This window comes from Miscanthus floridulus, chromosome 7 (assembly GCF_019320115.1).
Source record: "Miscanthus floridulus cultivar M001 chromosome 7, ASM1932011v1, whole genome shotgun sequence".
Classification (NCBI taxonomy): domain Eukaryota; kingdom Viridiplantae; phylum Streptophyta; class Magnoliopsida; order Poales; family Poaceae; genus Miscanthus; species Miscanthus floridulus.
In genome coordinates, this window is record NC_089586.1 from 110,192,412 (window position 1) to 110,262,214 (window position 69,803).

General features: G+C 47.4%; 5 protein-coding genes and 1 pseudogene across 7 annotated transcripts; 2 read left to right on the plus strand and 4 right to left on the minus strand.

Annotated features, from left to right (window-relative positions):
* Positions 1–13,350: 13,350 nt before the first annotated feature.
* On the minus strand, positions 13,351–15,308 carry LOC136467545 (pheophytinase, chloroplastic-like). Its single transcript, XM_066466297.1, has 6 exons — positions 15,140–15,308; positions 14,939–15,052; positions 14,697–14,835; positions 14,363–14,533; positions 13,999–14,257; positions 13,351–13,873 (listed from the first exon to the last, which is right to left on the minus strand). Exons 1-6 carry the CDS (start codon positions 15,222–15,224, stop codon positions 13,493–13,495), a joined length of 1,149 nt encoding a protein of 382 aa, XP_066322394.1. The 5' UTR covers positions 15,225–15,308; the 3' UTR covers positions 13,351–13,492.
* A 5,327-nt stretch (positions 15,309–20,635) lies between these two features.
* Positions 20,636–24,165, plus strand: LOC136467546 (tubby-like F-box protein 5). The gene is made up of 4 exons (XM_066466298.1): positions 20,636–21,777; positions 21,878–21,965; positions 23,001–23,133; positions 23,221–24,165. Exons 1-4 carry the CDS (start codon positions 21,376–21,378, stop codon positions 23,891–23,893), a joined length of 1,296 nt encoding a protein of 431 aa, XP_066322395.1. The 5' UTR covers positions 20,636–21,375; the 3' UTR covers positions 23,894–24,165.
* A 1,628-nt stretch (positions 24,166–25,793) lies between these two features.
* On the plus strand, positions 25,794–29,315 carry LOC136467549 (universal stress protein PHOS32-like). Its single transcript, XM_066466300.1, has 5 exons — positions 25,794–26,351; positions 26,718–26,797; positions 26,986–27,104; positions 28,125–28,201; positions 28,989–29,315. The coding sequence occupies exons 1-5, from the start codon at positions 26,084–26,086 to the stop codon at positions 29,012–29,014; spliced, it is 570 nt and encodes a 189-aa protein (XP_066322397.1). The 5' UTR covers positions 25,794–26,083; the 3' UTR covers positions 29,015–29,315.
* On the minus strand, positions 29,239–31,694 carry LOC136467548 (basic helix-loop-helix protein 79-like). Its single transcript, XM_066466299.1, has 6 exons — positions 30,871–31,694; positions 30,538–30,768; positions 30,287–30,421; positions 29,857–30,183; positions 29,682–29,760; positions 29,239–29,373 (listed from the first exon to the last, which is right to left on the minus strand). Exons 1-6 carry the CDS (start codon positions 31,132–31,134, stop codon positions 29,336–29,338), a joined length of 1,074 nt encoding a protein of 357 aa, XP_066322396.1. The 5' UTR covers positions 31,135–31,694; the 3' UTR covers positions 29,239–29,335.
* A 15,874-nt stretch (positions 31,695–47,568) lies between these two features.
* On the minus strand, positions 47,569–53,629 carry LOC136467550 (U-box domain-containing protein 6-like). Of its 3 annotated transcripts, XM_066466302.1 has the most exons (7): positions 53,282–53,628; positions 53,056–53,176; positions 51,411–51,500; positions 50,759–50,944; positions 50,550–50,657; positions 49,018–50,210; positions 47,575–48,765 (listed from the first exon to the last, which is right to left on the minus strand). In XM_066466302.1, exons 3-7 carry the CDS (start codon positions 51,465–51,467, stop codon positions 47,991–47,993), a joined length of 2,319 nt encoding a protein of 772 aa, XP_066322399.1. In that variant the 5' UTR covers positions 51,468–51,500; positions 53,056–53,176; positions 53,282–53,628; the 3' UTR covers positions 47,575–47,990. The 3 variants fall into 3 exon arrangements, with proteins under 3 accessions (XP_066322398.1, XP_066322400.1, XP_066322399.1); XM_066466301.1 differs by having other exon boundaries at positions 47,569–48,765; positions 53,056–53,629; XM_066466303.1 differs by lacking the exons at positions 53,056–53,176; positions 53,282–53,628 and adding an exon at positions 51,632–51,928 and having other exon boundaries at positions 47,571–48,765.
* A 14,485-nt stretch (positions 53,630–68,114) lies between these two features.
* LOC136466048 (uncharacterized) overlaps positions 68,115–69,803 on the minus strand; it is a 20,439-nt pseudogene continuing 18,750 nt past the window's right edge.

The following is a 69,803-nucleotide window of genomic DNA, read 5'->3' on the forward strand; positions in this document are numbered from 1 at the left end:
GATAGGGTGTAGTGCCCCATCTGCTGCGTCCCTGTTCCCCGGACGGGGAGCGAGGTCACGAGTTGGTGTCGCGATACGGAGCACTCCGCTTGTTGAACGGCGGCTATTTCTAGTAGTGCCCGAAGGTTTTGGTGGATCGCCTATTCGCAAGGGTTGTTCGGCTCGGGCAGGTCGCGTAGGAGCATTGCTGTGGCGGCAACGTTCCTACTGGCCCGAGCAAACTGTGGGGGATTAGTCCCCCGAACTGGGACGTTGCGCTAGGGCTGACGGACGTGACCTTGAGCGTCGTTCGCCGGTCTATGCGCACAGGGCGCAGTATGGTGCGCCGAGCGCGCTGGTACAGTCGGTGGCTCATGCAGCCATCGTTGTCGCAGTTCCTCCCTGTGCTCACGTGTGAGCTCAGGGGCCTCAGCATGAGGAGCCAGAGGGGTGTGAGTCCGTGAGAACTCCACTTCCATCGGTGGGTGTCCTAGAGGGTCCGCCATGGCGCACTCCCAGGACGGATGGTGGCTAGGTGCCATGTCACCGATGCGGGAGTCATCGTTCTCACCATCGTCATCCATGAGGTCAAAGAAACAGGTGGGAGCATAGCTCACCATTCCCACAAATTCAGATGCGAGAGGAGGCGGCGTGAGCATCCTTCGGAGCCCCCGGGCGTATGTGTTCGTGGAAGACGCGAGGCCGTAGGGGAACTGCCCGTACGGTGGTTGCGTTAGGGACAATGGGGTTTTGCTGGGTAATTGGCGGAAAATAGAGAATAGTAAGTACATAACGGCGTGTATATTACTCATAGCGGGGTTTGAGCAAAGAGTTTGCTCGGAATGAAGCGCAGATGCCGCGCCGTCTGAAAGTGCATCTAGCCCTTTAGTGGGTTTTGGATGATTAAATGACAACATGATTAAAGAACTAACCCGTTTGCTAAGTGTGGACAGGTAATAGGTTATCTCACAGGTACTTAATGAAAGCCAAAATGATGTGTTGTTGTATAAACAATCTAGTTCAAGCACAAGACAACAATGCAAATGGAATTCATGCAAATGCTTGTTTATTGTGGGATTTCCATATACTATGTGAAAGCAAGCTCGTGAGTATTAGTTAATGAGACATGAGGGATTGCATATGGAATGGTCTCATATTTGAAGCTTGCTAAATTGAAATGAAAAAGATAATAATACATATGAATGAATGATTCAACACAAGATGTGACTTAATGGCTTGAGATGGTGAAGATAGCAAGGAAAGGCTTCGAGGTACTAAGCAAGGGTGAAGGGCAAGCGACGGCTTGGCGGCCGAAGAACCTAGCTAGGGTGAAGAAGAAAGTACTTGCATTTAGTTGAGGTACTAATCAAGCTAAGATGGTCATATTGATGTGAAGGATCAAATCTATATTGGACAAGTTGATTAAAGTGACTTGATGCATTTGGAGTTATTCATATTTGATGAATGGAATCAAGTCACATGCTCAAGATGGCTATGCTCAAGTGAAAAGATCAATATTGACATGTTGGCACCCTCACTTGATGAAGATTGAAAGACACGGCATCAATTTAAAGAAGATCAACTCAAAAGGTTTAATTTCGTTTTTCTTTTGATCTTGAGTTAATAGGTATGCCGTACTATTAAGAGGGATGCAAGTTTAGGTGGTCTGAGGAAGATAGAGTGCTCAAGCATAATAATTAAATCAAAAGAGAGATACTCTAGCACTTCACGAGCACAAAGAATAATTTTCTGTGACTGTCGGTGTCGGAAGTCCCGACGTAAGCCGGAACTCCCGACAGTCGGAAGTCATGACTCTTGCCGGAAGTGCTGACTCCCAGTCACTGCCTGTGCGATGACTGTGGATGTCGGAAGTCCCGACGTGAGTCGGAACTCCCGACAGTCGGAAGTCCTGACCCAAGCCGGGAGTCCCGGCATCGATGGTTCTACTGACCTGCTGACTGTGCACGTCGGAAGTCCCGACGTTTGTCGGAAGTTCCGACCGTCGGAAGTCCCGACGTTGGCTGTCTCAAGTGGACTTTGACCTCGCATGAACAGTGTTTTCTTCATACGTCGGAAGTCCCGAGATCTGCGTCGGAACTCCCGACGTAGATCTGAACGGTTAGTTTTTGCCTTGGAGTATATATACCCCTCTCCTCATTTCTAACCGTTGCCCACTCATTTCATTGCAACGAACACTCGGCCAAAACAGCCCCCAAGCATTCTAGGCTCCCCACTCTTCTCTCCTTTGCCTCCAACTTCAATTCCTAAAGGGTTTGAGTGATTGGAGAGTGGATTGAGTGAGAAAAACACTTTGAGCAAGCTTGAGCACTTGATTTCTTCGTCAAGCCGGTTTGATTTGCATTTGTTACTCTTGGGGATTTTCTCCTAGCCGGCTAGACGTCGCCCAAGAGCTTCCATCTTGTGGAAGAGCCTTGGGAAGTTTGTATTACCCTTGTTTTCTAGTGAAGAAACTCAAGTGACCTTTGTGGTATCCTTGAGTAAGGCAAGGAGGTGGAAGAGACTCCGACCTAAGTGGTCACCTCAACAATGAGGACGTAGGAGCTCCTTTGTGGGGCTGCCAAACCTCGGGATAAATTCTTGTCTCCCGCGTGCTTGTTGTTGTTGTGATTTGCTCGAAATTACTTGTATTTGGTTGTCTCCTTCTCTCTAGCTATTCCTTAGGGTTTGGGCCTCGATCTACGGAGTGGTGGCTTATCAACGTCAAGAGAGTGACCCAACACCTTACCTTACCACTAGGAAGTGGGTTTGTAAGTTATCGGCATCACAAAGTTCATTTTAGCACTTGTAGTTCATTTCCCGTAGGGGTCGGAAGTGCTGACAGTTTGCGTTGGAAGTTCTGACCCAAACTGTTAGGACTTCTGACACGTCGGAAGTTCTGACCCAAACGTCGGGACTTCTGACACGTCGGAAGTTCTGACCCAAACTGTCGGGACTTCTGACATTAACTGACTAGTGCATTTTAATTCAACTCTTTGGTTGCCGTTGTTTGGCTCCCTAGGTTTATCTAGTATCTTTTATATACTTTGTGGCTAACTTGTGAGGGGTTGTATTACTTTGATTTGGAGTTTCCATTTTGGAAACTCCTATTACTAATCGTTTCCGCTTTTAAAGGTGTTGATTTTTCAGAAACGCCTATTCACCCCCCTCTAGGCGACATCCTAGATCCTTTCAATTGGTATCAAAGCTAGGTTCTCACCCAAAGCTTCACCGCCGTGAGAAAAGGATGTCGACGCCTATCGAGTTGGAGCCAATGCTTCTCCAAAATGATGGTTCAAACTTTCTATCTTGGTCAATTCATGTACTCAATGCTTTTAGAGATATTAGTCCTCTTGTTGAGCATATTGTGTTTGCAAGCATACCTCTTCCTATAGTTGATTGGAGCAACTATAAAAATTTATCAAAAGAGGAAGAGATATGCGTGCAACTAAATGCTCAAGCTATTAATATCATTTTGAGTACATTGAGTACAGAGGTTCAAGATGAGGCAATATTCAATGGACAACCACCTCCGGAGAGTGCTCATCTCATTTGGACCAAACTCATTGAGTTATATGGAAAATCCAAATGCGATGATGCACTTGAGGTCGAGTCAATGGAAAATATGTCCATTATGTCTTCATGCAGCGAAGAAGCCTCACAAGATCTCAAGAGCACCGAGCCGGAGCAAGAGGTGCAAGCCGAGGTGACTGCGCTGTCTACAAGCGCATGCCGGACGTGTCCGGTATCCCTACCAGACGCGTTCGGTATGGCTAAGGCAGCCGGACAGCAGGCAGTCTATGATGATGAGGCTCAAGCCCGGTGATGGCCAAGTGATGAGTCAACCTCAGTATCTCATGATACTCATCACTTGTGTCTCATGGCCAAGAAAAGCAAGAAGAAGGCTAGCAAGAAAGATCAAGCTAAGGAGATAGCACGAGTAGATGATCAAGAAGAGAGTGATATTGAAATTGAAGATAGCTACACTCTTGATCATCTAAGCAACAAAGACAAGCTCATTCTCATGAAGCTAGTTGAGAAGAATGATGAGCTAGAGGAAGAGAATGAGAAACAAGAGCAATCACTTCAAAATCAAGAAAAGTTTCTCATCTCCAAATTGCAAGAGCTAAAGGCCATAAATGAGAGGTATGAAAAATTATCAATTGAGCATGCTTTAGTTACTAACTCCTCTTCTAGTGTTTCACAACTAGAGAAGGAAAACTTTGAGCTCAAGGCAAAATTAGATGAACTCTCAAGCAAATATAATGTGCTACAAGCAAACTATGTTCATCTCAAGTGCTCTCATGAAGAATTAGTAGAATCAAGCATCATGCTTGAGGTGGCTCATGAGGTTGTGATTACAACGGTAAAATCATCTCAACCTCCTACTCACACACTCACTTGTACACAATCTCAATTGAATATTTCTTGTGCTAATGAGTGTGCTTCTCAAGCAAGCCAATCTTCGATTGAGCAAAAATTTATAGAAAACATAGAGCTCAAAGAAGAGGTGAAAAGATTAAAGAAAGATGTGATTCGATTGAAGGGTAAGGAGAAAGCACAACCTTCTCAAGATAACCGTGATAACATGGTGAAGAAGCTTGAGAAGGGTTCAAACCTTGCTTCCTTCAAAACCCAACAAAGGAATCACATTTCAAGCAAGGCCAACACAACCAAGAGCAAGAAACATGGAAAAAGTATGTGCTATGGTTGTGGATTGTATGGACATGAGTGGGCTACGTGTCCACATAAGAATTGGGCCAACAAGGTTGAAGCCGCCACTCAAAAGGCTTCAATTAAGGAGGCCAAGCAAGTGAAGAGTGATGGACAAAGCGCTTGTCTCATGAGCAAGAAATTGGGGCATCCTACCAAGAAATGCCCAATATATCAAGAGTCAAGAAAGGTAGCCCAAGTTGCAACAAGAAGATGCTATGGATGCAATGAGATGGGCCACAAGGTTGATAGATGTCCATACAAGCAAAACAAGCATAAAGCAAACAAAGGTCGCATATGCTATGCTTGTAAAAGAAAGGGGCATCTAAGCTATGATTGCCCAAATGGTAACATCCCTAAGCCGAACACATTTGTTTATGATAATATGCTTAGGAAGACCACAAAAGGAGTTAGCACTAGCAAGGTGATGTGTTCACCACAAACTAGTACTAAGGCCATTTGGGTGCCTAAGCACTTGTTGACTAACCCAAAAGGACCCAACAAGAGTTGGGTACCAAAATGTGCTTAGGTTGATAATGTAGGTACTTGGTGGTGAGATGAAAGCTTCGGGGTGGTTGGGCAAGCAAATTGAAAATATTCACTCAATCTATCAATCAATTCTTATCATAATCTCATATATGGTTGACCCGAAGATAAATCAATGACCATATCATTTACTTCATCTCTACCATTGGTAACAAGTACCTAAAGACCTTATAGGATAGCCACTTTGTGTTTAGTGCTCAATGGCTCACAAATAAGCATATTTGTGAAATAATTAGAAGTGACTAATTAGTTTTATTTAATCATTATCATATTTGCCATGTGATGCTTTTAATGGCTCTCTAGTAGAGCAATGCATTTGTTCAGATGCAGGCATACAAGAAGTACTAGAGCTAAAATGAAGAATCACAAGCAGCGCTTCAATTGTTTCTATCCTGCGCCTACCAGACATGTCTGGTATGGCCATGGTAGAAAGGAAAAGTGTTTATGTTCTTCACATGCCGGACGTGTCCGATATGTCTACCGAACGTGTCTGGTATGGTAGGAACCAGAGCACTAATTGAGATGCAATTGAGGTTTGATCCATATGATTTCATATATCCTTAATTTGCTCAGAAGCTTGTGATCTATCAAACCTAAGTGGGTTGTGAGTATGTCTCAACGAAATTTAAATATGGCAAATTACTTTGTGTTGGTCAAAATAGAAAATTAACTCCCAAATTCTTAAAAGAATAAAGTGCTTGTTGAAAGTCAGTCAAATTACTTGTGGTACTTATTTAGGGGGAGCTCAGTTTCTATTTTGCACCATTGTGGACTAACAAATTTATCTAGTATTATTTGTAGTCCTTTGGATGAAAATTGATTTCATATATGGTATGATTATTTGACAAGTGAGGTCAACATGATGTTGTCATGCCATGTATTATCTCAGTGGTGATATTGTGGACTAACAAATTTATCTAGTATTATTTGTAGTCCTTTGGATGAAAATTGATTTCATATATGGTATGATTATTTGACAAATGAGGTCAACATGATGTTGTCATGCCATGTATTATCTCAGTGGTGATATTGTGGGCTCAAGACAAAGGTATGTATTTACATACATGCATTGTAAGTGCATCTAAGGCCTTTTATATGCTAGTGTGTGCATTTGTGTGATATAGGATAGATGTTTTTCAAAATCCCTAACTAGCATGTGTAGGTGGTGTGGTTTTTGAAAATCATGTGGTTTTTGGGTCTTTGTGACCTAGTCATGTCATATTGTGATTATTGCTACCCTTGGTTGATTATTTGCCTAATCACATGTGACATGGTTCTCTCAAGTCCATAAAAATCCCTATATTCGTCTAAAATCTCTCTCAAGTTTTTGAAAATCATAATTTTGCCAAATATTCGAAAAAAGAGAAAATCAATTCTTGGCTAATTCATGTCCCCTAAGTGAGAATCCTAAGCCTATTTCAATTGATGCAAATATTATGCCTAGGAAGGTTTGTTATTGTACCTTATTGGTTAGTATTGCAAAAATTCCGCTATTCATATTAAGGCTATGCCTAAGTATGTTGCGTCTAACATGAGAGGACCCAAACTAGTTTGGGTACCATCGAAAAGTGGATGATCGTTTGTAGGTACCATGGCATTGGAGATTTGATTCAATGAAATTATTATTGTTCATCTTATGTTGAGTCAAGTATTAAAACCTAGTGCAATTCTATCCCAATGCCAAGTCAAAATTGAGTGAAGTCCATATGCTATCAACATACAAGTGTCATATTCAAGTTGTGGGAATTTATTGATATATTTGAATGCCTGCAAATAAGTGGAGTTGAAGCTTGCAAAGATGATCATAAGCTATCAAGGTATATCTCTTGTTGATCAAAGTTTATTTGGGTGCATATGAGTTAATTGAATTGGATATATATGCATATGTTGCTTGCTATGAGATGTTTGAATGGATTAAATGCTTAAGTAATCAAGTTTGAAGTTGGTTTGATTGGATATGTTCATAAGATTTCTTCTAGTAAGTGGTTTGAATGGACATATGTCTTGTGAGAGTATTCAAACAAGTTGATTTCAAGTTTGGTTCAATTTGGAGAAAAATAGCTCAATTATTGAAATCTGTCCAATATTGAAAATCTGAGCTAGCAATGATCATTGACATGTTTGAGCAACCAAATCTATTTGTATTGGCTTGAAATTTGGTCTGCATGCTCTACACTTATGGTATTAGTTGCTGTGCAAATTTTATGAGATTTGGATAAGTGATACTTCGGATTTGGAGTAGATCTTGTCAGCTATAGTGCAGCAGTTTTTAGCATGTAGCAGTGTGGAAAGATGTGAAATCTGGTAGCAAGATAGAAGTCAAAAGAAGCTCAAATTTTTACAGCTACTAGAAGACTTAGTGTGTCACATCTTCACCAAATTTCGTGGTTTTTGGATATGTACTTTGGGAGATATGATTTATTCTTTGAAGAGTACAGAATCTGTTAGGAAAGTGACAATTATTGGATTGATCAAAAGTCACTTAGATTCAAAGGTCCTCAAATTAGAATCATATCTATAAGTGATTGAAGTACCTATGTTTTGGTTTTGGTTTGAGATAGAAGTATGACAAATGATGAGTACAAGACAATTTATTTGAAGAGTGTATCTGGTACATATTTGGTACTCAAGCTAGAGATCAAGACCAAGATCAAGATGAAGATGAAGTTTAAGTTCTAGTGATAATTGGAGATCTTTTGATAGAAACAAAAGGACTTAAACAAGTAGAAAGAAAAGGACTTAAAGAAGGATTCAAAGTTATTCATCAAATTAAGTCCAACAATATGGATCAATCAAACAAAATCTTTCAAGTGGATCAAGAGGTTTCCTTTCAAGTTATTTCAAGTAAGTATCAAGGATGATTCTTTGGACAGAGGTCACTTCGCTCTAGGCTTGGATGGCTAAAATTGAAGTGGTAATCTAAAGGGACATTTGAGGTACTTAGTTGAAGAAAATCAAAAGATTGGTCTAGAAAGCAAGCAACACTCAAAAGAGAACAAGTCATGAAATTTCAAGTGGTATCATGAAATTTCAAGTGGTATTACAAGTGGTGAATCTTTTAGTTCTCTCAAGCAAGCAATGATCAAAGAAGAAGCAAGCCAACCACAACAAGAAGAGTGCACTTGATCATTAGTGATTCTCAATTCATATGGGTGAAGAATAGGAATTCAAAGAATTGGTATCTATTGGTCTTCACTAAGCTTATAATTGAACTTCATGGTGCTATTGGAGAAATGAATTGAAATCTATATGACTATCTTCCTCTCCAATATAGCAAAGGTATCATTGTATTGTGCATGATCATTTTCATCCCTTACTAGTATGCCGTTAGTACATATAGTACATGCTTATAGGATCATGCATTACAAATGAAAATTTTTAGATTCATAGACTACCACTATTGCTTGAATGATTATATAATCTAGTGGTTAGTGTATGAGTTTATTCATGAGCTAGTAAACCCATGTACTTGATCTATTTTGAATTGCAAATAAGTGACAAGTACAACCTCTTTAAGATGACAAAGGGGGAGAGGTTAATACAAAGGGAGAGATTAGTACAAAGTTTGAACCTTAAGCACCCTTTGTGCTTTGTGTGACAGCTTGTAGCCTCTTTGTCCTTAGTATGTCATTGTTGGACCTTTGTGGTGATAGATGACAAAGGGGGAGAGAGACTGATTAAAGCTTCAAGGTAGTCTCATTTGCTTATCTTTGTACCTGAAGATATGTACTGCAGGCTGTCATTTCTTGTTTTTGAGCTTCATTGATGTATCTTGGATTTGAGATAGATTGTATCATGTGAGAGATGAGACTCACTTATGCTTTATCTATATATCTCTTGAGATATGATCTTTTTTTTATATATCGGTGGTTTCTGGACTTGAGAAAATGTGTAATGAGTGCTATGTGTGAATTACATGTGTTATATTTATTTTCATAAGGACTATGCATGCTAGAATGAAAATATTTGATGTGATGCCTTTATATTTATTCTTGTGTGATATATCTTGTCATATGCATCACGGTTTAATTTTGTCACACACACATGCACCCCACGGATGCAATGATTTAGGGGGAGTCTCCTGTATGTTCTAGTATGTGCAATTGACATTTGAGGTCATTTTGTGAATTCTAATCATAAGCACATATTAAGGGGGAGCCTCTCATAAATCATTGAACCCAAAAGTTTAAATGTTTATATCATTTTGTAAGCTTTAATCAAGTTGTCATCAATCACCAAAAAGGGGGAGATTGAAAGTGCATCTAGCCCTTTAGTGGGTTTTGGATGATTGAATGACAACGTGATTAAAGAACTAACCCGTTTGCTAAGTGTGGACAGGTAATAGGTTATCTCATAGGTACTTAATGAAAGCCAAAATGATGTGTTGTTGTATAAACAATCTAGTTCAAGCATAAGACAACAATGCAAATGGAATTCATGCAAATGCTTGTTTATTGTGGGATTTCCATATACTATGTGAAAGCAAGCTCGTGAGTATTAGTTAATGAGACATGAGGGATTGCATATGGAATGGTCTTATATTTGAAGCTTGCTAAATTGAAATGAAAAAGATAATAATACATATGAATGAATGATTCAACACAAGATATGACTTAATGGCTTGAGATGGTGAAGATAGCAAGGAAAGGCTTTGAGGTACTAAGCAAGGGTGAAGGGCAAGTGACGGCTTGGCGGCCAAAGAACCTAGCTAGGGTGAAGAAGAAAGTACTTGCATTTAGTTGAGGTACTAATCAAGCTAAGATGGTCATATTGATGTGAAGGATCAAATCTATATTGGACAAGTTGATTAAAGTGACTTGATGCATTTGGAGTTATTCATATTTGATGAATGGAATCAAGTCACATGCTCAAGATGGCTATGCTCAAGTGAAAAGATCAATATTGACATGTTGGCACCCTCACTTGATGAAGATTGAAAGACACGGCATCAATTTAAAGAAGATCAACTCAAAAGGTTTAATTTCGTTTTTCTTTTGATCTTGAGTTAATAGGTATGCCGTACTATTAAGAGGGATGTAAGTTTAGGTGGTCTGAGGAAGATAGAGTGCTCAAGCATAATAATTAAATCAAAAGAGAGATACTCTAGCACTTCACGAGCACAAAGAATAATTTTCTGTGACTGTCGATGTCGGAAGTTCCGACGTAAGCCGGAACTCCCGACAGTCGGAAGTCATGACTCTTGCCGGAAGTGCTGACTCCCAGTCACTGCCTATGCGATGACTGTGGATGTCGGAAGTCCCGACGTGAGTCAGAACTCCCGACAGTCGGAAGTCCCAACCCAAGCCGGGAGTCCCGGCATCGATGGTTCTACTGACCTGCTGACTGTGCACGTCGGAAGTCCCGACGTTTGTCGGAAGTTCCGACCGTCGGAAGTCCCGACGTTCGTCGGAAGTCCCGACGTTGGCTGTCTCAAGTGGACTTTGACCTCGCATGAACAGTGTTTTCTTCATACGTCGGAAGTCCCGAGATCTGCGTCGGAACTCCCGATGTAGATCTGAATGGTTAGTTTTTGCCTTGGAGTATATATACCCCTCTCCTCATTTCTAATCGTTGCCCACTCATTTCATTGCAACGAACACTCGGCCAAAACAGCCCCCAAGCATTCTAGGCTCCCCACTCTTCTCTCCTTTGCCTCCAACTTCAATTCCTAAAGGGTTTGAGTGATTGGAGAGTGGATTGAGTGAGAAAAACACTTTGAGCAAGCTTGAGCACTTGATTTCTTCGTCAAGCCGGTTTGATTTGCATTTGTTACTCTTGGGGATTTTCTCCTAGCCGGCTAGACGTCGCCCAAGAGCTTCCATCTTGTGGAAGAGCCTTGGGAAGTTTGTATTACCCTTGTTTTCTAGTGAAGAAACTCAAGTGACCTTTGTGGTATCCTTGAGTGAGGCAAGGAGGTGGAAGAGACTCCGACCTAAGTGGTCACCTCAACAACGAGGACGTAGGAGCTCCTTTGTGGGGCTGCCGAACCTCGGGATAAATTCTTGTCTCCCGCGTGCTTGTTGTTGTTGTGATTTACTCGAAATTACTTGTATTTGGTTGTCTCCTTCTCTCTAGCTATTCCTTAGGGTTTGGGCCTCGATCTACGGAGTGGTGGCTTATCAACGTCAAGAGAGTGACCCAACACCTTACCTTACCACTAGGAAGTGGGTTTGTAAGTTATCGGCATCACAAAGTTCATTTTAGCACTTGTAGTTCATTTCCCATAGGGGTCGGAAGTGCTGACAGTTTGCGTTGGAAGTTCTGACCCAAACTGTTAGGACTTCTGACACGTCGGAAGTTCTGACCCAAACGTCGGGACTTCTGACACGTCGGAAGTTCTGACCCAAACTGTCGGGACTTCTGACATTAACTGACTAGTGCATTTTGATTCAACTCTTTGGTTGCCGTTGTTTGGCTCCCTAGGTTTATCTAGTATCTTTTATATACTTTGTGGCTAACTTGTGAGGGGTTGTATTACTTTGATTTGGAGTTTCCATTTTGGAAACTCCTATTACTAATCGTTTCCGCTTTTAAAGGTGTTGATTTTTCAGAAACGCCTATTCACCCCCCTCTAGGCGACATCCTAGATCCTTTCACCGTCGAAGTCACGTGTCCCGGAGTCGATGGAGAACGTCCCTCCGACGGGTGCCGGGTCGTGAGCCTCCTCGCGGAGGTGGAGTACGCCGAGTCGGTCGGCGATGAAGTCTAGGCTTCCAAAGATGAAGGCCTGGGATGGCTCGAAGACGGGTGGAATCCGCGTCCCGACGGGCGAGAGTGCGGGGAACTCCAGCGAGCCGAAGCGAATCGTATCGCCCGAGCCTATCACGGCGGGGGTGGTGAAGAAATGGGTCATCCGATGATCAAAAAGTGTTGAACGTATAGCGTCTTTCCCACGGACGGCGCCAACTGTCGGTGTAAAAAGTGACCAACTAGTGAATATTTATAGTTTTGTCGTATGTTGTGATCGGAGATGGCCTAGCACTCAATGACACAGGATTTATACTGGTTCGGGCAACGTGCCCTACGTCCAGTCGGGGTCGGTCAGTGACTTTATTCCTGAGCCTAGGTGCTCAAAGTCTGTAGTGGGGTTACAAACGAGAAGGAGAAATGAGAGGTGTTCAAGAGGCCCGGTTGGGTCCGACCGGAAGGGCCAAGGGCAACCGGAACTTCGCTATGAGCTAGAAGTCCAAGCGTGTGCTTGAGGGGTTGTGAGCTATCGATCTAGTTAGTCTGAACTTGAAGAAGTCGACCTCTCCTTGTTGGAGGGAGCGCATCCTCTTTTATAGATGAAGGGGATGGCTTTACATGTGAGTGAGAGAGGGTACAGATGTTTCTAAGCCTTGTTGCCCACGCTGATGAAGACTGGATAATGGTAGGCGCCCCCAACACTGTTGATGTCGCTGTAGAATATCGGATGCGCACGGGAGGTCGTGGTATATTCTTCAGAAAGGATGGACGTCGGTACCAACAAATACTATTTGATGTCTAGTGGCATGTGAGGAGTCGCGCTATGTTCATCCGGTATGGCAAATCCTGGTGCCCATACCGCGATCGATGTCTAGAGACACGCGGGGGGCTTACCGTATGAGAGTTTCAGCGGCCCCTACAATACTGTAGGGGGAGATGGTGGCACATACAATACTGTTTGTGTCAGGGTGGCAGCAGAGTACTGTTTCATGCAGGGCATGGTCTCTGGTACACTGGTTTTGACTTGTGAGCCTTGCCTTGCCTTTCTCCGCACGTCTTCTAGTTCCTACTGAACGGGGCGCCTCCGGTCGGATGGCTCCAGTCGACTCTGAGTGCGCCAGTCGAAGAAGAGCGGTGAGCAGGGTTCCTACGAGCTCCCGGTCGGAGGAACGCGGGGTCGGAGTCGGAAATAAGGCTCCTACGAACTCCCGGTCGGAGGGACGCGGGGTCAGAGTCGGAAGTAGGGCTCGGGCAGACCTTCCGACCGGAGAGGCCGTCCGGAGGCGGCTGAAGCCTGAATTGAGTGCTCCGGTCGGAAAGGTGGGCCGAAGTAGCCGAGGAGCGGGCGTTGCTCTTCTTGGGCCTGGCCCTCTGATTGGTTGCTGGACCGTTCCTTTGCCCTGTTGTTTTTAGACTCTTGGACCGAGCTTTGGCGCAGAAACCGATCCCCGAGGAACCCAAGTTTATGAACCCGACGGTTATACTACAAGACATGCTACACAGGCACACGGTCACCAAATTGTACTTCTTTGGCTAGTGTATGTACGCTAAGCCCCTGACGCCTGATCGATCAGACGGTCTGGAGGCTGGGCTCGGCCGGCTTGGCGCGGGCGTCGAGGGCCGCGAGCCACTCGAGAAGCGCCCGGTTGGCCTGCTCCGGCGCCTCGTCGTGCGGGCAGTGGCCAGCCTGCAGGTGCACGACGGCGGTGTCAGCGTAGAACTGCTGAATCCGCGCGGCCTTGGTCGGGCCGACCCACGGGTCCAGGTCCCCCCACAGCAGCAGCAGCGGGCACGACAGCTTCCCCAGCAGCCGGTCCAGCGTGTACCGGCTCTGGTTCGACATGAACCGCGACATCAGCCTGTAGTAAACCTCGCCGGCGTTGGGGTCCGCCGCCGGCGCCGTGATGGAGCCGACCAGGTAGTCGTCGACGTTGCTGGAGTCTATGTACACCTGCAGGTTTTCGCAGCAGCAACAAGACAAGACAGACGACGATCTCAGCTGATGAACTTGGTATGCCATGGCATGGCAGCAGCCGATGCGATTAGAATTTAGACATCAAGTTGAGTGAACGTTACGCTTTTCAAGACTTTCTCGACCCTGGCGGGCTGCTTGGACTGCCAGAAGAGGAAACCCAGCACCACCCGTTGGAAGGCCTCTTTGAGCGGCTTCACGATGAACCTGGACAGCGGGCTGCCCTCCTCCTCCTCCTCCTCGGCCGGTGCGGCGGCAGGCTTGTTGGGGTCGCCGAACTGTCCGGCGGAGTTGAGCAGCACGACGCCCCGGACCAGCTCCGGCACCTCGGTCGCCGTGAACAGTGTCGTGAAGCCTCCCAAGCTGGTATATATATGATCGTAGTGTTGATCGAATGTTTGTTTCATCAGGCATGTACCGTCTGAATTCTGAAGCTCAAATGCCATGTATCAGTGGATTGTTGCGTACCTGTTGCCTACAAGGACGGCAGGCTCCTTGACGATCTCCCGGAGGAAGTCGGAGACCTGATCCATCCAGATGGTGGCCTCGTAGTCCACCAGCGCCTTCTCGCTCCAGCCGAACCCCAGCAGGTCTATCGCGTACACCTTGTACCTCTTGGCCAGCTCAGGGATGTTGTACCTGGATTGATCCACAGTCACAGCACATCAATATTCAGTACCATGCGTTGTCGATCTCTGTCTCTTATCGCGCAGTGTCGCTGCTGGCAGCTCCAATGCATTACATAGCATTCAGAACTTCAGATATCCAAACTTGTCTCGGTGCGTGCCCCGTAATAACCAACCTCCAGTGGAAGGCAGAAGCGCCAAAGCCGTGGATGAGCACGATGGGCTGCCCGGCGCCTTGCTCGACGTAGTGTATCCGGCGACCCCTCCACGTCCAGAAGTTGTACCCGTCCGCTTTGAACGGCAAAACCTCCAGCCCTGCACGCACGACAGGAGAAACGGAGCCGCTGACGATGCCGAGAGCAGACAGAATTTGAGAACCGCACAGCTCAGACTTGAGAGCGCCTTCCTGAGCAGATACCTTGAGCAGAGCCGTTGGCCGAGGCTGAAGAAGTTGCCATCGAGCAGGAGACGGCGAGCGCGATCCCGGCCTTGGTCACCAGCTCCCTCCTCTGCATCATCAAGAACCTGCCCCCTGCCAATGGCCCCGGCCGCAAGGATCAGCCAATACAATTGCTTAGAGTTAGAGTGTCACGGACCTGGCAGAGACGAGGGCGCCCACCGTTCAGGCCGACCTGCGGGGAACCCGCGCCGCGGCAGCGGCCGGAGCCGGCCGTCCGGAGGGCGGCCACGGACGCGACGGACATCGGGTAGGCAGAGCTTCTGGAGAGCGGCGGAAACGCTGGAACAGAGGACTGGGCCAGGGGGACGGGAATGAAGGCTCGTTTTTTTTTTCTTGGTGTGTGTATAGGTTTGGGTTGGGGATCGTGTGGTGCACCGTGGCGCGGCGCGCGATCGGGGTGCCGTGGCCGCGCCTGGGCCAAAAGAGTTTGCGAGGGAGGCGACGCGCCAACGGCAGGTGTGGCCGTGCGGCTCGGCCGAGGTTTCTTTGCCTGGGGTGGGCTGGCTGATGGATCCGCGCTGCCGCGAAATAACTACCGGTCTGCTGGCGCCTTGCGTGTGAGAAAGTGAGAACCGAAACTGGGCTTGCTCGCCGGCCGCGGCTGGGCCACGCGTGGTTTGAGAGGCCTGCAGATGAACGGAGCGGGCCCATTCCAATCTTGAGCCGCGCCACTGCCACACACAGAAAAATTCCACGTTATCTTCCAGGTTATGTGAACTTTTTCCTCGAACAAAAGACGGGAAAATGTGAATAGCCCGCGATTTCGCTGAGCACGGACACGAAGAATACGAGAAACGAACAGGAATTGCAGAAATAAACTAGGGAGTAGGTGATGATTTTTTTCAGCAAGTTTCTTGAGACGAGCGACGCTCTGCTCTGCTCTCTGCACAGAATTTACAACCTTTCGAGACCTTGAATATTTTCTTTGCTACTACGCGATTAAAAAAACAGAACCAAATCTACAGTACTCGCGTGCTATTCGGTACTGCGCCACTGCTGCACATGTGGGCTCGCTGCAACACACGCACGATTCAGCTCTGAAGAACAGTGACAACAGCACCGCTGCTACTGCTACTGCTACTGCTCCTCCTCATGGCCGTCGAGAATCTCTAGGCGCCGGCCGAGCTCGTGAATGGTACATCGGCACCAGCCGGGGGCCTCGCGCTCGCTTGAAAAAGAGGGGACTCGGCGCGAACCGCGAAGCACTAGTTTATGCATCGCCACGCATGGACCAGAAGGGAAGAGCGCACAGTATTTCCGGATGAGTGAGCTGAGCGCCACACACCTCCACTTGAGAAACCACTACCAACTTCGCGGCGGGGAGGATCAGCACCGAGACGAGCATAAGGTGTTTCTGGCCTGTCCAAGCACTGACAAGTGGGTCCAGATGCATATTGGCCCACTTATTAGAGTTAAGTGGTGGCGGGAAATAAGTAATAAACAGTATAAAACTATAAATTTCCTCCAAGTAAAAAACGTCGAGGCATAAATAAATAAACTATATGAAAGACTGAGACCACTTTGTGACTTTGCGACAAATAAGAGACCTTTTGCGTGGTGCTCATATGAAACTACTGTAACCTGTTCGGCTGGGGCTGAAACGATCGTCGTGGATTATTACTGCTGACTGATTTGGTATGAGAGAAAAATACTATTCTGATTGAAAATTTACGATCGTTTACGATCCAGCAAACAGGCTGAAACAACATGGGAGCATGTATGCACGGAAGCTAAGCGCATATTCAATGCATAGATTTTTTCCCCGTCGACAGGTGCAACTGCAAACTGCAAAGCTACACGAAGAACTCTCTTTTTCCCTCAAAAAAGATGTGATTTCATGAATCGACACTAGGTAGTTCCGCAAAAAAAAAAAATGTCACTGGGTACAGATCCTAAACGCAAAATTTTTGAGCAGTGCCACCCCCTTGCGATTGCAACGTTGCTCGGTCAAAAAGGGCAGGAAGAAAAGATGGTCCAACGACTGTGCAGTGCAGACCATGATTAGGATTTAGGAGTCCTCATGACGTGCAAAATCCAAGAATATTTCCAGATCATGGGCCATCATGCATGTGCTTCCGCCGAAAATTGACCATCATATCATAGACCTGCACCCCTTTTGAAAAACTTCCACACTGTCATTTGTAGCTGTCCAGCTGGTGATTAGGAACACCGAGTCACCAACGCCATAATATATGGCATACACTACACCCCCTGCCTATCATATCATTGTGTGTTAGCAAAACCTTGCTTCTTGATCCGGCCTACAGGAGATGATTGCCTGAACATGGCGCACGAGTTATTGGCCGCCGGCATCCGGACGAGCGGGGCGTGCGAGAAGATGGTGTGGCCTAGGTGTGGTCACCACACACAACGCCACAAAGCATACGAGCGGAGCGGCATGGCATGGCATGGCATGGCATGGGATGGAATGAATGAATATGCTCTCGCGGCCCTCGCCTGCGAGTGCCCATGTCGATGCCATGAATTGAATGCGGAGTAAGCAAGCGATGATGCAATGCAATGATGGCAATGGCAACCCAACGAGCTGTCACCCTCACCAAGAGTGCAACCAGATCATCTGCTATCATGTGCAGTAGAGGGATCGGTGTTGCTGCTGCTAGCTGATAGTTTGATTCCTGTGCTCCGTTCAGGAAAATTCCTTGTCTGCGTTTTTTCCCCCTTAATATATCCCTACTTTTATGTCCAATTATAATTTTACCTTCGTTTTTGTCATCGTTGTGATTTTATCCCTGCTTTGTAACTACTAAGGCTCAGTTTATCCTTACTTTTAACTCTGTTAGTTATATTTGAAATAAAAATAAATAAAAAAACAACAAAACCCCTGCCAGTAAGACCAAAGGACGACAGTACCCTTATCCGCTCATACCCTCCCAATCCCCCGTCCTCTACCATCCTCTCTCCCTCCGGTCTCCTCCCCAGCGACGCGCCCCCTCCCCTCCCCTCCCGGCGCCCGACACGCCCCCTCCCCTCCCCTCCCCTCCTGACGCGCCCCCTCCCCAACCCTCCCTCTCTCCTCCACTCTCCCCCACGACGGCTCCCCGCGGTGGTGCGCGGTTGCCGCGAGCGCGGGCCTAGCTCCCAGCGGTGGCTCCTCCCGGATCTAGCGTCGGGCAGGGCGCAGGGCGGCTCGGCCCCTCCCGGCGGCACGAAGCAGCAGCAGCAGCGGGTGGCGCCACGGATCCTCCCTCCTCCCCTACCTCCATGGCTCCACCGGCGGGATGGAGCGCGGCTCTCCTCCATCAGCGGGCGGCGCAACCCCTCTCCCTCACCTCGGATCCGGCTGGATCCATGGCGGGTGTGCCACCCGGCGGCTGGATCCGATGGAGGACAGCCGGATCCATGGTGGGCGCGCCCCTGTGCGACTGGATCCGGTGGAGGGCGGCCGGATCCATGGCGGCCGCGCCCCCCGGCGGCTGGATCCGGTGGAGGGCGGCTAGATCCATGGCGGGCGCCCCCCACCCCCCGTGGCGGATCCATGGTCGGCGCGCTTCCTGACAGCGGATCCAGGGAGGTCTCGTCCTTCATCGGTGGATCCATGGTGGGCACGATCTCTGGCGGTGGATCCAGTGACGACGGCCGGCTCTACAACGGTCCCGACTCGCTCGCCGACCTCGCCGTCGGCGGGGACCACGTCGCGACCTACGAAGCCAACACCCCCACCTCCGGGACCAGGAAAGTCCTATGGTGGCACGACGGGGACCGGTTCCCCGCGCAGGGCGACGGTGGGTTCCGCTCGCTTGTCTCCGGGGACGGCTTCACCTGCGCCGTCGAGACCAACGCATCCACGGCCGTCCGATGTTGGGGCCCGCAGGGTAGCGCGGTGCAGGCGGGGCTCGCCAACGCGACCGCCGCGTCGTACCTCGCCGCGGGGGGGGGGGGGGGGCTTCTGAGCATGCACCGTCCTCGCCTCCGGCGCCGCGCTCTGCTCGGGCGCGGACGATGTCGGCGCGGCGGCGAACGCCTCTGCCGGCGACGCGCTGCCAAGGGACCTCTTCGGGTATGGCCTGGCCGTCGGCGACTCCCACGCGTGCGCGCTCCGCCGGCCCAACCACACCGTGGTGTGCTGGAGCCTCGGGGGGTCCACCACCACCCTGTACGAGCCGGCGCTCGGGATCTCCTTCTAGTTCCTCGTCGCCGGCGGCAACTTCACGTGCGGCGTCGCGTCCAGCTCCTGTGATTTGGTCCGGAGGAAAATTAGTATCAATCTGTAGGAATGAGTTTTTACCGGTGGAGCGATTTAGCTAACTGTGTATTCGGTGATGTGATTTGTTTGCCAAACAGGGGTAAAACACACAACGTATTCAGATAAGCAGGGGCAATTTCGCATGGGCAAACTTGTCTTTAATGAGCCCATTTGACACTGTTACCTGTTGTTCACGGAATAGGGGTAAACTTAAGCTTCGTTTTCAAAAAACAGGGGTAAAATCACAACGATGACAAAAGCAAGGATAAAATCACAGCCGGACGTCAAAGTAGGGGCAAGACCGCAATAGCCCCTTGATTGATTGACCTTTTATTTCTTCATTGTGGCCTCTCCATAAATCTGAGGGAGCTTGGCGTTTTGATCACATGGGTGTGCAAGCAACTTGCTCGATCTATGATGTGATTTTCTGGAAAAAAGGAAAATACGTGACGTGATGGCTCGTGCTAGATACCTTGAGTAGAGTAATGGGTGCAAATGAGCAGTATTATAGTATTATAATCCACTGGAAGAACGTGTTGGGTGTTTGTGATTCAAAAGGAACATTTATAAGAGCCAAAAAAAAGTTTGTGTTTATAGCAGGATCAACTAATTGAGATTTTTCCCAGGACATCTCGCTCTATTATAGTTGCCTTTTTTTTAGGGCAGAAGTACTGAAGTTTCAGCCAGCCACCAAAATGAGCAACCGTGGGCTCATGGAGTGAAACTACAAGGAAATTTCTCGGTCCAGGACATATTCCGTAAGATCAGGACGTAATTTACTAGAGCACCATGAAATGCACTTTACGACCACACGTGCCTTTCCCTACCCGGCCAGAAGTTCACGAACGTCGCCTTTTTCACAAACGTACGCACATAAATCTTCTGACGTCGAAACTTGACACGCCAGACACACATGTAATATGCTAGACGCATGTTGTTACCATGCAACGCAATTCTGGTCTTTTTCATTACTTTGGCAGTCACACAGCTTTTTTTTTCATTACCACGCAATGCATGTCGTTACACGTATTCAATTCAACATGAAATTGGCGGAGGTGAAGTTTTCTCCAAGCCGTCGTACCCGTACCCTTCTCACAATCTCGCCTTGTACATTTGGCCATCCGTTCTCCCAGAAGACTTTTTTAACACCCAAAAAAGTAGTTTTTACCATGGAGTAACTTGTCCTGGTACTACCTCACCAGCGCTGTTCAACTGCAAACCAGAACAGCGTTTTTTTTTTGTTTTTTTTTTCGACAAAACCAGAAGTCCAGAACAGCGGCTGGTAGAGTGGAGTCGTGGACGAGTAGTTGTGGACAGCGTGAGCTACTGGAGTCACAGTATCGCATAGGATTCTTGTTGGGCAGTTGTGAGTTTTGGGAGTTGATGAGTTGCAAGTACCGCACAGGAACGATAAACGCCTTGAAAAGTGAAAGCTCGGGGAAAGAAAACAAAAGCTGCCCCACCGTGCTTAAAAAAATCGCCCAAACTTTTGCCGGACCCTTTTATCTTTGCCCTCACAAACCCACACGGCCACACACACAAGCGCACAGAATTCACAAGAGCTGCAGTGTGGAGAGAGAGAGGGAGAGAGAGAGAGGAGCGGCACCGTCGCTGAAGGAGAGATTTCATTATTTGGCGCACTGGAGAGTGGAGAGCGATAGAGCTGGAAGGTGGAAGCAGAAATCCACAGCGTATAGGGGGAGGAGGGAGATCTGGAGCTCCTGGAGAAAAGGGAGAAGGAGCTGGAATGGTAACGGTTGGCAGAGGGGATCCTTGATCTGTTCTTGAGCTGGAAGACATCTTTCGAGCCGCGGAGCCGGAGAAACTTGGATCTCGAGGCCATCCAAGAGAAAGTTTTCCCGTTCCTTGCTGCTAGCCTACTGCATTGCTGCCTCCCTCAGATCCGAGCTGCCACAAGGAGAAAGGGGGAATCTCTGCTCGCCTTCTCCACTAATCCGCCCAAATTTTGGGTTTCTTGAGCTGTTCTTGGGAGCTCCGTGCTTCAAATCTTGGGGGAAAAGGTCGATTTTTTTTTTTTGTTGGGGTAGATGCGGGAGTGATGTCGACTACTTTATGAGCCCCTTCCCCCGCTACTTTGGGGTTTAGATTCGCTATAGTTATGGCGGATCTTGCCATGGAGCATTAGGAGTTTCTTTCGTCGCAGGCGAAAGGAACTTGCCCGTAAGCTGCAATGTCTCTCAAGAACATTGTGCGGGAGCTGAAGGAGATGAGGGACGGTATCGGGAGCATGTCGAGACGCGGCGGCAGCGGCTCCGACGGGCGCGCCGGCCACGGCCGTTCGGGGTCGCGGCATTCTTGGCCTAGCCTGTGGGCGGAGCAGCAACAGCAGCAGCGGCAGGGCCAGGAGGGGCCGCAGCATCAGCATCAGCATCAGGGGCGGTGGGCGAACCTGCCTCCGGAACTGCTGTTGGATGTGATACAGAGGGTGGAGTCCAGCGAGGCGACGTGGCCGGCGCGGCGCCAGGTCGTGGCGTGCGCGGCCGTTTGCCGGTCGTGGCGCGAGGTGACTAAGGAGGTGGTGAAGACGCTCGAGGAGTGCGGCAGGATCACCTTCCCCATATCCCTTAAGCAGGTATGTGCCTTGTTCTCTGATATCCATGATTCATGTGAAGTTTGCTGGTTAAGGTGTAGTGAGAATCAGGAGGTCTTGATGCTAACTTTATTTTGCGCAGCCGGGGCCTCGTGAACTGCCGGTCCAGTGTTTTGTGAGGAGGGAGAGGGCAACATCCACATATCTACTCTACCTAGGGCTCAGCCCATGTAAGTTATCATGTTTGGCTGTCGAAAGATAGCGTTCTTGTTCAGTAGTTCTTATCTCTTTTGTAGCCATTTGTCTGCGTCAAGATGAAGTGTTCTAGTTATGGCTACATTGTTCAACTGTCAATTTGCAAGAACAAAAGCCTGAATAAACATGTCCTTGCAATGATCATCTAATATGGTAAGTTGATTTAGTTGATCAAGTGTCATAGGATTTGTATAAAAAAATGTTAGGTTTAAGTCTGTTGAACAACAAAATGGTCTGTTATTTTATATATGTCAAAAGATTTCCTACGTCATGGAAGAGAAAATGCTAGGATCAAGTCAGGTGAACAACAAAATGGCTCCGTTCTTTGATATGTCATATGTGTCAAAATATTTTCTACTTCATGCAAGAGCATTGATCTCACAGCTATTTCCATGCCTGGATGTTTTTTTACCTTGCCAGTTTGAGCATACTATACAAAAATTCACCTTAGACGTTTACAATCCGAAACAATCGAATAAATATCTCTTTTCTCTGCAAGAATGTGTTGGCTGCTAACCTGGTTTGAGAAAGAAGCCCAACTGTAACTAGTGAACTATGTGAGCATCTGGTACAGACTGAACATACCTTTCTGACCACATTGAAGTTACTTTCCTTGCATCCATAGCAAACATAGCAGGGCCCAAAGATGAGCTCAACTGCTGGAAGAACGGTGCATTATGTTTTACTAGAATAGGCAACTAGTCATTATTGTGGACTATCCATGGTATGCATACTTCTCTGCACATTCCTATTTGTGCTAGATGTGCACAGATATCTACTCCCTTGGCCCCCTATTAATGTGGATATGGTCCTGTCAACTAAAAACTCCGGCGTCACATTGAGTAGTAGGATGCATTCAGAATTGTTTAACACCCCCACGTCCTGCTTAGGATATAAATCTTGATCATAGTACTTTTACAATAATTTAGACAGAACACTTATACTAAGCTTATATGCTCTGACTCAATATGATCACACATCATTTACTGATAACTTTGTATATTATGCAGCTATGAATGTGGAAAACGACAAGCTATTGCTTGCAGCTCGTAAGGTCAGGCGTGCCACGAGGACTTCTTTTGTGATCTCACTGGTCTCTGATGATTTCTCTCACTCTAGTAGCACCTATGTTGGCAAACTGAAGTAAGCTTCTTACTATGTCAATTTATGTGGCATGACTGTCCTTTGTCTTAGTGACCTTCTAACCTCCCATTGTTTCTCACAAATCAGGCCAAACTTCCTCGGCACAAAGTTCACAATCTTTGATAGCCAGCATCCTCCTGATGCTGTAGTTCTACCAAACAATAAACCAAGCAAAAGGCAGTCCAAACAAGTATCGCCCAGACTGCCACTAGGCAACTACAATGTTGCTACTGTCACCTATGAGCTCACCGTCCTACGCAACAGGGGACCAAGGAGAATGCAATGCACCATGCACTCAATACCAGCTGAGTGCATTCAGGAGGGTGGGAAGGCCCCGACCCCTACCGGCACCATCCAGTCGCTTGATGAGCCAGTGTCCACTTCACCTAGTACTAAAGGGAAGAAAGTGGCTGTAGAATTTTCTTCAACAAGCCTCAGCGCTGATCTGTCCGGACCGGCCTGCTCGAACGAAACACCTCTGGTTCTGAAGAATAAAGCCCCGCGGTGGCATGAGCAGCTGCAGTGTTGGTGCCTCAACTTCCGGGGGCGCGTCACCGTTGCATCAGTGAAGAACTTCCAGCTTGTCGCCTCCGTTGATCCTTCCCTGAACATCCCAGCAGCAGAGCAGGAGAAGGTGATCCTCCAGTTCGGGAAGATCGGGAAGGATATATTCACCATGGACTACCGGTACCCACTCTCAGCGTTCCAGGCCTTCGCAATCTGCCTGACCAGCTTCGACACCAAACCAGCCTGCGAATAACTGACGCTAGTATAAAATCCGGGTGGTGGTGGCTTATGTATGTCTGTTCTTCCTGGGCGATGTAAATTCTTGATCTTACCATGCTGGGCCTCTGCCCAGGCGAAATGTTAGCTTGTGGTGAGGTGAAGATGAGCAATGGCATCTGTGGCCATTGGAAGAGATTTGGGCGACCTGGTTTATCCGACTGTTATATGTATTATTATTGTTGGGATGTTTGGCTGTGAAATATCACTGCCGTATCGATAATGGACGTTGTGACCATTTTGCTCGCTCGCTCTGCTCTCATTTTTGAAACGTGACGCTTTAGTTTTTTTTTTGACAACAGCAGCTTGTATATAAATTAAGGCACAATACAACAGTGGGAAAAAGTTTCCCATATTACAAAGCAAGCTATTGTAAAAGAAACCGCTGACCAGCATTTGGAGACAGATCATTCTGTTCGCTTGTTGGTTTTAGCCAGCCTAAACTAGCTAGTCAACAGTGTTTTCCTCTCACAATAAACCAGCATCAGCCCACAAACCAACCAACGAAAGGGTGATAGGTGATACTTTCATCGGAGACGTTAGGCCCACTAAAAGTGGCCACGACAAAGACAACGAGGGTTCTTGTTCTCCTACTTTGATAACATAGCCGGCGTTCTTCTCGACTGTCCTCGAGGATAAACAATCTTCAGCCGTAGATAAGACGAATGTTTTCAAGAAAATGGATCGACGGCCATAAAAAAAAGAATGCAACACTGCCAGAAGTTCGTACATCGGCACTTGGTTGCCGGGGATCATGCCGCTGTCTGTTCCTCTGGCACCCTACTCATGTTGTGATTGTGACGTGAAATGGCAAATGGGAGCATTTTACGGGGCCCTTGCTGGATGCTGCATCTCGTGCGTTGCATACGGAGTGCGGAGTTGTACAGAACTGCCATCCCGGTCCCCAATCATGAGGAGAGCACCACCACCCCGGTAGCAGCGGGCTTGTATTATTTGCTGCCACACACACAAAAACAAAAGGAGTGCATGAATGAAGCAGTTGCTCGCGGATATTCGGCGATTTTGGTGCCCGCGTATCTGCTTTCATGTTTTCCGTATCCTGGCGATGTCATGACTCATGACTCATGAACCCTTCCCTGTCCGCTCGATGCTGTTCGTACCCGTCTGAGAGGAACAGGTGCTGCTCGGCGCATTTCGCTCCATCACGACGGACATATGCCGCTCCATGGATGTTAGCGCCCCGTCTGCGCGGACTGTGCTTGTGACGGTGGACTGACTGCAGCGCATGCGCGATCTCCCTCGGCTTCATCGGGAAGGCCTTTTTATGGCTGTCCTCTTCCTGGGCGAGACGGTGTCATCGGGTAGTAGCCACTTGCCTCTCGTCCTTGTTTGCGTGACTTGGACGACGCCCAACGAGTACGGCGAGGCCAGCCGTAGTAGAGGTTGGTGGCGATGGCGTGATCCACCTCTTTTTCAGGTTAGTTGGTTTCGGCTAAAGCTTATTAGTTATTCAATAGTATTTTTTTCTCACAGCAAATCAGCACCTTCAGAAATTAATCAGCGAACAGGCGGTTTGACCCAAATAATGCAGTGTCGGGCGCCAGTAGAGGGGATCAAGCACGAATTTAATCCTATTTGTCACGGTAACAAAACACGATTAAGATTCAAACAAACTCATATCTCAGCGAACCGTCGTCGCGTGACAGGAGATCTTGGACTTGTATACTCAACCCAACCTTCTGGAAGGACGCCGTACCCCGTCCCGTGCGCGTAGTCGCTGACGCCATGAGGCCGCTATGGCTGGTGCCTTGCTGACACCGACCCCAGTAAACTTGTAGTAGAAGCATACGTATCTTCTGATGCTGATTTCTTTTTGACTGACGAGTCACATCTCCTTCTACTTCTACGCTGCGATCAGTACGTGATGTGCTAGAATGCCTTGATCTCCGCAGCAGGCAGCACCGTAGGAAAAACCGTAGAAATCCGCGGCACACGAGAGGAAATTCAGAGGATTTTTCAACGAGGAACACGAGTCCACAAGTCACGCGTATACGGAACCTGCCGGGGATTAATGCGGCCGCCCCCGCCACAACCGCCGCAATCCATCATCCCCCGTGCTGCCGTATTCGTAATCGTAATCCGTGAGGGGAACTGTCCGCACTCTGGGCTCCGTCGCCGCTCGCAACCGCCGCCTGTAGTTGTTTGAATGGAGCGAGGGAGCGCGCGGTGGATGGAGACGGTGGAGGAGGACGTGGAGGAGTACAGCTGGCGGGAGGTGGTGCTGCCGCACCTCGTCCCCGTGGTCCCCGACGGCGCGCCGCCGGAGCTCGAGCGGGAGACCGGTGAGCGCCGCCGCGGCAGGGACCTCCTCGTCGCCGTCGACTTCGGCCCAAACTCCAAGCACGCCTTCGACTGGTCGCTCGCGCACATCGCGCGCATGGCCGACACGGTCCACCTCGTCCACGCCGTGTCCAGTTGAGCCCCTTCCTGCCTTCCGTCGACTCTGAACCCTATCTGTCTGCTCCATGTACCTAGCTATTCGGAACTTAAAAACCTGGCGCCGTAGGTTGTTGAACTCAATATTACCATCTATATTTGTTGTTTATAGTTCAAATGGATCGACGTGTGTGTGGATCAGTCCTGCCTTCAGCCATCTAGTTATGCATGTTTACTCGAAAAAAAGTTAGATTAGTATTATGAATGGCACACGGAGTCACCTCTATCTTACAAACTAGGGGGTTTGCTCATATTTGCCCGCCTCCCCCAATCTCTCTCCCGAAGATGTGTGAGGCACTACATAAAGAATTGCTCTGGCTGAATGTGAATTTCGATCTGTACAGGTTTGCAAAATGAGATTGTGTATGATAAAAGTCAGGAACTGATGGAGGATTTAGCCGTTGAGGCATTCAAGACGTTACTGGTATGCTCTCTTCCTCCTTTATATATTTTTGTACCATTATGCGTAGAAGCATTTCATGTTCTGTAAATGATTTCTGACAAAAACAGAGTTGATGCAAAGTATGTACATTTGTGAATTTCTGTTTTTGCTTCTTTTCCATATTTTCCTCAAGGAATTGATACATGTGCCTTCAATTGGGAATTTGTAAGGTCCCAACCAAGGCCAGAATTGTTGAAGGTGATGCTGGAAAAGTTATTTGCCGAGAAGCAGATCGACTGAAGCCCGCTGCTGTCATTCTTGGTACACGTGGTAGAGGCCTTATTAAAAGGTACCCGACTCTTAAACTCCAAACCCTTTTTATATCTGTGGCACATTTAGATATCCAACCCTTTTGAATTAGCTTTATAGCTTATGGTCTTCTTGACTTAGCTTTATATCCAGCCAACTTTGCAAGTAGAAAATTTCTGATCATTTGAAGTCATAATACTGCTACTATCCCTTCGAAAATGAAATTTCGCATACTGCATGTAATCATAAAAGTTGTCCTACAATTTCCTTTGCGACATTTTTATTTATCACGCATCTCTTCTTTGGAACACTTCTGTGATTGCGTTCCTGCAATACACCTGTCTTGTTACTTGCAAGTTATGAATACAAATATTTGATCACAAATTCACTATCTAAAAGAATTACTTCAAGAAAAAGAAACTTTATCACAGTAATAAAACTACATGTTTTCAGTTCTGATATGTCAACAGTGAAGAGATGTCTTGATGCTAAGGGATTGTTTACTGGCTTTAGAATACCAAGGGATCTGTCTAATTAACGCCATAATTGGTTGCATGTTGTGAAATTAGGGCAGGCATGGTCCTGCTGTTTGGAAAAGTAAACATCACCATTGGAAGCAAAAAGATCTTGCAAGATTCAGATATGAAATATCCTTGCCTTTACCCCTTTTGATGTAAAACAATATCCTCATGATTTGTGCCTGGACCTCTTACTTTGCAAGCTTGCTGAAATGTGCTGAGCCCATGCTCAAATTCAATGATTCGAGAAGGTAGGTCTGATTGCTCAGTATAAAAAGCGACTTTGGCTGAATTATGGTGAGATGCTTGTACAAATGCATGGAAAGAACAGTGACTAGAATGCCTTTTTAGATAACTTGATAATTTGCAGAATCGTCTGAAATGACAAGAAGCATTTTTGGCACTAAAGCAAATGAATGCAATTAAACGTTGTTTATTATTTGTTCTTTTTACCTTTTGGTGGCTAGTTCATATTTTATTGCTGAACGTGAGCTGTAGATTGCATTTATAAGTATATCTCTAACTTTGCCTTTGTACTGTAGTGTGTTGCAGGGAAGTGTCAGTGAGTATTGCTTCCACAACTGTAAAGCAGCACCAATTATCATTGTGCCTGGCAAAGGTTAGTTCAAGTTCTTTACTTTGTATCAAGCATTTCACGAAAATAGACTGGGTATCAAGTAAAGGTCATTGCTATGGTGCTACCAAGCATAGCATGCATTTGTGAATGCACACCCTGATATGCACAGGCTGCGGATAAGCACAAGAAGCATCAAGTCTTGTTGTGGCACAAGGAAATAGTTTGTCCTATGTCTTTGAGTCTCTCCTGTATCAAATAATTGCAAGCTGTTTTTGGATCTTTCTGACGACCAAACATGTGAAAAATAAAGAACTGTTCATTTACTCTGCACACTGAAGTCTTGTTGACGAGATCAGCACAATTGGATGGGCGAAGGGAGAGAACTGATGCCCCCCCCCCCCCCCCCCCCCCCCCCCCCCTCTTTGTAGAGAGAGTAATGTTATGACCCCTGAAAACAATTAGATGTTTTTTAGGCTGAACTTTTGTTGATCTATCCACAACGAGAACTCAAAACTATGTTTCTTGGGGCCTAAAATTATGTTGTGTTCTGAACAAATACTTTTTCTGTGGTTCACAAGAAATTTGTAGTATTCGTGAAAATCGAAATAAGATTCAGCCAGTACCTTAATGCACTCAAATCATGTGCCATGTCAGTGTAGGTACATGTTAATATCCCTCGCAAAAAAAAAAGGTACATGTTAATATCGAAATAAGATTCGGCTGATATCTCTGCACTCAAATCCTTTGCGGTGGTCATTGTCAGTGTATACTGTGCAAGCGAATTATCCTTTACTTCTGTTACAAGTAAGGTTGAATTATGTCTTTGCAGAAGCTGGTGAACAGTCTGTGCTTTGAAGGAAAATGAGTAGGAGAATTGTTCCTGTTTGTTGTACTGTCAGTTTAGGTGATAAAGTGTTGTATATTGGTGTTGGTTTGTTGTGGGAACATGTTTTTAAGCGCTTTGCTTGTAATCTGAAGTTCTGAACCCTCTGTGTAGCTTGGCTCTGAAGGAATGTTTAGAAATTGGGAGAGTAGCAGACAAACATATAACACAAGAAATGTAGTTGTATTGCCATTGCTGACAGGATACTTCATTAGTACAGTTGATATGAATAAAGAATCTTCAGCCACAAATTCTGCCGTGGTTAAAACTCCAGCAATGAGGATTAATTCTTCTTACATTTCCATTTTGTGGTTGTCTAGCAAACAGTCACCTGCAGGGAAAGTAGTAGCTGGATTCAGTCACTTATGCAGTTATGCTGGAGTTAAATGTATAGGGACAAATGCACTGAATTTGCATGAACATAGTCAAAATTTATTTGATGTGCTCATTTTTGGTAGAGTTATTTGATCGTCTGCCAGTTTGAGAATTCTGTGATGGCATGTACGACCATTATGTCTCTGAACTTTAAACATGTTCAGGTTGGGGTATATTTACCCTGATCTAACCACTATTGTGTTCTTTCATTTCACATGAGGCAAAGTAACTGCTGGCTTGGCCTTCAAGAAGCAAGCTACTCACTTTCTACTGACTGAAATTGTGCATCAAATCCGCTGAACAAATTATGGGCGCCAATATCCCAGGCAGCAGTTCCAATCACCTGCACAAAGCACAAGACACTCAGTTCAGTTCGGGCTTCAGAACAGGAGGTAGCAGCAAACTCGAAGACCACTGATTCGCAGCTAGGAGTGCATACGTTGAGGCACGGCTCGATCGTCGACGGTCCGGCCGCCACCGATACCGACGGGGCAGCCGACACAGGGCAGCTCGCGGCGGCGGGCGCGTACAGGTTGTTGACGACCATGTCCAGCCCAAAGCCAGTGGAGCTTGCCGCTGCAGATGGATGCACCTGCTGCATGGGGCTCATCTGAAGGCAGGACGGCTCCAGCTGGCCGGCCGGCAGAGCCATCGCGGGCAGGGCTGCCGCCGGGCTGCACGCCTGCTTCAGCTGCTGGCCGAAGAGGTCCTCGACGATGTTGAAGCTCACCACCGGGTTGGAAGCTGCGATCTTCATGGACAGGAACTGCAAGCAAGGAGAACCTCCGGTGAGCGATCGCGTAACAACACTAGCTTAGCTAGCTGGAAGAAGCGGAGAAGACGAAGCAGGCCGGCCGGCCGGTCAGTACCTCGACTTGCTTCTGCAGGGACTGGACGTAGTTGATGATCTCGTCGAGCATGCCGGCCTTGCCCGTGACCTTGTTGCACCCGGGCACCAGCTCCTGCAGGTACCGCATCCGCTCGCTGATCCTCTCCCTCCTCACCTGCACGTCAATTCGTTCGGCCATGAATTCTGATGCACGCGGCAGGGTCGGTGACCATGAGCAAGCATGGAGCACGCAAAGATGTTTGTTCAGTAATTTAGCTGTTAATGTTTTACCCGCTCGGCAAGGCTGTGGCTGTCGGTGGCCTGGCCGCGGCGGGCCCGGACGTGGATGTAGTCGGTCTTCTGGCCGGCAGCCGCAGCCGCCGCCGCCGTCGACGCAGCCTCGGCCTTCTTCTTGGTGCCAGCCTTTGGCCGCTCCTGCTTCCCTTTCCCGGGAGCCGCGATCTCAGAGAGGCCAGACAGCTGCTTCCCTCTGGGTCTCTTGCTCATGTCGCTTGCACCACCCTGCCAATTTCAGTTTTTGACACTCCTGTCAGTCAAAGACTTGACAATCCAGCAGAAAGCCTTGCTCCGGCAACCAGCACCGTCCATGCCTGAATCTCTCACCTTGGCATCGAGGTACTCGTCCGGTTTCCTCTTCCTGAACCCGCCGCCGCCGCTGCCGCTGCAAGAGGAGGAGTCGTTGCCGTCGCCGGCGCTCGGGGCCGCCGCCGCCACGGCAGGCACGCCGAGATTCGCGCCGCACATGGCGCTCAGGTCCGGCCACTCCTGGAGGTAGCCGAAGGCGCTGCACATTGCGCTGAACTTGTCGTCGTCGAGGTCGAGCAGCCCCTGGCAGAGGCTCTCGACGGTCCCCTGGCATCGCGCCATTATCAGCAACCCCGGAGACGGTATCAACGCCGAGTCCTAAGGCTCAGGTGCTTGGGACAAGCTTTGCCTCAGCTGCTTGGTGCAGGTCTGTGAGCCACCGATGATGATGAGTGAATTGAAGCAGCGTGGTTAGCAATTATGTAGGAGGGGTGTGTGGCGTAGGAGAGGGTCTTGTGGGTGAAGCTTGCGCGTCCCTTTCGCTTCCCGGCTTGTGTGCCCTCCTGGAAAATTTCCCAATCCATATATATAGGGAGAACGACGGGTGGATAGATAGGGGAGCCCGGCGCCCTTTGCTTGGGGTGATGGTACTTGGCCATGGAAACTGCAAAGCAGCAGGGCATCAGAAATGAACACCCAAGATCGATGCCTACGAAAACCTAGCTCTTTTAGCATCTAGTTAACGCATGAGCATCTTCAAAATTCACGCGTTCCGAATGAAGCTTTCGATGGAGATTATATTGGAGAGGTGTGAAAAGAGTGCAAACGGCAAAGGCTTTGGGTTCTAGCTGTGCGTGTGCTGACAGTGAGATGCGCCATTCTGAATTTTTCCTGATGCTGCAAAAAGGACGAGAGGGGGGAGACGACAGCTGCAATAACAGCAAGGACAGCTCTATCTTCTCTGTGCTGGCCGGGCCCCAGTGACTGACCACACGTTCTCTGCCACGTTGGCTTTCCACAGTAACAGGTAAGGTCACCAGAAAGATAGTAAGGGCGTGTTGGATCTCTCACCTTGTTGCCTCGCTAGTCGCTAGCCAAAGACAACCTTGCCAGCGGAGACAAGCCAAATTGGCTCTCTTGATCAAGCAAGGATAAATCTTGAAAGTATGAATAACAAGGCAGCGGATAAAGGAACCAAACACCATGAACTTTGCTCGGCCAGGCAAGGTGAGCACCAGCAAGGAATCCAAACATGCCCTAAACTACTGGCAGTGGCAGTTACTATTTTTATGACGACATAGGTATATTAATTAACGAAGTAGCATTACAAACACTTGTGATTAAGAAGAACCTAGTCCTAATTGACAACGAGGATGATGGCGACACAGACCACGGGTAAGTCCCAGGCTATACAAAGGTTGTGAGACACTGGGGCGGAAGGGCCTTGTTTCAAAGAGCAGATGTTGGAGTGGTCTTTGATGTCCTTCATGGTAGAGAATCTCTGACGAAGACAAATGTTGAGGGGTGAAATGCCGAAACAAAGGAGAGGTCGATAGAGTCCCGTGGAAGGCAGTCGAGCTTAATTTGAGAAACCAAAAGCATAGTGAGCTAGTCGCCGAAGAGGAATAAGGACTTGGTCACGACAATCCTGGAGCGCTGCTTGACAAAGATCTTTATTTTATTCTTCCCTAAGTGATGACCTCTTTTGGTGATGGGAGTGGCCTTGCCATAGCCGTCGGCAATGGCAACTCCAAACTTGAGACCGCCAAGAACTACAGGAGGTAGCGGGACGGGGGGAGCCTATTCAGACGAAACACACCAAGAAAACTACAAAAAGAAACTAGAAGGGTATAGAAAGGTCAGGCCTCCTCCCTTACCCCGCCACCGAATTTATTGGAGGAGAGAAAAAAAGGATCCGAGATGTAAAGGAATCTAGGTCGGATCTAGAAGAGTGATGGGGAACGATGAAGGGTTGAGGAAGCAAAGAGCAACGGTAACTATTGTGGATTTGCGGTTATACTACAACTATGGATGTCGTCTTACTCCCTCATTTTTTTATTATCTCTATTAGAGTTAGACATATTTTATCAAGAAAAACTAAAAAGATGTAAATAATTTACATTGAGCAGATTGAGCTTATGGATTAGGATGTGCCACTCTAAGTGGACATATACACAAAGCAATTTTCTCATGATCAAAATGGAAGAAAAGGAATCTTTCCTTGAAATAAAAATGGAGCAAAGGAGTACTACGACGGGCACTGTACACGTGCACATAGCCAGGTCCAGCAATGATCAGGCCTGACTCCAGTGACTCCTGATACGAATCCGGAAGCATAAAGCATTCTGAGATCTGTCATCGCGTTTTGAAAGCTGAAAATCGAGTGAAGACAGGGCATGGCGTATCGAAGACTAGAACCGGCGGCTTTCACTTGGCAGAGCAAGGATGAAGTTGAGGATTTGTATTTGGAAAAAGTCCATTTTTAGCCCTATAACTGTGACTGCAGTTTGTTTCTAGCCCTCAAACTTGAAAACCAGACACGCGCAGTCCCTTAACTCTCGAAACCGTTTAAAATTGGCCTTCGCGCCCATTCGATCGTGGTTTCGGCCCAGTCAACCCGCCACGACCGCGGTTTCGGCCCAGTCCTTATCCCTTCGCGACTGCCGCGCGGTCAACGAGCGAGAGCAGAGAGGGAAGGAGAGAGAGAGAGACAGAGAGAGAGAGACAGCGCGCGCAGGGCGGAACGGAGGGGGCAGAAGGCACTGGGGCGCCGGCGGCGGTCCTGGGGCCTCAGCGGAGCAGGCTCCGCGCGTGAGCTAGGCGGCAACGGCGCTCGGCATGGAGGCAGCGGCTCGCAGCGGCCCAAGGCGGCGTCCGTCTCAGCGCGACGACGGCTTCAGTCGCGGTGGCGCGGCAGGCGAGGGCGGCTACTAGCGGGCACGGTGTTTCTACGGCCTCATCGCGTAGGGCTCCGTGGCCCGTGCGGCTCGGCAAAGCAGAGCGGAGTCGGGTGAGCGTCCTCCTGCGGTGTTCGACTCCAGTGCGATGGCGAGCAGTGGCTAGCCCGTTCTGCGACGGCTGCGGCGAGCGCGGCTCCGGCGGCTTCTTCGAAGGGCCGTGGACCAAGGTGGCCTTCGGGTCCGGCGGTGCTCAGCTGATTCGGGCTGGCGGGAGGTCGATGGCGGTCTCCGACGAGCTGAGGCAGATCTCTGCTGTGGGGCTGGCCACGGCAGCTGACTGAGGGCGGCGGCGGCTGCCCGAGGTGGAGGCCAAGAGAGGAGGGGTGCTCCGTCGTTCCTTGCTCACGTACGGGCACACCAAGAGTGTTGTGTGCTCCGTTGCGCTCCGCCTCGGTGTCTCCCCGCGCAGCAGCTCTTCATCCGCGGCTACGGGCTCCTACTGCGCCGACGCCGCACGCAGTGCTGAGTTCGAGCTGCCGCTGGAACAGGAATCAGAAGCACGTCGTCGTTGTATAGGAAGGCGACGCGGACCAGGCGGACCAACAACAGACAGGGACGACCCTGCGGCCTCGACCACTGGACGCCATGGAGCTCCGGCTGCGGCCGCTCGACGCCGTGGAGGTCCGGTCGCGGCCTCGACACCCGCCCTCCCCGCGCAGGTGCTAAACGCCATGGAGCTTTGGCTGTGGACGCTCGACGCCTGCCTCCCCATGCGCGGCCGCTCGACGCCATGGAGGTCCGGCTGTGGCCGCTCCACGCCCGACTCGCGCGTCTCCCCGCGCCGACCCGCCTCGACGCCATGGAGGTTCAGCCGTGGCCCTCCTCCCCATGCCGCTGGAGGGCGCGTAGGTCAACACCAAGACACCGAGGCCGCGGTACAGGCCACGCACGTCGTCCACGAGTAGGATCTTCCGGCTGACGACGTCGACCGGGGTCCACACCACCTGCGCGGCTACGGCAGCAGAGACACCGCCCGCGACCAAGGCGGCAGCAGATGTGGTCGGTTCCGCGACACCGAGGCAGAGCGCAACGGAGCACATGGCGCTCTTGGTGTGCCTGTACGTGAGCAAGGAACGGCGGAGTGCCCCTCCTCTCTTGGCCTCCACCTCAGGCAGCAGCCGCCGCCCTTAGTCTGCTGCCGCGGCTAGCCCCGCAGCAGAGCTCTGCCTTGGCTCGTCGAAGACCGCCACTGACCTCCCGCTAGCCCGAATCGGCTGAGCACCGCCGGACCCGAAGGCCACCTTGGTCCATGGCCCTTCGAAGAAGCCGCCGGAGCCGCGCTCGCCGCAGCCGTCGCAGAACGGGCTAGCCACTGCTCGCCATCGCACTGGAGTCGAGCACCGTAGGAGGCCGCTCACCCGACTCCGCTCTGCTTTGCCGAGCCGCACGGGCCACGGAGCCCTACGCGACGAGGCCGCAGGAACGCCATGCCCACTCGTAGCCGCCCTTGCCTGCCGCGCCGCTGCGACTGAAGCCGCCGTCGCGCCGAGACGGACGCCGCCTTGGGCCGCTGCGAGCCACCGCCTCCATGCCGAGCCCCGTTGCCGCCTAGCTCACGTCGGAGCCTGCTCCGCCGAGGCCCCAGGACCGCCGCCGGCGCCCCAGTGCCCTCTGCCCCCTCCGTTCCGCCCTACACGCGCGCTGTCTCTCTCTCTCTCTCCTTCCCTCTCTGCTCTCGCTCGTTGACCGCGCGGCAGTAGCGAAAGGATGAGGACTGGGCCGAAACCGCGGTCGTTGCGGGTTGACTGGGCCGAAACCACGGTCGAATGGACGCGAGTGCCAATTTTAAACGGTTTTAAGAGTTAAGGGACTGCACGTGTCTGGTTTTCGAGTTAGAGAGCTAGAAACAAACTGCAGCCATAGTTAGAGGGCCAAAAATGAACTTTTTCCTTTGTATTTTGGCCTGTATATGCTATTTACGGTGATGTGTCCTCAGTGGCTCCGTATAAATGATAAGTCCCCTTCGGAACAATCTGGCGTTGTTCTAGGACAGTAGCCAAGCAGACTAATGCCTGCTTACCTAAGCTTCCGTTGTTTTTGCGGGCAGGCTACATGATTTTAAATAAAGTTTGGTTCCGTCGCAACTATAAAAAGAACACGTAATAGTGATTCGTACGCTCCCAAGAGGAGCAAGCGGTTAGCGATGTAGAGCATATTAGGTATTCCGACGTCGTATCGTGAGATGTCATCTCCGTCGACGTCGGTCCTAAAGGTGTACAAAAAAATCTTCAGCGTGACCCAGGTAATATACAGGCGGTACGTGAGTTCTTCCTAGCGGACAACGACGTAGGTGCGCGCAAGCGGTGATGTTGCCGCTCGGCAGCCGAGCATAGACCTCCTAGCCGGCGTCGCAATTCGGGTTGATCAGTGTCCAATGTAACACCGTAGCTTTCAGTATACTAGAAGGATCCGAGCATCTATTACAACTCTTCTGCCCCCCTAAGGCATGTTCTATTAAATTTTTTTCTCTACCTCAATACAAAGAGACACAAATCTTTTGCGCGATCAAGGAAAATAATGACTCGTACAAAAATGGTGGGTTCTTTAGGTGAAAACAAGATCCAACATTTTCGTGATCTTGGGGGGCACAAAGAAAGTCCTATCGCTTCTTAACGTGTAAAAATTAACGTCAGACATCACTATGGTACACCCTCTGTTTTAAATTACATGTTATATTAATTTATATCCTACCTTTTGAGTCAAATGTTTTTTTTATCTTTAATCATCAATTTAAAAAACCATATACATTAACAAAACTTGGGTTTCGAAGGTTAGACACTCCCGAGCTATTTTAGCTTAAAGTAGAGAACTTCTCACTCAGCTCAAGAAAACTCATAAATTCCTTGCCCCGCCGATCCATTTTACCTATGCTTTAAGAACGCGGGACATGCTAGGTTTTTTTTTTCCACACCGTCGACCATAAATTCGCCTGACTATAATATATATGTTTTTTAGGTTCGCTGTAAGAAATACTTTCTACAGTTAAGATGCATGCTTCTGCCAAAGCCGGCCTAGCCAGTATTACAAGCCGGCTTGATCGGGTTTGATGATCAGACCATCCCAAGTGGCAAACCTGGCTTAGTGGGGTTTCTATACCGACTTAGCAGGTAAAAACCTACATTAAATTGTTAGTTGCTCCCCCCCCCCCCCCTTCCAAATCAAGTTGAACTTGGTGTATGACTTCTTGATGAGTTTCTTTGATCGGTGTCGGTGTTTCGTAAACCGGACTAGTAAACTTATACGATTATAGTGCTGCTCTAGGAAGACGATGGTAACATCTAAAAGACATGAGGATTTATATTAGTTTAGGCTGAAGCCCTACGTCCAGTCTCAGAGATGATCGAGTGTGTGTTCCTCGCTTGAATGCTCTAAAGTTCTTACAATGGGGGGGGGGGGTGCAAAAATGGTGGAAGAGGAAGAAGAGCTAGAGCTAAGAGACGGGCAGCCCAAAGGAAAGCTTTAGGAGCCTGCTACGACGGTGAATGAGTGAGTGAGTAGGGGACTCAGAATATCCTTTCTAGATGGGTGCCCTGGTGAAGGGTCGAGATGGCGACTAGAGGGGGGGTGAATAGTCTTTTCTAAAACTTAATCGCGTCGGCTAACCGATACAAATACGGAATTTAAACTAACGGTTTAGCCAAGACTACACCCCACTATATGTATTCACTAGCACCTTGCAAAGATAACAATTATGCAACAAAGGTGCCGGACTAGCTAGAGCTCTCCTAAACAATTCTAGGAGCAAGGTTACACAAACATATGCCACTAGTACTTTAAGCGACAAGGGAGCTCCTACACATGCTAGTAAGCAAAAGCACAAAGCTAACTAAGCTCACTAGCAATGCTCAATAACAAGGCAACCAATGCCTAATTAGAGAGCGCAAATACTTAGTTACACAAACTAAGCAATGTGACTAACAAGGTTACTAAAACCAAATTAGCCACGCAAAGGAGCTACTTCTATGCTACACAAGCAAGAAGGTAATTATCAAGCTACGCAAGCTATCTAATTACAAGAGCAACAACACAAGCTTAATGTATATGAAAGTAAACGCAAGCTTGTGTAACGGGGATGCAAACCAACGGGAAGAACAATGTTGACACGATGATTTTTCTCCCGAGGTTCACGTGTTTGCCAACACGCTAGTCCCCGTTGTGTCGACCGCTCACTTGGTGGTTCGGCGGCTAATTAGCATCACCCGCTAAGCCCGCACGTCGGGCGCCACAAGAACCTACCCCTTGAGTGAGGGTAGCTCAATGACACGCTTTACTAAAGTTGCTCTTCGCGACTCCCGCGGGGCGAGCACAATGCCCCTCACAAGCACTTCTTCGGAGCGCCGCACAAGCTTCTTGCGCGCTTCGACGGAGACCACCACCAAGCCGTCTAGGAGGTGGCAACCTCCAAGAGTAACAAGCACCACCGGCTTGCAACTCGATCACCTAGTGCCACTCGATGCAACCTCACGATGCAATCGCACTAGAATCGCTCACTCACACAATCGAATGATCACTATCAAGTATATGTGTGATGGAGGGCTCCCAAGCACTCACAAGCATGGACACTAAGTCCCTTAAGGTGCTCCACACCAGCCATGGCCGAAGGCCACTTCTATTTATAGCCCCAAGGGCTAAACTAGCCGTTACCCCTTCATTGGGCAACGGTCGGGTCGACCGGACGCTCCGGTCGTGTTGACCGAACGCTGGACTTCAGCGTCCGGTCGCCCGCAGACGGCCACGTGTCCCGATTCCAATGGCCATTTGACTTGACCGGACGCAGCAGCACTCAACTGACCGGATGCTGGACCCTCAGCGTCCGGTCGTTTCCAGTAAGCTCCCGAGCATGACCGGACGCGTCTGGTCAAACGTGATCGGACGCAGCCAGCGTCCGGTCACTCTCCAGCTACTGCGTCACCGTACGTCAGCGCGACCGGACGCAGCCTGCCAGCGTCCGGTGCATTCAGATCCAGCGTCCGGTCAGTTGACCGACGCCAGCATCTTCTCCATTCTCTTCACCCTTGCTCAAGTGTGCTAACCACAAGAATTTGCATCCGGCACAATAGAAAATAGACACTCCATTTTCCCGAAAGCGCCGAATCGAGCCTCGCAAGCTCGGTGGGAGAGAGAGAGGGACCCAAACCCATCTCAACCCTGCAAACACCACCGCCTTTGTAAATGTGCCAACACCACCAAGTGTACACCACCATGTGTAAGTGTGTTAGCCACTTAACTTGCCACGCCACTCGATCCTAGCGACAATGCAAAGTTAGATCACTTGAGTGGCACTAGATGACCGATATGCAAACAAGTTTGCCCCTCTTGATAGTACGGCCATCTATCCTAAACCCGATCATAAACTTCTCTACACACCTATGACCGGTGAAATGAAATGCCCTGGGTTATACCTTTGCCTTGCGCATTCCATTCCATCTCCTCTAATGTCGATGCAACACATGCACCAACACGATCAACAATGATATGATCCACTTCATATCATCACATGATCATATTGGTTCATCGATCTTGACTCTACTTGCTCTTCACCGTTGCCATCGTCCATCAGCGCCAAGTCTTGCTCAAGCTTCACCGCCACGCGGTCCATCACTCCAAAGCCTTCGACTTGCCCTTCACGCTTGCAACCGGTCCATCAAGCCAAGTCTTGTCTTGATCTTCTCCACCTTAATCACATGACTCAATGTCATGTCTCATGTGCATTTAAGCTCCTTCATCATCACATGTGTGAGCTTTGCAACATCTCCAAGCCATTTTCACCTCCATGGCATATGTTGCTCACACACATGTACCTGTGGACTAATCACCTGTGTATCTCACATAAACACAATTAGTCCACCTAAGTTGTCACTCAATTACCAAAACCAAACAAGGACCTTTCACCTGGCTACCCTTATATAGAGTTTAGGGTCACGACGTATACAAAGCAATAGGTTCTCCTGACCGAGGGGTTGTAATCCTAAGGGAGGGACTATCTAACTTGACTTGCAAGCTACGCCGTCTTGTGGAGTACGTCCAGGCGTGGCTGTCGTCATGGTCTTGTGGCCACGTCGCGGCATGGTGTGGCATGATGCTACTGTGTCGGCCGTGGCGGCACTATAGACACGATGGTAGTTCGCCAGCCGTCTTGTGCGACGTGGTCTCCGCCGTGGTCTTCATCATCGTCTCTTGGTTTCTTGGGGCGTCGTACAAGAGTTGGTGGCCATCCCCGAGTCGTGGATTGTCTTGTTGTCTTGGAGAGCGGGGGGGGGCACGATCCCTATCGTTGGGATCGTGGTTCCCGCCAGCCTAGATGGCCTTCGAGTTAAGGCTCTTGTCGTGGATCACATCCCGTAGTGGGCAGGATCGTACTCTTGTCTCGTCGGGCCATATCTGGCCGGTGGTCATCGTACCTGTCGTCACCGCTCTAGGCGGTATTGTCTTACCTGTCATCGCAGCTCTGGACGGTATTGTCTTGTCAGGGTCAGTGCGGCATGCCTATTCTTGTCAGAGTAGGCGCGCTTGGCTGGGCTCGACCTCTCCCCGTTCCTTCCAGGGATCGTGACGGGGGAGAGGTCGTGTGCCTTTCCAGCGTCGTGTGGCTAAGGCACGAAGGAGGGCTCGTCACTGACCCCGGCCTTGTCATCCGGCCTGGTTCGCTTGGCTTAGCTGAGCCTCAATCATTCGGGCTTTCGCTAGCTGCTGTATTACGAGCTACGTGGCCTGCTATATAATCGGTGCCTTGAGACACTCGGGGTTATAACCCCGACAATTGGTTAACATAGTCCCTACAATCACAAACAAACACAACCAGGTAGACACAAGTGAAAGCACAATATATGCTATATTTCCTACAACTAAAAAGAACAAAGTGTGGACATTTTTTGGTGCGACATATGTTTTGGTTCGTCCGTCTGCCTACGCCTGCGATCCCACGACATCTCCCGCATGCACCAACCTCTTGCGACAAACACGGAAAGTCTTGACCCTGATTTGCATGCGCTACAAATACGGAAAGTCTTGACCCTGATTTGCATGCGCTACAAACACGGAAAGTCTACCCTAATTGCCTCAAACAAGGAAAGCGATCACCCACGTCTCACGCTCGATCGTACCGCCATCGTGCCACAAATATGAAATTCTTGACCCTGATTTGCATGCGCTACAAACACGGAAGACCATCGTCGCTCGTCGCTACACGATCGAACGCGTCTTCTTGGTAGGACTCAAGCGCGTCATTGGTCGCTACATGGAGATGATCGTCGCACACCCCATTCCTCAAGCTCCTGCACGATCGAGCCGCCCCTACTTCTTCCTCGTCGTGTAGTGGAGAAGCAACAACAATGGATCATCCACCGTCTGCCTACCGATGGATGCACCTGTGGCTACATCATCGATCGCTGTAAGGTCACCCCAAGATCACCTCGCCGTGCGATCTCCCTTCCCCGTGCGATCTCCCCTCCACGACCTGCTCCATCGTCTGGTCTGTGCGCCCGCGCCGTCATCCTCCCCTTGCCACACTGCCGTCTCCACGACGTCGCGCCGTCATCCTCGCCGTTCGCCCGCATCGTGCACCTGGAAACACCGTCGTCTCCACGACGTCCACGTCGTAGTCCTCGCCGTTCGCCCGCGCCATGCACCCGAGCTGTCATCCTCGGCTACCGCGCTGCTACCTCGACGCCACCTGAGTCGTGCACCCGAGCCGTCGTCTTCATATATGTAGACCGATTGACGTCGCTCGTCCTCCATCGCTCGCCGTTCATGATGTTACACAACCATAGTTCATGATGCTGCAGACGTTCTTGTTGTATAGTTAATCATCTATTTTTCGATATTGTGTGCCTGCGCATTTGGATGTCATTGTTTTTTAGCATAGTTAGCCCTTTGTCTGTACCAATCCTGTTTCAAGTAGCTCGAGCCTTATTTATTTATTGATAGTCTTAATTCATGAGCTTGGTGTACCAATGTTAGATACTTTACTGGTAAAATATATTAGATACTTTTCTCTTATCAACTTTTTTTATGGTCACTGAATTTTTGGCTTTCGGGGGGGGGGGGGGGGCTCCAGCCCCCCCTACAGCTGGTGCATCAATGAAAATATGGAGATGGTGAGGGAGAAGAAGAGGCGGAGGAAAGAAGAAACCCCCTACAGCTGGTGCATCAATGAAAATATGAAGAGGATGAGGGAGAAAAAGAGGCGGAGGAAAGAAGAAAAATAGAGAGAGAGAGAGAAAAAAAAGAGAGACAAGCACCCCCTTCAATTCTGTTCAGCATCCGCCACTAGTCATCGGTGCATGGATCGATCAATCGCTGCAGTAGTTGCATAAAGGGCTGCTTGTCTTGTATGCTATATATCATGCATGTTGGTAATTGCCATGCACTCATGTCAAGCAAAAGAACAATAATGGAACCATATGCATGCATGCCCTGTTAGGTGTGTGTTAGAGCTATGTACGTAGGGATCACGAGTACACCTAACAATGTCGATCGATGCCGACCTTACGCAAATGCTACAGTGTTCTAGTGGGAAAGCTCGTGCCTGCGCTTTGTGAGACCATGAGTGTGCTCGAGCCTTTTGTAGTCCTGTATATGCATGTCGCGCATATCTATACAATAATGTCAATTTCCCCTACTCTAGTTTTTCCCAATAAAATCACGTCTTTGCAATAAAAATACATTCGTCTGGAAGGCGCACGCATCACTGACCCCACCATGCATGCAGGAGTATGTACAATCCAAGCGTCTGGGGCATGGGCCATGGCTGCAGCCGGCGTCTCAGCTCCCTCTGCGCGCAGACCGCTGGGAGCCACTGCGCAGGCGGCGTGGGGGCGTTGTGGGTTGTCTTCTATTTGTCGCTGCCGGCGGGAGGCGGGACAGAGGGGATCTCTGCCGGTGCAGCCCAACAGGGGCCCTGAAAGCCACCCCTGGGCGGACACCCCACATGCGCCGTGCATGCCGATGCCGATGCCGCCGCGGGACGACGACGATCCAGCACCCCGGTGATGATCCGTTGGCCCTGCCACGGCCAGCTAACCCAACCTGCAGCCATGGCTGCTGGCTGGCTGGTCCATACGTCCAAGTGGCGTTCTCGTCCGGTGGACAGATGGTAGGACGGCATCTGCAGAGAGAGAGAGAGAGAGAGGACAGCGTGCTAAATTAGCCTATAGAAACCTGAAAGCAATAGCAGCTGGAAGAAGTACAGCAGATGGAAAGATGAACAGTTCGATTTTGATTTTGAGCATTAATATTAGGAATTTACATCGCTCCGAACTGAGGGGATATATCAAATTCGCAATTAATGTTACATAGATTTTGTATTCTGCTTTCATGAAGAGGTGGCTCAAAATTGTATGTCTGCAACTTGCGGTCTGATTTGCCCTGCAAGTCTGCTATACATTAGAGACATCTATAAGATTTGGATTATTATGCACCTTAATACACAAGACCATAGACAAAAAAAGATAATCATTTTAGTGCCTCATAAAATGAACTAGTCCTACTAATGGGTATTAAGATGTCTCCACCACTCTCTCTGCTTGTTGCATCTCCTTGTCAACTACTCTTGTTAGCCTTCCCTCAAAAGTGATCAGAGATAGATGTGTCATTCCCATCAGGCCATCACACATGCATTGATCGAGCAGAGCACTTTCTTTTTCCCAGGACTTTGATTGAAACCGACTGGATTACTCCAGAGTCCTAGAGGTTGTTAGTACTCTCATCATCTCCTGTGTAACGATGCACCTCACCTTGCTTCATTATCATGGGCACTCCAACTTTTGTTCCGATGCAGTGTCAGCTTAGCACGGTGGCACCACTCCCGTCTCATCTAGTTTCGTTTTCTGCAGAAAAGAGTCACTTGGGTGAATCTGAGTGGCCATGATTTGAACACCAGCATTATTATGCTGATTGTAGGAGTTTCCACTCACAAACAGAGGTCTTTACATTGCATTCAGTGTACATGAACCAAGAAACAAACAACAAACCTGATGTAGTGCAGCGAAACGGCATCTTAAAACATTGAACTTACACCTGATGATTTGATGTAGCTATAGGACAACAAAACCATATACACAAGTTTCTATTGCCCCCTTTTTTTTTATTTTAGAGGCAACTGAGAACATAATATTTTCGTCAAAAAAAACTGAGAACATAATACTCAATTCGTGCACATATTCATGTTTCCCACTTCAAAATAATCTCACTGAATGGCATAGCTCAATTCGTGCGTAAACACCATTACGTGGAACATTTGGAAGGAAAGAAATCACCGAATCTTAATTGAATGGCACAGTCCTCCCTTTACTTTCAAAAAATATTAATATCTCAATTATACATGTGCCCCTACACCCCACATGTCAGTTTATTCATTCTGGAGTGGCACAAATAATGGTATTATTAACCAATATTTGTTTTAGAGGTACTCAACTATCTACTTGACTGATGGAGGTAGCAGTTTTTCGGAAGACAGTGAAGCTTGCACGATCGAGAAACCTACAAGGGGCAATCATAAGGTGCATGCAGCAGCATCCGGTCATCGTCAAGCCTGTTGGTCTCCAATCTAAAATAGGCCTGGCGCCCTGATGAGATTGAGAGGTGGACTAGCTGGAGGGGCATCTATATCTACTACACTTTCGGGTGGCTCTCTTCTGTTCCATGCGTCTTTTGGCCTGGCCACAGCTGTGAAGATAAGGGCAAGGTACAATGTCACAACCGGGGGAACAGGGACTCCAGCCGCTGAAATGGAAAACACACAAGATCCAATAGTTCACATTGCCACATTTGAGTTCAAATAGTTCTTCGACAGAGGTTTGGACCAATCGCAGCGGCGGACTCAATAGTCATCATATAGTGTTATGAAATATAAGGCGAGTCCTAATTAGAATCTTATTCTCATTAATAAGTTATGGCCCTGTTTGCTTGTCTTATGAGTTGTACTATTTCATCGAACGAATAATATTTTTCTCTCACAACAAATTAGCAAACAGTACTTTTCAGCCTTGGCTTTTCAACAAAGCGAACAGAGCGTAGGGACATGGTATTAAGTTACGTAAAGAGAAAAGAGGGATGAGTTTCCTCGATCTAGATGAAACTAGGTACATAAGGTTTCCAAGACTTCGAAATACAATGAAACCGGCATTGAGGGTAAGAGGTTTCATTTCATCCGGTTGTGTTCGATCTTGTACGTCGCAATTAATTTATATACTCCCTCCGTCCCAAAATAAGTGTCCATCTCGAATTTCGATGAGTCCATCGATCTCAACTTTGACTAGGCCATGTTCGTTTCTCTGAAAAGCCAAGCTGAAAAGTACTGTTCGCTGATTTGTTGTGAGAGAAAAATACCATACCATGGCTGATAAATTCAAGCGAACATGGCACTAAAATGTGTATCTCAAAATAGGCTAATCTAGCAGTTTCATTGTTGCTTTTCCTAAAGCATTACCTTCAATGACCTAGCTAATCTAGCATACTATTAAGGGTTTGTTTTGATTGTAGCTAATATTTAGCCCCAGTCCATTCAAAAGGGGAAGAAGGGTAATTTTGTTTTCAAGCCTTCAACTAGTTATAGTCAATTCCGCTTTATTTAGGATAATTTTTAGTCCCAACTAATAGCTACCCCCTTATCCAATCAAATCCTAAGTGTGTATATAAAGAGTGCCCCTTGCAAGTGGATCATGTTTTTTTTTTCAATAATTGGGAGTGGATCATGTCGAAGCTTTCATTAAGATTTTCATAACCACTAAACTACCAAACCAGATATGTGATGGAAATTATTGAACTAGACCTCTGCTAAAGGGGTTTTCTGGTAAAAACTTCTCTTGATCACTGTTCTCATCCAAAGCTTAAATTATGAGACTCTGCTGGTTCCCATGATGATTTATTTAATCAGGGTGTCGGCAAAACTATTGGCTGCACCTGCTGCCATCAACCTCAGCCATGTCACGACTCACTCTGCAGCCGCAACCAAAGCATGATGGCCACCACCAAATATCCCATCCTGCTCCTGCCCCTGCGCCACACCGATCCTGCCGTGCATCCCCCTCGCGAGTCGCGATACCTGAACCTGCTTCACCGCGGTCGCCGTCGCCAAGACAGTATACGTGTCTCCACTCACGGCCAGCCCGCCCACGCGGCTGGCTGGGGAGCGCACACCCGGCGGCGGCCCTCGCCCGGCCGGTTCTCGCGATCGATCAGAAGCGGAGCATCTCCTGATCGGCAGGAGCCGTCGCGTCGTCTTCAGCGGCAGCTGCCGCGCGCCGCCGTGCCCGTTTAGCATCCTTGAGGGGCAGAGGGCGCCAGTGCGGGCAGGCAGGCAGGCGTGTGGTCGCCGCGCACTCAGCAGGGGAAAGGGACCCAGCCCTTGCCCCTTGGGCACACGATGACGATGCACCGAACCTGGGCGCGGAGGAGAGGCTAGTTCTAGGCTAGCTAGTGGGGACTAGGGAAAGGAAAGGAGCAGCAGCCCTAGGGCGTCGCTCGATCGATCGCTGAATGAGAGAGACCGGCCGGCGGCGTCCTGCGTGCGCTCCAGCTGCCATGGGCCGGGGATCGCGAAGCCGCATCCGCAACGGCCTGATGTGCAGTGCAGACTGGAGACTGCAGAGTCGGAATAATCATTCAGATCTCAGCGCAGTGCAGGATCTCGACTAGCGTAGCAGGCAGGCATGTCATCCAGGAAAGGCAGATCAGTAAAGCCTGTGCCGTGACTGCTATCCAGGCTGAAAGGAAGGCTTCGACAGTGAACAGTGGGAGAGCGCAGGAGGGAAGCGTGTCCCGGCCGGCGCTGGCCTCGTGGGCTTCGGTTTCATTCGGGTACCGTCTTCATTTTGCAAAAAATTTCAAGATTCATCGTCACATCGAATCTTTAGACGCATACATGAAGCATTAAATATAAATAAAAAATAAAACTAATTATACAGTTTAAACGAAATTCACAAGACGAATCTTTTAAGTTTAATTAGACTATGATTGACACTAATTGCCAAATAACAACGAACGTGCTACAGTACCACTTTCCAAAAAAAATTCGCCAACTAAACAAGGCCTCGGCGAACACTACACGGATGAACTAGAGACCGCCGCGCCGCTAGGCTGTGCACTAATCTGGCCAGCCCATATGCGGTTACAGATTACTCCAACAGGAGTACAGGACTTTGATCAAACGAAGTGTATAGCGATGCCGTGCTGCTGCTTCACGATGATTCGATGAAGGACGAGCAGTGAGACAGCAGACGAGCAGCAGTCCATGGGCATAGGCGAGGGACGCAGATCGGCACATACAGGCGACGAAACGGCGGTGTTTGGGAACATGCATGTATGTATGGAGCATGGGCATGGAGATGTAGGTACTGCTTCGAACAACTTCTCCTGCGACAGATTCGGAGCTAGGTCGCCAGATGATCGTGAGCTTCGTGATAGTGCCTTGGCACTGAAGAAACGATCGAGCGGCCGGACTCCCGTGCGCTCCACCAGGGCGAAGACCGACGGGTGCACTGCAGTGCAGTGATGGATCGCTCATCACACTCATCATCAGCCGGGAAAGGGGCAATGACCTGACTTGACTCGAGGCTGCCGACTCGGATGGAGATGGAGATGTAGCCCCCATGTGATGTGAGCTTATTTGGAATGGGCAGCCAATGGGATGGGATCATGGGAGGTTTGTTCTGTTCCCCTCGTCTGGAAAGGGACTTGACTGTAAGTGAACTTTCAGAACGCCCACACCCCCACAGCATGTAGGTAGAGTACATAGCAGCATCAAATTAGGTTGCAGAGGGCAGTATTCTATGCCAACTAGTGGCTCTGTTTTTCAGCAGTACTTTTCAGCAAACGAACAATGTTTTTCTCTCACAACAAATCAGCATCAGCAGCGGCAACGGCTAAATTTTAGCGAGCCAAACAGGGCCAGTATCAAGTAATGGGAAAATATGAACATGATCTTGGGAAAACAAGCTTCTATTCAGGCTTTAAAGGTATCTTGGGAACAGCCCGATACAAAACAGCAAGCTTTCCGCCAAATAGAAAGGTGATGTGTCTACTGACTTACACACAGAAGAACAGTGCTATAACCACTAACAAGCTCTATTGAAATACATGAGGATGAAAATCTATCATCTCATCAAGCATCTCATTCGGGACAATACAAGCGCTACCATCACTAGAGAATGTGGTTAGTTTTGTAGCATGTACAAGGAGTCAAGGACTACTCGCTTTCCACTAAAAAGGACTACCAACTCCAACAAACTTCGCCGGTTCTCAGAACAGCGTGAGTGACCGGGGCTTTGAGAAGATGTTCAGCTTTCTTTGGAAAAACCTGGACGACTTTGACACCGGCTGCTTGTGAACTGAGTTGTTGGGAGCATCCTCTACCGCGCCTGTGGCAGACACTTTTTGTGAACATGAGTTAGTGAACTGGTCGCTTCGCCTCATGTCCCGGAGAAGATGAAGTAGCTTCGTCGAACAGCTTTTCGCTTCTTCGGTTCCGTTTACCGACAAGTCCACTAGGGCAGGGATCACACCTTCCTTCATTACAAGTAGACAATCCTCGGCACTACACGAACATATTGCTAGAAGTATAACCACCGCATGCTCTCGCTCTGTAGGGCTTCCTGTGTCCAGATATTCTGCTACAGAGGCAAGACACCGATCGGTTCTTGTAATACGCACTACAGCTTCTTCCATGTCGCTTAAGTTCCGCAAAATCTTCAAACAGCACTCAACAAAGTTTCCTTCGGTGAAGATGGGGACAAGCTTTGAGATTATTCCCATTGAAACTAATGAAGATCTTATATCAGCGTCAGATGAAAGCTCGCAGATGATCTCCAGAGACAATTCAAGGCCTTCAGTATCTTCAGATGCCAGTATTTTGAACAATGGAGGAGTAACAACAGAGGCCATCACATGAGATTTTGGGCAACTCAAGTGCTTAATCAACTCAAGCAGCGTCAACAAAGCTTTAACTTTTAACTTGGAATCAAGGAAGGATGTGATCAGATGAAATGATTCTTCATTCATAGATTGAACTTTAGCCCTACATGTAAGAAAATATATGTTTGAAAATAATCTCGTGAAATATGATGTATGAATATAAGTGACTGCCCAAGACCAACTAAGTAACAGAATACAGAAATATAGTGATAAAGCAGGATGATTGTAAGCGTAAGCCTACTTTGCCATGTTATACTAAAAAGGATGGAAATACATATGTTAATGTTACTGAACGCCCAACATAAGAGTAATAAAGCAAGGGTGCATATTTGATCAGAATAATAAGTGACCTTACCTGCTATTGGAAAGAAAAGCAAGAAAAAACCGAAATCCAGCTTCCTGAGCTTGCACACTGTAGCTGCCAGTATCATTTCTCAAGAATTCAAGGAATGCTTCAACAAATCCATTTGACATCATAGCATATGAAACCTCACTTTCATAATCAAGAACGTTCTTCAAATCTTTAATTGACTTGTCTTGCAGTTCTAATGGGAGCATGGACAGCTCATGAAAGAAGTTCAGGAACATCTCCTGGTTGAAGTTGTGGAACGACAGATGCTTTTGATAGTCAGCATTCCAAGAGAACTGAGAAATATCTTTTGAATCCTCCATGTCCCTAGCGTGGGATGCATTAGAAACATAACTGGCATCAGATAATGCAACAGACGTATTGCTGTGATCAATCACAAAACTGTTGGCCTTTCCAGCAATGAGAGGTACCGAAACATTGTGCAAACTTGACATAGAGTAACCATTCAATTGCTCTGGTAAGTAACTGTAAGCATTTTCGCTTGGAGGGATAAAATTGGAAACTGTAAAACCATGCTCTTTGCACCAATTGTAAATGAGATCTCTCATGCAGGTATTTGGGATCATGGAGAAGTTCTCTAGCTTCATCTGTGTCCTAGGACAAGTATCATATCCTTCATTGAACCACCTCTCAATATATTCTCTTTCATAAGTCTGTCCAGATGTTATTATAACAGGATCATGCATTAGCTTTGTTGATATTGGGCAGCAGAACTCTGGAGGTGGAGTAGCTGCTCCAGACATATTACTGTGATCCTCATAAATCTGAAAGTCTGTTGGTGTGTAACATTTTCCAGGAGCGCTGGCATCACAGGAAGGTGTGCTCAGAGTTAAAGATTGACTTTCAGATTGTAAATTCTCGTTCTGTTCACCAGAGTCCTGTCTGATGCTCTTTCCATACTTCTTAATGAGGTACAGGAAAAACTTAAGGACCCCCTCCTTTTTCGGATCATTACCACTAACTTTGTCAAGCAGTTTCTTGATTGCTCGTCTTTCAATTAAGACTGCTTTAGGAGATGTCAGCTCCAACTTTGAAGCAGCCTGCAGGAATGTCTCAAGTTCTAATTCTTCACTTGTGTCGGATTGCCGGAGCATCTGTAAAATGGCTTTGCCAGCCTCTTCTTCCATTGGATCAAGAACAAATTTGACATCCCGAAGATCATTATGGACTTCAGCAATCTGTATGCAGTAATGCAGTAACAGTCAAACAAATTGTAATACATGAACTTATACGATAAAGCAATATATTCATGTGCATAGGTCCCCATAATACCTGTGAGTGAAAATGAGCACACTCGGGTTGAGTTGCAATTTACATAAGTTTATTACACAGATTATTTGAAGTAAAAACAAACACTACTTCATAAAAGTTGGTGTGGCACTTTGTTCTATACGCTATCAGAACACAATGTGGCAATGGGACAAGTCGGTCATTTTGCTCTGAAACCAATACTAGCAATTGAACTGACTTTTACAGATTAAAAAAAAAGACTAAAACATGAAATCATATCAGCTAACCTGATTAGCTAGTGCTGGTGGAACCATATTCTGAATAAGGAACAAACTCCGCCTCAGTGAGTCTCTGATCCTTTCACATCTTGCTACAATTGTCTCTCCAGTAATAGCCTGAATCATGAATATCCAAAATCATTAAAGAAAGAAAAAGAAGGCACGAAAACAATATGCATAGGATATCAGAATACTTATTTCCCATCAAGACAACGTACCAAGTAGAGCTTACTACAGTCAATGCAGTGTAGGATTATGAACCTCCCTTTCTCGACAATATTGTATAGGTTGCATAATTCCTGTATGCCTGCTTTACAACCTGGTCGAGCAGCCTCTATTGACGGAAGAATAGAAGAGACCTTATCCAACATCATTGTCAGCTCACTACACATTGAGCTGTGAACCTAAAAAAGCAAAACAGCAAAGCATGAATCACATCAATGATAGGCACAAGATGATGAAACGGAAAGAACAAATATAGTATCTACATGTACAGGAAAACAGATCTATAAGAATAATCTAGAAAGATGACTCATAAGCTTATAGCAACGAAACAAAATTGTTGAAAAAGATAAGATTGGTAAACTGAGCTCCTCACTTTTGTCAGGTCACCAGACCTTATAACACAAGGATTTGTACTTCTACCACAATTCAAGTTCAAATTGTCTAGCAAATTCAACAGTTCACTTGTGTTTAAATTTGCACGATCAACCATGACACAGAGGCACATATTAGCATCACGAAAAGGAATATGAACATGTTGCCACATGCAAAGAGTTTTCCTACTTGCGTGACAGAGGTAAGACCATACACTTAATGTTCCAATGAAAATAAAAACTGTTGTTAGAAAAAAAGAGGGCAATATTTAACCTTGGGGCAAGATTTGCGCTGAGATATACCCATCACTTCATTGTTACCGTTCGCCATCCACGAAGAAGGCTGCCAATCTTGATGATGACACTGTTCAAGACGAATATTATAATGTCAGAAAGAATCTGGGGGGGAATCCAGTCTTATGATGACACTGAATAGTGTTGTTGAAACCATATCAAGTCCAAGTGCACTTCATAAGTGAATGCTTAGCTACTTACCAATTATCAAGGATAGAATAGTTAGGTCAACCAGAACTGTCTAATCTCAAAGGATATGATGGATCATTGCAGCAAAGGGAAGGTCAAGCTTTCTTTATCTACTCATCATTTGAATTGTGTGAAAAGTTTGACTATTATTTACCTTTATCCTGATCTAAAACAAAGAGCAAATGACATTTGGATATTTTGGAAAAGATTCATGCCATCAATGTTTCCAGTAATTACCTATTACCATTGATTTGCATGGTGAATGTGCTATGTCAAAAAGTCAGCAATCAAACAAACAGATCATACAGGGTCAACTCTACCTAAATAACATTTTGAACAATGACCAATATTAGCATTCGTAGACCTAATAGTCAATACCTTCCGATTCTGTGATCCATAAATGTATGGTGCTAGTCCTATGCCAACTCCTAGTTATCCAACATACGCAGAAGTCAATAATTGGTCAAATCTGCCTTTTTGTTCTTTCTAACATTGAGGCATTAAAAAAAGAACCAAAATGTCATTCATTTCAGTTGAACTCCCACCATAGGTAAAAGGCAATTAATTTGTGGATATGATGCCTCTCCGATTTCTTATTGTGATAAAACAAATGTTTCTTCAGTTAAATGCATATTGACTGCCGCAGTACTTGCTCTCTTTGACACAACACGATACGTACTGTCAATATTCGTGTGTTTTTCTCAAAAATAGTAATAAGCATTTGGCCTCTTTTTTTTTTGCCCAAGAACCGTCTTCTAAAACCGCTCTGACAAAATTTCTAGTGTAACTAAACTAATCAACATTTTGAGTTTTGACTTCGCATTGCACCAACTGTACCAGTCCATCCTTTAACTCCTCACAAACTTTCAGCCCTACGAACCAAGCATAGTTACATCCTGCAAGTGCTATGCCCGCCAAAGTAGAAACTAGATAAAGCAGATTTACTTTGTAACATGATTCCCTATCAATTACACTTATCTAAGTCTTTCCCTTGAGTTAGATGACATTAAACGACTGTTAGAACACCATGAGTCAAGAATGGCAACCAGGTCGAGTACTCGTGCAGGAAAAATTAGAAAAATACAAGTAGGAGAAAAGAAACAATACAGGTCGACCCTTTTGTTATTACGAGATAATAAGGGGTGGACCTAGTAGACGACACAAAGGTAGGGGTTTTCGGTCCCATGAAAGAACAGGACAGGAGTAGGAGAACAATTGATTCCTCGATATAGGTACAGAATCAGACAGCAGGACCGCTCATCTTTCATGGAAATGGCAAAAATTCTCATAAGTTCTAGAAAATAAAGCAATCGTCTGAACTGATCTTACTGAGAGAGGGGAAAGACAGCAGAGAATAGAAGAAACCCTACAAACAATCATCAAGCACCAATAGTGGTAGCATAAACAGAGCAGAAGGTGAAAGGAAGGCAACCAACCTTCTCGTGAAGATCTCCCGGTACTTGCTTGATGAATCGATCGAAGCAATGAATCCAGAGGCGGAGGGTGCTCTCGAAAACTCGGGAGACGATCGATGCACGCAGGGAACAGAGGGACCTCCTGTCTTGTCCCCGGAAGAACATCAGAATGGAAACTCCCTCTTCCGCAACCACAAGCTGAAACAAACGTATGCAGAGAAATAGAGAGAGGAGAGAGGAGACGAACCGCTGACGAATATGATCCTTCTCCGGCAGCGCAAGGATTCCACCCGGCTCACTGAACCATGGCTGGAAAAGCCCGGCACCTGAATCCGCACGCAGGAGCAGTCGATCAGGGAAGGCGGCGGCCCTACTGCTTCTCTCCTTCTCCCCTGTTTCTCTCGCACCTGCTGAGTGCTGACCCGCCCCGGCTGAGACGGATAAAGATAGCGCCCGCGCCGCGAGGGAGAGAGAGGAAGAGGATGGAACGGAATCGTGGAAGAAATGATGAGAGAGAGGGATGCGGGCAGGGGCAGGCAGTGGCACACGGCGCCCCGCACCGCGCACGCTGGTGTTTTATTCGTTTCGGGCTCGTGTCTGAATTCTTCTCCCGACTGCGCAGCCCACCGCACTCCACCACATCATCACCTTCCCGGTCGTCGCCTCCGCGCAGGCCTAGAGGGCCTAGCGGTTTGCGGGGCCCGCCACCTCGGCCCCCTTTCTCCCTGCGTTCTCCTCGGCTGAGGGAGACCGGGGAGAGAGATTAGATTAGGCTGCTGTGTTGGCGGGGCCCGCGTGGCGACTGGACGATTGATCTCTGTGGCTGCGAGCGACCCCCGCGCGCCACCATCCGCGATGATTTGCGAGCGCGGTGAGCGCGACGCGGCCCCGCCTCTGCGGCGGCTGGCCACCCACCCCGGAGCCGGAAACAGCTACGGATTAGCAGCAGGCAGCAGGTTGCGTCGCCGGATTACGACAGCAGGTTAGTAGAGTAAGCTAGTGAGCAGTAAGTTAAGACCCTGGTTGATAAAAATAATCTCTAGTGATTCAAATATCCCATAATAAATTGCTCAAAAAAAATATCCCATGATACCCTAGATTGACCCTGTTCGCTCGGAGAAATTTGGAGAAATCTGGATGAACTTGTGAGAGAATAAATAGTGAATTTCAGCCGTAAACAGTGAATTCCGACTGAAATTCAGCCCAGCCGAGCGGCCTCATTATAGGTTGGATTACAATAATCCAATTAACATACTGTTATATCAGCTTCACCACATAACTATTTCGGCATATAGGAGACCACTGCAGTAACAAATGGATAGAAAATGCTCAGGAGATCAAATTATATAATCCAGCACCTATAATATAAGGATCCAAGTATATTTTTATAATTTATAGTTCAAATGATTATAATATCATTTTTGTTTCTATATCTATATATTCATATCTATATCTATCTATTTTCAAAGAGCAAAGTGATTCTTCTATCTTTCTTCTTTTCTACTTTGAAAAATAATCTCGCGTCCTCCATGTTTCATATGCGATGTGGACACACGACTCGTCTTCTAATGAGTCAGAACAATTAGCGTCCAGTAATAATACAGAGCCAGATTTAATAAGGTATTGATTTTGTTGTAATATACGACCGCGTTCACTAGTACTCCCTCCGTCCCTAAATAAATGTCGTTCTCGTTTCTCGAGAAATAACTTTGACTAATTTTATATAAAAAAATATTAATATTTATGGTACATAATTAATATCAGTAGATAGATAGTTGAATCTATTTTCATAATAAGTTTATTTAAAGATATAAATGTTGCACGTATTTTTCTACAAATCTAGTCAACCGTACGGCACAAAAAAAATTAAAGTTACTTAGGGACGGAGAGAGTATAGTCTAAATTGTAATAATCTAGAAGTGGTTCAAACAAATCTTAAGACGACCCGGCCTGTTGAGAGAAGATTCTTCGCCAGGTCTGACCTGACGGCGGCCGAGGTGTGACTGATGTCAGTCGCCCGACCGGGTTGGGAGCTTGAAAGCTTTGTTTATATACAGATACAGATGTTTGTGCTTGCAAGAGGCTGCCCTCCATCACGAGCTGACTTATTCCAGAAGCTGGTCTGCTGATGATGAGTGGCTCCAAGTTTAAGCTTTGGCTGCCCTCGAACTGAACCTAATCCGCCAGACACATCGTTCGGAAAAAAAGGTAACCTAAACCCTCCTAATCTTTTCGAAACCAACGAAAGAGACTCTTGATCGGCAGGAGTCTTGTAGCACGGGCATCACGCGACCAATGCCGAGGCGGTTCGTTATCGTGAATCGAGAGGAAGGTGGCCAGTGGCCCGGAGCTTGCGATCGCGAGATGACGCGGCCGGGGCCGGTCACAAGCATCTCTGCTGCCGGTGGCGCCTTCCTCTTCGCCCGTGGTGGAATGAAAAGGGCTCAGGCAACCGGGTTCGGCGAAACGGGGCCGGTGGACGTTTCTAGCGACACCGGTGCGCCACGAGCCAATCGCCGCTGCAACTTTCTGCAAAAGGCGCGCGCGGATGGACGCCGAACGCGAACGTCTCCTCCGAGAGACCGAGACCGAGAGCCTGGGCTGGGACACCCGATTCGATGGACCGGCCAGCCATCGGTGCCGTGTCCGTCCTCGCCTCGGCCGTTGGCCGACAGGGGATGGCCCGCTGGCCATCCATGTTGGTGGCTGATGCCTGCCTGCCTGATGGGTCGAATCTTTCGCCTCCGTTTCGATCCACCGGTCAGATCGACCCCCGCCGCCGTGCTCGTCATCTGCAGCCACCGTCACCGCGACGTCTCCCCCGCGGACGCGACGCGACGCGTTCAATTCGAAGGCCGGGGTGTGGCCAGTTTCGACGCGGCGCGGCTCGTGTTCGCCTGGCAAGGGCCTTACCGATGCCGCGCACTGGCATTCCGTACTGAATCTGGTGCGCGAGGAGGCTCCCCCCGTTGGTTTCCTCCGACGGCATGATGAGACTTTGCGCATTCCGTACAGATCCGGCACGTCGGGGAATGTTTGTGTGTTTCGACGTGTCGCGGAGCAACCGTCGCGGACATGGGGTTGTGGTTGTTGGCAGGTGGACACGATGATTCTGTCTCGATAGTTACCCCCGGTAGTGGTGCTCTGTGCATTCCGTGTGGCACGTTCTTTTTAGTGTCCACGGACACGTATCGATCTTCCTTTTTTTTTTCTACTAGTAGTCGATCCGATCCTGATGAGCACATGTCTCGTTTACGAATTGTGATGGCACGCGGCTGCAGTGTTGTAGATCGATGACCATATGCGGCCCGGCGTGGACGCCCACTCCGCCGCACGTGAACGCGGCCGCGCGAGAGATGGCAACGGGGAGACGGGGACCACCGAGCCGTGTGCCCCCCGTGCGCGCCATGCCGATTCATCGGCGAGTCGCCGGCGCCAATCAGTTCCCGGATTCACCCCGCTTTTTTCCCCCCTCCCGTTCCAGGCTTCCAGTTCCACGATGCCATTCACTGCCACCGTGCCACGTTTTGAGATGGAATAGTACGTGCTCTGAGCCGCCGGTGTTGCACGAGCGCGTGCCTGGGTCTCCTGTGGCGCGTAGCGACGGGGCCTCGGCACACAGACTCGACGACCACGACCCCCGCGCGAGAGAGGACGCAGCTGCGTTCAAAGCAGAGGCCGGCCGTCGACCTCATCACGATCGGGCGATCAGCGACGTCGCTGCCGCGGGCAGGCAAACCTCGACCGTTGACCTCCTGTACATATGCCGCCGAAGTCTTAAAAGAAAAGCATAGTATATTACTACGTGTGGCGGTTTAAAACTAGCGTGAGGTCATTCACGAGATGCGTCGTGGAAACTTTGCACAGGTTCTTATGGACACCAGAGAGAGATTAATAAATAAAAGACACCGATGGACCGGGTGCCGTTTCTCGCTAATACGCAACGCAGCGGTTGCATATGAATCTGCCGCAGTGGATCGGATTTGGGAAAAGCACGCGTGCACGACCCTTTTTTGACCGAGAAAGGCATCGTCGTTCGTTGGTGAATGTGAGCATCGGAGAATAGTGTGAGCATCGTCTCGAGGGCTCCAAGCTGGGTGACGGACTGACGGGTCAGTCATGCACTCGGTTAAGAAAGGTACTCGATCGTATGCTGCATGAGCCACTGGTGACGACAACACGGGATCGAGCTATAGCCATCGAGGTGGATAGGAGTATAGAAAGGAGATGGAAATGGAATGGTACGTGCCTTTGCCCAAAGTCCAATACACGCCAACACACGCAAACGCAAAAAGGAGCGATACGAATACGACGGCGATGCTCGCTCACGATGGCTTCAAACTTGAAACTTCGAACGCGACTAGTATTATTTGTGCATGACCGCTTCGCGCATTTGAAGAAGCCTGCCCTGCTGGGTGCGGTGCGCCGGTGCGCATGCTACCGAGCGCGCGGTGACCACCAGCGTAGGGGTTGACACTCGACAGTTATCAGGGGACGAAACGTCGTGTAACTTTGACGGTCGTCCCGGCCCGGCCCAGCCCAGCCAGGAGCTCTTGCTCTCGTCCTGGTCGCACAACAGGCAAACCTTGTTCCCTGGAGATTCTTTCCACACCAGACACCACACATGTTACAGCATGTTTAAATTCAGGGAGTAAAGTTTAGGAATGTCACATCAGGTGTTATATTGGGATGTCACAGAAAAGTATTCGGATAGTAATAATAAAACAAATTACAGAAATCCTCAGTAATCCGCGAGACGAATTTATTAAGCCTGATTAATCTGTCATTAGCACATGTTGACTATAGCACCACATTGTCAAAATCATGGACTAATTAGGCTTAAAAAATCCGTCTCGTAAATTAGTCACAATCTGTGTAATTAGTTATTTTTTAGTCTATATTTAATACTACATGCATGTGTCCAACATCCGATGTGATAGGAAATAAACTTTAAAGAGATGAACTAAATAAGGTCTATATAGTACGCCTGTGTGGGTTTGACTTCGCCAAACGAAACGTGCGCCAGCTAGCGAAGGGTGCTATCAGTGATCCGATGTTAGCCTACGACAAAACGACGGAGAGTCAGCAGGGAAGGGCGGCTCACTTCGGTCGGCGCAAACGCAACGTTCGATCGAAACCTATCGAGCAAGTAGGAAGAAAAATACACGGCATGCCGCCATGTTGTGTCACGGCGGTTCAGGGCGTCGCGTCGATGTCTCTGAACGAATAAAGGCAGCCGGTAGACTCGCGCGCGAGCCACGAACCGTACGTGAGTACGTGACGGAGGATGGATGGAAGGAAGAGCGAGTCCGACCGGAGCAGATCGAGTGCCAGCCGTGAGCCTTGCGGGATCTGACGACGCCAGACGCGCGTATGACGCCTGCGCTTTTGCACGACCTGGCCCCCGGGTAGTTTGTATGCACCGACGGCGGCAGCACCGACGCCTGCTTTGAGTTGAGCTCTTCTTCGTGCGTGTGGAGCACTGGAGAGCTGGATTGTGTTGCTGGCTTGTTCCACCACGCCTCACCAACCCGGTGTCCCGGTCTTGATTTGGTAAAGTTGCCCCCGCGGTGATCGGGGTCTCGGGGCCTCATCAGCGTCAGACGGGTGTGCAGTGTGCTGCGACTGCGATCCGTCCGTCTGTATGAGCAAGCGGGAAGGCTCCAACAATTCTGTCACGTTCGAGGACTTGGCACTTCAATCGCGCTGCCAGGCTGCCAGCTCAGGCCAAGGCTAGTGCAACTTCAGTCTTCACTCCGCGGGAACCTTGCGTGTGCGCTGCAAGACAGATGTTCCACAGACGCGAGATGGTACAGTTACAAATGGGCCGTGCAGTACAGTTGTATCAGACTGAGCAAGCCGAGCCCACGTCTTTGCGATGGGCCATGGCCCGCGCATCGCGTCGTCGATTTGGCAGGCCCACCCACAAGGCCGCGTACGTACACGGGGGATAACCGGATAAGTGGTCATGGAATAAATAGTTTGGGGCCCATCTTCTGTCTTCTCCCCCTCACGGACCACAATTGCGTACGGCCCGACAAACCCCGCTCGTCTGCTCCCGCAAAGGCCGCGCAACCTCGGCTGCCTCTGCGGCTCTGCCTGAGCCAGAGCAGTCCAGTGTGGCAGTGTCTACTGGTCTACTCCGGCGCATAGCGTGGGGTGGGGGCCGCGGGTGGGGCCGTGGGGCGCTCAACGCCCAGCGAGCTCCTGTCCGCAGGGCGGCGGCGCAGGCGCCGTGGATCTCCTTCGGCCGCTCAAGGTGACTGTCTGACTGTGCTTTGGGCCATGTTTAGTTCCTCCCAATTCTAGAATTTGACACTATGCAAAAAGAAGATTCCCCATCACATCAAACTTGCGGTATATGCATGGAGTACTAAATGTTGACGAAATTAAAAACTAATTGCACAGTTTGGTTGTACTTTGCGAGACGAACGTTTTGAGCTTAATTAGTCAACGATTGGACAATTATTACCAAATAAAAACAAACGATACTGTAGCTACAGTACCGCCTGGAATTTGGCGGCGCCGATTCGGTGCGTGAACTAAACACGGCCTTGAATGTGAGGTGAGCGCGCACCCCGTCGCTCCTACGCGACCAGCGTGTAGGCCAGGCGTTTGCGTGAATGCCGCTTGGGCACTGCCCCACTAGGAGTGGCGATGGCGTGATCGGGATCGCCGCCCATTTAATTAACCGTTCAGTTTTTAGCAGAAATGCCTTCGCTGCAAGGTGGTATTACATCACCGGTCATCTTGCCGTGCATGAAGATGAAGGTCTTAGACGCTCTCCCTTTGGTGGGGTGATCTTGCAAACTTTGTACATATGTATGTACTAGCTCGCATCTTAGGATTCGCATGGAGTGAACAATGTTGGAATGATCTTCCAGCCAATAAGCCCAACGGCCTATTGAACCTTGGTCACGTGCCCTGATCGGGAGCGTCCAACCCTACATGGTTGGTGGGCCCCCATCGCACTGCGCTATATAAAGTGGTGGGGGCCGGCGGCTCATGGTACGAGGTTCACTGTAAGTCACTCCGCCCCACCAACAAACCCTAAGTCCGATCTAGTAAGGGTGCGCAGCCAGCGACGGGAAGATCGCCACCGTCATCACCGTCGGCCTGACTGCACCGCTACTGCATCGCCGGACTTCACCAACTCTTCTCCGACCATCGCTACCCGTGCGCAGAACGTCACCGACCAAACGAGATGGCCAGATCCTCCTCGACGGCCCCCTCCGATGGTCTGTACACTCCCATCCACTCTCCTCTCTCTATCACTCTGTAGTACGGTTCATTAGGTTTTCTACTTGTTACTCCCAAATAAAAAGAACAATCCGACTAGATGCTACTCTAGGTGATTTCTAGAGGCTAACAATGGTATCAGAGGCCTGTCTAGTTCGTAGATCTGGATCGGGGAAATAAAAGCAAATCGAACCCTAACCCTAGATCGGGTACGGGAAAAGTGGACACGGTTTCAACAAAGAACCCTAACCCTAGCAGTTCGTCAGCCTAGGGTGTAGATCTAGGGTTTTCGAATCAAAAGCAAAGAAAAACGAATGAAAAAAAGTGGAGTTCGAATTCGATTCGGATCCAATAGAACGAAACCCCATCCCTAATCCCTAACCCTAACCCTAATAGGGAAATCGGATGAAATCCGAGCACAAGAACCAAAGAAACCGAAAGGGGAAGACGGGAAAGGGGTGGCTTACCTCGCCACCGTGCACGTCGGCGCGTGGGGAAAAGAAAGAGCCGAACTCCGGGGGCACTGCTCACCGGGATCCGGCCACAGGGGCGCCGTGGCCAGGCCGCTCGACGGCGGCGCGCTCACCCACTGGGGAACGCGCACGCTGGCGAGGGGCCGGCGATGGCGCCGGGGCTCGCTGCTCTACTGAATCGCCCGCTCGCTCGCTCGGTGTCTGCTGCGGCTGCGCTGAGGAAAGTGAGAAGAGAGAGCAGAGTGAGGCGAAGAGAGAGAGAGAGAGAGAGCGAATGAAAATTATTAGGGTTTCTGCTCGGGCGGCCGCGGCGTCGGCGTTTTATTCCGACCGAAACGCCCGCTCGGCCGTCGGATTTGGACGGACGGCCGAGATTGAACGAGCCACGTCCCGGCCCAGGCGGGAGCGTGCGAGGCGCGGAGCTTTGCCGGCCCAGGCCCAGGTTGCGGCCTGGGTGCGGCCTGCGCGCGCGCGAAGAGATGGGCCGAGCCGTTTCTGCGGTTTTGGGCCGAAACAGAAAAGTTTGAGTCCAGTTTCGCATTTTTTTCAGAAAATTAAAAAATGGAAATTGGCTCAAAAGAAAATAGAAAAAGTATTTTTCCCTGTGGGTAAAATTCATCAAATTGAAAGTTTTTCGCTGCGTATTTAAAGATTTAATTTTCATTATTAAATTCGAACCAACGGAAGAATTTAATTTTGAAAATGGATTATAATATTGTTATTATTCTGACCAACGTTGATTAATGGCAATATTATAATATTTTGTCTTGCATTAATTCTATTTCTGCCCAACAGTGATGTAGAATTAGTGTAGAGAACAATTATATGTTTTAATTTTAACCAACGTTGAAAATAAGGCATGCAATTGTTATTGTTATTATTTATGTTCTCACACTATTTTAATTGTGTTTTCAGGAGGATACTCCTTGATGGCTTATATCAAAGATATCCCAACTCTCAAAGGGGATAACTACATTGAATGAAAGAAAAAGATCGACTTGACTTTTATTTTGGCTGAGGTTGACTGGGTAGCCACCACACCATGTCCCAAAGAACCTGAGGCACCGGTGAGGGAGACTGATGAGACTGATGCTGTATGACAGAATAGAGAGCGGGACTTTGCTCCCGTAAAGATGTCTTTTGACCTCGAACATAGAAAGTGGGTCATAATCAATAAGAAATGTTTGGCTGTGATAAAAAATACAATTGAGCCTGCAATAGTGGGCTCAATTTCAGACTGTGATACGGTCACAGAGTATCTAGAAAGAATAAAGAGTCAATTCACTGGCTCTTCAAAGACATATGCAACCCAGCTGATTAAGCAACTGGTGACAGAAAGGTACTCTGGTGGCAGCAGTGGCATTAGAGAGCACATACTGAGAATGAGCAATTTGACATCTAAGCTCAAACCAATGGATTTGGCATTCAAGGATGAGTTTTTTATTCATTTGATTTTTTCTTCTTTGCCTAAAGAATTTGACACTTTTGTTGTTAATTACAACATACAGCCCGAGAAATAGGATCTAGAAAAGCTCATAGCCATGTGTGTGCAGGAGGAGGAAAAAATAAAAGTTTCACAGGATGGTACTATCAACTACCTAAAAGATAATAAGAAAAAGAACTATAATAACAGCTCTTCCTCCAAGTTACCTGGAAAGGGTCCCATGCAACAGTCTTAGAACAAGCAATTCCTAGTGGATAAAGATCAATGTCTCCACTGCAAGAAGATGGGACATTACAAGAAAGATTGTTCCGATTTCCTAAAGTTGATTATGAAAAAGAAAGGTGAGAACATTATTACGTTTGTAAATGAATCCTTGTATGTCAAGTTTTCAAAATCTACTTGGTGGATTAATTCAGGTGTAACTATTTATGTTGCTAATTCCTTACAGGGATTCCGTTCGATGAGAACTTTGCAAAGAAGCGAAAGTTTCATTAAAGTCGCAAATGGAGTACAAGCAGATGTTGAGGCTGTTGGTGATCTTCCGCTAGAGCTTGCTGATGGCTTCATATTTTTTCTTAGAGATGTTCTTTATGTACCTTCTTTGCAAAGAAACTTGATTAGTGTTTCAAAGTTGGACCACGATGGTTATGATTGTCATTTTGGAAGTGGCAAATGTCAGATATTGTTTAATAATAGATGTATTGGTCTTGCCTTCCGACAAGACGAGCTTTATTTGTTATCACTTCGTGAAAATGTGAATTCCGTATGTGATGTGAATGAGAATGTATCCTCATCGAACAATGTAAACAGAAAACGAAAGAGAACTCCTAATGTATCGTCGAAATTATGGCACTATCGTTTAGGCCATATTTCGAAGGGGATAATAGAGAAACTAGTTAAGAATGAAATTCTTCCTCCACTGTAGTTCTTTGACTTAGAGCAATGTATAGAATGTATTAAAGGAAAGTATGTAAAGAAAATTAAAAAGGATGTCAAATGAAGCACATGAATTTTAGAGATAATTCACACAGACATATGTGGTCATTTTCCTGTAAAAAGTGTGGATGATTATGATTCATTCATAATATTCACAGACGATTACTCTCGTTTTGGCTATATTTATCCAATTAAAGAAAGAACAGAAGCGTTGGATAAATTCAAAATATTTAAAGCAGAAGTTGAAAATCAGCATGATTTAAAGATTAAAATAGTCAGGTCTGACCGTGGGGGGGAGCACTACGGTCGGCATACCCCATATGGACAAGTTCCTGGACCTTTTGCAAGGTTCTTACAGAAGAATGGTATAGTCGCCTAATATTCAACACCGAACGAACCTCCGCAAAATAGAGTAGCTGAAAGGTGTAACTGTACCCTGATGGATATGGTGCATAGTATGATAAGTTACTTTACCTTACCGTTGAGCCTGTGGATGGAGGTGTTAAAAACCGCTATTCATATTCTTAATAGAGTATCAAGTAAATCGGTGCCCAAAACACCGTATGAATTGTGGACAAGAAGAGTACCCCCACTAAAACACTTACGAGTGTGGGAGAGTCCTGCTGAGGCTAAAGTATTTAACCCAAACATTGGGAAGTTAGATCATAAAACAGTAAGTTGCCATTTCATTGGCTACCTAGAAAAGTCAAAAGGTTTTTGTTTCTACTGTCCAGATAGACATATAAAGTTTGTGGAAACGAGACACGCTGTCTTCCTAGAGGATGAAATGATAAGGGGGAGCATGGTAGCTCGAGAAATTAATCTTGAGGAGAAATGGGTGTATGCACCCACTCCGATGGTTCAGGAGCCATTTTTTGAGCTACCTACTGCTGCTACCCCTATAACGCAAGATGTTGTGGTGCCAGCACCTGTTGTTATTCCTCCTATGACAACAATAAATGAGGATGAGGAACCCATGGTTCAAAATCCTACATACCCTATTGCCACACATGAGGGGGAGCAACAACAACCTCAACACAGTAAATGTGCCAAATGTGAAGGCCCTTAGAAGGTCTCAAAGAGTTAGAAGATCAGCTATTTCTGATGATTATGAAATCTATAATACTAAAGAGTTTCAAATAGAGGATGATCCCACCTCATTTGAAGAAGTCATAAGAAGTGATCATTCATCAAAGTGGCTTGAGGCCATGGAAGATGAAATGAAATCAATGAATACCAATAAAGTTTGGGATTAAGAGATAATTCCTAAAGGAGTCAAAACAGCAGCCTGTAAATGGGTCTACAAGACAAAACTTGACTCTCAAGGGAATATAGAGAGATATAAAGCCCGACTTATGGCAAAAAGCTTTACGCAAAGAGAAGGAATTGATTACAATGAGACCTTTTCTCCAGTCTCATGTAAATATTCCTTCAGAATTATAATGGCATTAGTGGCACATTACGATGTAGAATTACATCAGATGGATGTAAAGATGGCATTTCTTAATGGAGACTTAGAGAAAAATGTCTACATGGCACAACCAAAAGGTTTTGTCATGGAAGGAAAAGAACGAATGGGATGCCGCCTAAAGAAATCCATTTATAGATTAAAACAAGCTTCAAGACAGTGGTACTTGAAGTTTGACCAGATAATAAAGAATTTTGGGTTTAAAGAGAATGTTGAGGACAATTGTGTCTATACAAAGTTTAAGAATGGGAAGTTTATCTTCCTCGTCCTGTATGTGGATGATATTTTACTTGCTAGTAGTGATGTCAGTCTACTACTGGAGACAAAGAAGTTTTTGTCCTCAAAGTTTGATATGAAAGATCTTGGTGAAGCTTCGTTCGTTCTAGGAATCGAGATTTACCGAGATAGAAGTAAAGGGGTATTAGGACTGTCACAAAAGGCATACATTGAAAAGATCTTAAAGAAATTCAGTATGCACAAATGTAGTCCCTCACCTGCTTCTATAGTAAAGGATGACAGATATGGGGATTTTCAATGCCCCAAGAACCAATATGAGATCGATCAAATGAAAGTGGTTTCATATGCTTCAGCTGTCGGAAGCTTGCAATATACTCAAGTATGCACGCGCCCTGACTTGGCATTTGTTACCGGGTTACTTGGCAGATTCTAGAGCAATCCTGGAATAGAACACTAAAAATTGGTAAAGAAAGTCTTGCGTTATTTGCAAGGAATGAAAGGCCTCATGATGACGTATAGAAGATCTGATTCACTCCATATAGTGGGATATTCAGATTCTGATTATGCGGGAGATAATAGAAAATCCACATCTGGATATGTGTTCACTCTCGCAGGGGAGCTATTTATGGAAAAACTCAAAGCAAACCGTCACTACATCGTCCACAATGTATGCCGAGTTTGTAGCGTGTTATGAGGCAACGGGACAGGTGAACTGGCTAAAGAAGTTCATACCCGGTTTAAAAGTGGTTGACGACATCTATAGACCACTGAAGTTATACTGCGATAATAATCCAGCAGTACAGTATGCTCACAACAATAGGTCAAGTGGTGCTGCCAAACACATTGACATAAAGTATTATGTTGTGAAGGATAGAGTCCGGGATCAAATGATAAGTCTTGAGCATATAAGTACTAAAAAGATGCTCGCGGATCCGCTTACAAAAGGCTTACCACCCAACGTGTTCAGAGAACATGTAGCCGGCATGGGTTTAAGGGAAAGCCTATGATTCCCGGACCATAAAGGGCCCAAAAGTTAAAGTATTTATTTCAGATCAGAGACGTGCATTGTAGTTGTTAAATCTATGCGATTGACCGTGGCGATAAAACATGCTCTATGCATCATCTGTGAAGAAATGAATAAGGAGAAAAGGATTGAAGTTTAAAGTTTAAAGATAAAAGTAATAGTGTGAGATCAAGGGGGAGAATGTTGAAATGATCTCCCAGCCAATAAGCCCAATGACCTATTGGGCCTTGGTCACGTGCCCTGATCGGGGGCGTCCAATCCTACATGGTTGGTGGGCCCCCGTCGCACTGCGCTATATAAAGTAGTGGGGGCTGGCGGCTCATAGTACAAGGTTCACCGTGAGTCACTCCGCCCCACCAACAAACCCTAAAGTCTGATCTAGTAAGGGTGCGTAGCCAGCGACGGGAAGACGCCACCATCATCACCGTCGGCCTGACTGCACCGCTACTGCATCGCCGGACTTCACCAACTCTTCTCCGACCATTGCTGCCCGTGCGCAGAACGTTACCGACCGAACGAGATGGCTGGATCCTCCTCGATGGCGCCCTCCGATGGTCTGTACACTCACATCCACTCTCCTCTCTCTATCACTCTGTAGTACGGTTCATTAGATTTTCTACTTATTACCCTTAAATAAAAAGAACAACCTGACTAGATGCTACTCTAGGTGATTTCTGGAGGCTAACGAACAAGACTGTAACAGCGTTGCTTCATTCCACCGTCATTGTCCAAGCCATATGCCAATTCAATTTCCTGTCTGCAAAAGTTGGTCCACTTGTATTGTATTCTGTAAGTGGAACATCGGGTTCCGAAGATCTGCTGGATCTTATTCCTTTTCTATCTATTATTTCGTCACCTCCTCCCACAGTGGTTTCATCACATCTTATCTGGGCATCATTCTTTACCTCCTAGGCCACAGATCATTTATCAACTTTCTTTTTCCTGTGAGGTTCTCTGCCTTTAAAAGTTCACATCTGTGTTGAGAATCCAATCTTTCAGATGCAATATTTGATGATTCTTCTATTATTATGACGTCACCATCACATACATTCCATGCTTATTCCTAGAGAAATGCACACTTGGTCGGAGAATTCTGTCTATTCAGTCTTTTCGAGAGTATCAGGATATCCAGCCCCATTGTGTCTTCGACACATGTCATCGTTGAAACATCTTTTCTTTATTTGCTTTTTGTTTGAAGTGTAATTGTAAGTGACTACATTTGAACTTATACTGTCCAACTCCAACACTATAGGAGTTACTGCCATGTCCATGTAGCCTCTTTGTATTTGGTTTGGTACTGAAATATCAATAATTTAAGGTAACTTTAAGCCAGAAACATTTATTAATAATTTTGTTGAGATACAAATTCTGGACTAATGTTGTTTTTGAGAGAATTATTCTACATAATAATGAAGATCAAGAGACAGTGTAACTTCACTGTAGTCTGTATACAAGTTCAACCAAATGTTGTGCTCAGCTTACAGAATAAATATGTAACAGCAAACATTTTGAAGAAACTAGAAGGGTTTAACCATTTGAAAAAAAGATACGTGCTATATTCTTAAATTTCGGTTAGTTTTTTCGTGAAGAATAGTGTTGTTTAGATCTCAGAAGGCTAGAATTCTAGACTTCCATGTTCTTTTGAGGCCTGTGTCCAATAAAGTTCTATCTGTCGATACATTGCTGAATAAAATATCCAATTTGTCACCATAACACTGAAAGGGGCTGATGATTGAGATGGATATCGAATTATTGGGCCCAATTTATCCGTTGAGCAGACAATGTTATCTTTCTTCTCTGTCCATCAGTTTTTGTAAATGTTTTGAATAAGTAACCCTATCCTTTCTGGCCCAATAAAAGCTCCTCTTTCTCTAATTAAGGAAAGGCCACATAGGCATATGTTAATGTCTGTTAACTGCTACTGAGTTTGGTATCATATTAGTTAAAAGATTCTGATCAATATGAAAGAAAGAGAACTGAAGGTAATAATGAAGACTGACCCACCTCTTATGGACGGCACAAGAGAATCTTTATGAAGATTGGACGCGAAGAAAAGAAATAAAAAGTTCGTCATCTTCCCCAGCAAACCTGAGGTTCTGGTTATTCCTCCCAACAAGTTGTAATACATGAGGAATTAATGGAACAATGACACTTCATGCTCTTTCTCATACGGCTTCCTCCTATATAGACTTGTCAACTTGTTCTGTACTGTTGATATAATTCACCCCCACCTCTACTGGGTATTATTCGATGCTCCCTCTATATAAAGAGCACCGTTGCCCTCACTCTTTGATCCAAACAGACACAAGCAGCAGCCATTGCTTGCCCTGCATCTCTCTTAGGTGTTTTCTCTTGCTGAGTAAAGAGAACAAGAGGGAGGAAAAATAATGAGTTCGTCCTGGACCGACAGTCAAAACAAGCTTTTCGAGAGTGCGCTAGTAATATATGACAAGGACACACCAGACCGCTGGCACAATGTTGCACGAGCAGTTGGTTGTGGAAAGACCGCTGAGGATGTGAAGAGGCACTACAAATGGCTGAAGAAGGATGTGCGGCAAATTGAATCTGGAGAAGGCAGTCAAGGATCCCACTCCAGCAGCTCCGGTGGTAGTGGAAGCAGCAGCAATTCTTGTGGCAGGAACAATGGTGACAAGAGGTAGTAGAGTAAGTAACACATTGCTCTCTACATCTCTGCTCATCTATGCATCATGGCATTGCATTACAACAACAACAACAACAACATAGCCTTTTAGTCTCAAGCAAGTTGGAGTAGGCTAGAGTTAAAACCCACCAAGAGCCCCAAGTTACGGTTCAGGCACTTCAATAGCTGCTTTCCAAGTACTCCTATTCAAACATAAATCTCTAGGTATATCCGAAGCTTTCAAATATATTGCCTCTCCCATGTCAATTTCGGTCTTTCTCTATCTCTCCTCATATTATTAGCTTGACTTAGGACTCCACAATGCACAGGTCTCCTTTGGACATGGCCAAATCACCTCAACCGATGTTGGACAAGCTTTTCTTCAATTGGTGCTACCTCTAGGCGATCACGTATATCATCGTTCCGAACTCGGTCTATTCTTGTGTGACCGCAAATCCATCGCAACATACGCATTTCTGCAACACTCAATTGTTGAACATGTCGAATCTTTGTAGGCCAACATTCTGCTCCATACAACATAGCCGGTCTAATTGTCTTTTTATAGAACTTGCCTTTTAGCTTTTGTGGTACCCTCTTGTCACAGAGAATGCCAGAAGCTTGTCGCCACTTGATCCACTCTGCTTTGATTCTATGGCTAACGTTCGCATCAATATCTCCATCCCTCTGTAACATCGATCCGAGATACCAAAAGGCATCCTTCTTAGGCACTACTTGACCTTCCAAACTCACATCTCCCTCCTCCTGTACAACTCCGCCAAAGTCACATCTCATGTATTCGGTTTTAATTCTGCTCAATCTAAAATCTTTAGACTCAAGGGTCTACCGCCATAACTCTAGTTTTCTATTTACTCCCGTCTGGCTTTTGTCCACTAACACTACATCATAGCATTGCATTGCATCGCATATTTTCTTACTACGCTGTTTAGCACGCTAGCCTTTGGCACACGTGCAGTAGAAGTGTTGCTTTTTGTTTTATTGATGCAGACACTTGACTTTGAAACTGTTGTTGACTTAATGTTCGTTACTTTCTTTGGTCCATTGTCCACCTAGATTATCTTTCCCCCTCTAATCTTCGACATGCCTTTTTCTAGCTTGTTCCTTCTGTTCCCCCCTTTACTCACCTTTTCAATTGTGTATGCATGGGGCCAGTCTTGACTATCATTGTCATATGCTTTCCAAAAGTTTAAGTCAAAACCTTGGTTCTTAAGATTTACTGCATTAACTAATTTCTTAACGTTTATTTATGTGGTTATTAGTTTGCTAATCAGAAATCCATGAAAAAGCAA

Excerpts from the sequence above, each read along its gene's own strand:
- LOC136467545 (XM_066466297.1), bottom strand. The coding sequence starts at position 15,224 with ATGTCCGTCGCGTCCGTGGCCGCCCTCCGGACGGCCGGCTCCGGCCGC. Across the intron at positions 14,836-14,938 it reads GGCCAACGGCTCTGCTCAAG|GGCTGGAGGTTTTGCCGTTC; the intron begins GTATCTGCTCAG and ends TCGTGCGTGCAG. Across the intron at positions 14,258-14,362 it reads GCCGTCCTTGTAGGCAACAG|CTTGGGAGGCTTCACGACAC; the intron begins GTACGCAACAAT and ends TATATATACCAG.
- LOC136467546 (XM_066466298.1), top strand. The coding sequence starts at position 21,376 with ATGTCTCTCAAGAACATTGTGCGGGAGCTGAAGGAGATGAGGGACGGT. Across the intron at positions 21,778-21,877 it reads TCCCCATATCCCTTAAGCAG|CCGGGGCCTCGTGAACTGCC; the intron begins GTATGTGCCTTG and ends TATTTTGCGCAG. Across the intron at positions 21,966-23,000 it reads CTACCTAGGGCTCAGCCCAT|CTATGAATGTGGAAAACGAC; the intron begins GTAAGTTATCAT and ends TATATTATGCAG.
- LOC136467549 (XM_066466300.1), top strand. The coding sequence starts at position 26,084 with ATGGAGCGAGGGAGCGCGCGGTGGATGGAGACGGTGGAGGAGGACGTG. Across the intron at positions 27,105-28,124 it reads GGTAGAGGCCTTATTAAAAG|TGTGTTGCAGGGAAGTGTCA; the intron begins GTACCCGACTCT and ends TTTGTACTGTAG. Across the intron at positions 28,202-28,988 it reads TATCATTGTGCCTGGCAAAG|AAGCTGGTGAACAGTCTGTG; the intron begins GTTAGTTCAAGT and ends ATGTCTTTGCAG.
- LOC136467548 (XM_066466299.1), bottom strand. The coding sequence starts at position 31,134 with ATGGCGCGATGCCAGGGGACCGTCGAGAGCCTCTGCCAGGGGCTGCTC. Across the intron at positions 30,422-30,537 it reads GCCACAGCCTTGCCGAGCGG|GTGAGGAGGGAGAGGATCAG; the intron begins GTAAAACATTAA and ends ATTGACGTGCAG. Across the intron at positions 30,184-30,286 it reads CCCTGCAGAAGCAAGTCGAG|TTCCTGTCCATGAAGATCGC; the intron begins GTACTGACCGGC and ends CCTTGCTTGCAG.
- LOC136467550 (XM_066466301.1), bottom strand. The coding sequence starts at position 53,199 with ATGTTCTTCCGGGGACAAGACAGGAGGTCCCTCTGTTCCCTGCGTGCA. Across the intron at positions 51,501-53,055 it reads CGGGAGATCTTCACGAGAAG|TGTCATCATCAAGATTGGCA; the intron begins GTTGGTTGCCTT and ends CGTCTTGAACAG. Across the intron at positions 50,658-50,758 it reads ACTGTAGTAAGCTCTACTTG|GCTATTACTGGAGAGACAAT; the intron begins GTACGTTGTCTT and ends TTCATGATTCAG.